This window comes from Nerophis ophidion, linkage group LG02 (assembly GCF_033978795.1).
Source record: "Nerophis ophidion isolate RoL-2023_Sa linkage group LG02, RoL_Noph_v1.0, whole genome shotgun sequence".
Taxonomy (NCBI): Eukaryota; Metazoa; Chordata; class Actinopteri; order Syngnathiformes; family Syngnathidae; genus Nerophis; species Nerophis ophidion.
In genome coordinates, this window is record NC_084612.1 from 86,056,812 (window position 1) to 86,128,900 (window position 72,089).

A 72,089-nucleotide genomic window follows, 5' to 3' on the forward strand; every position below is an offset into this window, starting at 1 on the left:
TCTACAAAAAAAGGAAAGAAATGTACGACGGAATGATGGACAGAAAAACTTTTATATATATATATATGTATATATATATATATATATATATATATATATATATATATATATATATATATATATATATATATATATATATAAAGGTAAATTGAGCAAATTGGCTATTTTTGGCAATTTATTTAAGTGTGTATCAAACTGGTAGCCCTTCGGATTAATCAGTACCCAAGAAGTAGCTCTTGGTTTCAAGAGGTTTGGGACCCCAGCTTTATATATTGTGTGTTTACAATGTTTAATATATGAATAAAAAAGCCTATAATGTTAATGTGTTTGGGCAGCCACACATTTGTCCAAGTGGACTTGCCGTAGCTATGACGTAATCGCAGCACCTGACCACGAAGATGAACTTTAGCCATACGGCGTCGTTATTGTGTTTGTAGTTGCGCCTACGTCACGTCGATAGTCTGTCATTCTAGATGTGTGTTTCTTTGCATAACACAAAGCAATAGTCGTCGATATTTCATCTTTTTTGTCAGGATAAGTCGTCTCTCTTTCACGCTAGCTTAGCTCGCTAGCTAGCTTAGCTTAGCTCGCCAGCTGCTAACAAAAGAGACAAAGCGGAAGTGATCGACAGGTCGCTAAGTGTGAGTTGAAAGTGTGAAAATGTGCAAAGTAGAAATGCTGAGAGTGTTGGTGAAGCAGCGACTAACTGCTGCTGTGGAAGAAATATTTGTAGTGTTAGAAAGAACCATAGCAGAATACGAGGAGGAACTTTCTAGAAGAAAAGAGGAGAACGAGCGACAACGTCAACTACTGGACGCTCTTTTCAGCAAACATCAAGTTGTGGCTCACAGAAAAGGTTTGTTTACTTCTTCATCACTGCTGTTGGACACAAATATGGGGTTTACGTTGGGTCTGTGTCCTTCTGTACTACTTTGATCGGCCAGCAGGGGGCGCTGGGGGTCAACTATCAGGCTGAATGTGACGTCATTCTGCTGACTACCGGAAACAAAGGCAGGAAAGCTTGTTGGAAGCCACATGTTATAAGTAGACGCAGTATTGGCTGCTGTGACGCAAGAAATTGGGCCGCCATCTTGAAGTGGTGATGAGGAGCCAGCGAGCAGCCTAAACTGACAGTTGACAGGTAGAAAACAAAGATGCTAAACTGACAGTTGACAGGTAGAAAACAAAGATGCTAAACTGACAGTTGACAGGTAGAAAACAAAGATGCTAAACTGACAGTTGACAGGTAGAAAACAAAGATGCTAAACTGACAGTTGACAGGTAGAAAACAAAGATGCCAAACTGACAGTTGACAGGTAGAAAACAAAGATGCTAAACTGACAGTTGACAGGTAGAAAACAAAGATGCTAAACTGACAGTTGACAGGTAGAAAACAAAGATGCTAAACTGAGAGTTGACAGGTAGAAAACAAAGATGCTAAACTGACAGTTGACAGGTAGAAAACAAAGATGTTAATTGACAGTTGACAGGTAGAAAACAAAGATGCCAAACTGACAGTTGACAAGTAGAAAACAAAAATGCTGAACTGACAGTTGACAGGTAGAAAAAAAGATGCTAAGTTGACAGGTAGAAAACAAAATGCTAAACTGACAGTTGGTAGGTAGAAAACAAAGATGCTAAACTGACAGTTGACAGGTAGAAAACAAAGATGCTAAACTGACAGCTGACAGGTAGAAAACAAAGATGTTAATTGACAGTTGACAGGTAGAAAACAAAGATGTTAAAGTGACAGTTGACAGGTAGAAAACAAAGATGCTAAATTGACAGTTGACAGGTAGAAAACAAAGATGCTAAACTGATGGTTGACAGGTAGAAAACAAAGATGCTAAACTGACAGTTGGCTGGTAGAAAACAAATATGCTAAACTGACAGTTGACAGGTAGAAAACAAAGATGCTAAACTGACAGTTGACAGGTAGAAAACAAAGATGCTAAATTGACAGTTGACAGGTAGAAAACAAAGATGCCAAACTGACAGTTGACAAGTAGAAAACAAAAATGCTGAACTGACAGTTGACAGGTAGAAAAAAAGATGCTAAACTGACAGTTGACAGGTAGAAAACAAAGATGCTAAACTGACAGTTGACAGGTAGAAAACAAAGATGCCAAACTGACAGTTGACAGGTAGAAAACAAAGATGCTAAACTGACAGTTGACAGGTAGAAAACAAAGATGCTAAACTGACAGTTGACAGGTAGAAAACAAAATGCTAAACTGACAGTTGGTAGGTAGAAAACAAAGATGCTAAACTGACAGTTGACAGGTAGAAAACAAAGATGCTAAACTGACAGCTGACAGGTAGAAAACAAAGATGTTAATTGACAGTTGACAGGTAGAAAACAAAGATGTTAAAGTGACAGTTGACAGGTAGAAAACAAAGATGCTAAATTGACAGTTGACAGGTAGAAAACAAAGATGCTAAACTGATGGTTGACAGGTAGAAAACAAAGATGCTAAACTGACAGTTGGCTGGTAGAAAAAAAATATGCTAAACTGACAGTTGACAGGTAGAAAACAAAGATGCCAAACTGACAGTTGACAGGTAGAATATAAAGATGCTAAACTGACAGTTGACAGGTAGAAAACAAAGATGCTAAACTGATAGGTGACAGGTAGAAAACAAATATGCAAAAATGGACAGTTGACAGGTAGAAAACAAAGATGCTAAACTGACAGTTGACAAGTAGAAAACAAAGATGCTAAACTGACAGTTGACAGGTAGAAAACAAAGATGCTGAACTGACAGTTGACAGGTAGAAAACAAAGATGCTTAACTGACAGTTGACAGGTAGAAAACAAAGATGCTGAACTGACAGTTGACAGCTAGAAAACAAAGATGCCAAACTGACAGTTGACAGGTAGAAAACAAAGATGCTAAACTGACGGTTGGCAGGTAGAAAACAAAGATGCTAAACTGACAGTTGGCAGGTAGAAAACAAAGATGCTAAACTGACAGTTGACACGTAGAAAACAAAGATGCTAAACTGACAGTTGACAGGTAGAAAACAAAGATGCTAAACTGACAGTTGACACGTAGAAAACAAAGATAGTGTTCAGCCTTTTCCTACTCAAAAGAGCAGACTGTTAAAAACAGGAATCGGGGGATTACTTTTCACAAGTCAGATTTAACATTAACGTACTATTGGTTGTATTTTGTGAAAAGAATATTAGCACAGAGTTGAGAAGGAGCAAAGATCTTCAATAGTAGTTAAATGGTAGCCGCTAGCAAACAAGAGTATGACCATAATAGAATTGCTTGTCATTGAAATGAATTACATTTCAAAATGTCATACTTGAATAACAGTAATAGTTCTCTGCAAACCTATGTTGGCATCATGCCTCCAGTGTGTATGTTGTATATAGTTCTCTGCAAACCTATGAAATGTTCTATTTTGTCTTCATTATTTTGTCAGAATGCAGCAGAATGCTTCATTTGTATGTGAAAATCACAAATGATAAATAAATAAAATGATAAATGGGTTGTACTTGTATAGCGCTTTAAATCTTCTGGGGGAGGATGACCCCCTACAGGGCTTTGCTTTACAAACTTTCAGCCCCACCTAAAACAAAATTCACCAGCCGCCCCTGATTATGATGCTTTCTCATTTTAGTCAAAGTATTAGACAATACTTTCTTAACAGTATAATTGTAAGCAGGAATAAGTCTTCAAGTAACAATATTCAAATACTAACATTGTTGGCTAAGACAGAATTTGCTTTTATTGTGAATCCAGTGAAACAGATTGGTGGTTTTAGCTGATATAAAGACTTTCTGGTGTTTTATGTTGAAGTATTTGGCAGACGCTTTCATCCAAAGTGACATACATGAAAAATACATATAAAACAATCAGTGTAAACATGATCATTTAAGAGAAGAATGTAATATAAAATATCAATACAAAGTGTCAAGACAGAATGCTGCAGCAACAGAGATACAGTCTATAAGATATATAGATATCTAATGTATTCATACATAGTTTATGTAGCATGTATATATAACCTCATCATATTGTTTCTTCAACTTAAAAATAGCTGACCTTTTTTACCCTCTTCTCTGGGATTATTTTACCAGTTTTGTTCTGCTCACTTATAGCATATAAGAATATTTTATTACTGTTAAGCAAACTATGAATAATAAAACAAGTGTCCTTTGTCATAGCTACACTTATGAGAGAAAAAGGGGGTGAAAATGAGTGGTATTTAGTGAGGTAAGATGAATTGATTACCATGAATGGATGAAGGTGGACCCCGACTTAAACAAGTTGAAAAACTTATTCGGGTGTTACCATTTAGTGGTCAATTGTACAGAATATGTACTGAACTGTGCAATCTACTGATAAAAGTATCATTCAATCAATCAATCAATCAAGGAAATGTGCTGACAGTTCATTGCTCCTGCCAAATGAATTGCACTGAGTGGAGCGCATCACCACTCCAAGATGGCGGCCCCGCGTCTCGTCAGCACCAGTAGACAGTAGTGCTGCATGCTACCTTACAACATGTCTATGCTTGGATCTATTGCATGGATTTGATCACTTGGTATTTTAATGGATGTCATGTCCATGATGTCTAGAGCAGTGGTTCTTAACCTGGGTTCGAAGGAACCCCAGGGGTTCGGTGAGTCGGCCTCAGGGGTCCGGCGGGGGTCAAAACACACCGAACTCATCGTGTCAATAAAAACTTCTCCCTATTAGGGTATTACAGATACGGCAACAGCTGTGTAATTTGTTGTGAGTTCATGCACTGTGTTGGTTTTGTTTTTTGAACACGGTTCATTTTGTGCACCAGTAATTAAACATGGTAACACTTTAGTATGGGGAACATAGTCACCATTAATTAGTTACTTTTTAACATGCAAATTAGTAACATATTGGCTCTTAACTAGTCATCATTATGTACTTATTAATGCCTTATTCGACATGGCCTTATTATAACCCTCTACCCCTCTAACACAGGGGTGTCAAACTCAAATACAGAGTGGGCCAAAATTTTAAACGGAACAAAGCCACGGGCCAAGGTTGAACAAATGAACCTTTTAATAGGGACCCAAACAAGTTTTGCATTAAATATTGAACAAGCAAGGCTTATATAACTTTAGTGACATGCAAAATCCAGTTTCAAATAATAATAATAATTTGCAATCTTCTGAGGTAAATATAAATTTTTTTTCCACAGGCTAATAATACATTTGAAAATAAAATAACAATAATGAATGAACCAAACATTCAAGCCTTGAAGTAGCAAGAGAAAATGCATGAATAAAACGTTAATTATTGGTCAGTTTGCTGGAAGAGTTGGTGCTGCAAGGGGTTCTGGGTTTTTGTTCTGTTGTGTTACGGTGCGGATGTTCACCCGAAATGTGTTTGTCATTCTTGTTTGGTGTGGGTTCACATTGTGGCGCATATTTGTAACAGTGCTAAAGTTGTTTATACGGCCACCCTCAGTGTGACCTGTATGGCTGTTGACCAAGTATGCCTTGCATTCACTTGTGTGTGTGTGTAAAAGCCACAAATATCATGTGACACGCTGTTAGTATGGAGGAAAAGCGGACGTGATGACAGGTTGTAGAGAACGCTAAAGGCAGTGCCTTAAATGCACGCCCTCAATATAGTTGTCCAGGAAGAAATCGGTAGAAATTCGGGAGAATGCTTGCCCCGGGAGATTTTCGGGAGGGGCACTGAACTTCGGGAGTCTACCGGGAAAATTAGGAGGGTTGGCAAGTATGAGTATTAGCGGTGAATGTGATGTTACAGCAGCACCGACGCTGTAACACCGGCAGGCCAGCTTTAATTCTAATTTGATATTGCCTCAAGGGCCAAATTAAATTACACGGCGAGCCAGAGTTTGACACCCATGCTCTAACCCAAACCCTAACCAAATACCTCTAAATTAAGTCTTTGTTACCTAGAATATGTTCTCCATTCTAAAGTGTTACCAAAAACTCATAACTTTGTCTTGAATTTGAAAAAAAAAACATTTTATTTTTCACTAAGAAGTGTTCAATGAATGCACATATAAAACTAACGGGGTTTGGTACCTCCAACAAGGTTAAGAACCACTGGTCTAAAACCACAGTGAGACAAACACTTCAGTCGTGTTTTCTTTTCAGCAACAGTCTTAAATGCTCATTATATTATATATTATATATTTAAACTATTATTTCCAACCAGCATGTCCATATATAGAGCTCCGGACCTCACGTGACTACCAGTAGTTTAGTTCACATGACTATAAAAGGATAGTCCCACCAATGTTTAACAAATCAACACAAAACTTCATTTTTTAAACATAACCAACTCTTATAATGTTTATTTAAAAGGGGTCCTATTTTACAAAAGCAACCTTTTTGGGCTGTTGGTACCTGTTTTTGTGTACTTGATCCCCATAAGCCCCGGAAATGTTTCATCAAACCATGGAGGCACGGCGAGATATTTACAAAACAATCTTCCCAACTTACTCCATTTACTCAATTTTTTTACTTTATTTTTCTTACAAATTTTGCCTTAGTTATTTCAACGGGACTCTCCATATATGGTAAAGATTTACCCAAAGGGCTTTGCGCGAGTCTGCCATTGTTAATCAGTTGTAGTCCGACGTTGTAGTATATAAGTTCCTTCTTTTTCCTCAATCCCTTTGTTGTGAGGCAGACTGGCTCGTACATGTACATGTATCCTGCGCTGTTGCCTTTTCGGATACAAAGCAAACTTTATTGCCTGTTTGTACCCGTTTTTATGTACAAACCCTGTTTCCATATGAGTTGGGAGGTTGTGTTAGATGTAAATATAAACAGAATACAATGATTTGCAAATCCTTTTCAAGCCATATTCAGTTGAATATGCTACAAAGACAACATATTTGATGTTCAAACTCATAAACTTTATTTTTTTTTGCAAATAATAATTCACTTTGAAATTAATGGCTGCAACACGTGCCAAAGTAGTTGGGAAAGGGCATGTTCACCTCTGTGTTACATCACCTTTTTCTTTTAACAACACTCAATAAAGGTTTGGGAACTGAGGAAACTATTTGTTGAAGCTTTGAAAGTGGAATTCTTTCCCATTCTTGTTTTATGTAGAGCTTCAGTCCTTCAACAGTCCGGGGTCTCCGCTGTCCTATTTTACGCTTCATAATGCGCCACACATTTTCCATAGGAGACAGGTCTGGACTGCAGGCGGGCCAGGAAAGTACCCACACTCTTTTTTTTTGTACCAAACGACGCTGTTGTAACACGTGCTGAATGTGGCTTGGTATTGTCTTGCTAAAATAAGCAGGGGCGTCCATTAAAAGACAGCACTTAGATGGCAGCATATGTTGTTCCAAAAGCTGTATGTACCTTTCAGCATTAATGGTGCCTTCACAGATGTGTAAGTTACCCATGCCTTGGGCACTAATGCACCCCCATACCATCACACATGCTGGCTTTTACACTTTGCGTGGATAACAGTCTGGATGGTTCGCTTCCCCTTTGGTCCAGACGACATATATGGTAAAGGTTTACCCGAAGGGCTTTGCGCAAATCTGCCATTGTTAATCAGTTGTAGTATATACCATCACACATGCTGCCTTTTTTACTTTGCGCCCAGAACAGTCCGGATAGTTCTTTTCCTCTTTGGTCCGGAGGACACCACGTCCACAGTTTCCAAAAACAATTTGAAATGTGGACTCCTCACCTCAGACCACAGAAAACTTTTCCACTTTGCATCAGTCCATCTTAAATGAGCTCAGGCCCAGCGAAGCGTTTCTGGGTGTTGTTGATAAATGGCTTTGGCTTTGCATAGCAGAGTTTTAACTTGCACTTACAGATGTAGCGACCAACTGTAGTTACTGACAGTGTTTTCTGAAGTGTTCCTGAGCCCATGTGGTGATATCTTTTACACACTGATGTGGCTTTTTCATGCAGGGATCGAAAGTCACGGGCTTGCCGCTTACGTGCAGTGATTTCTCCAGATTCTCTGCACCGTTTGATGATATTACGGAGCGTAGATGGTGAAATCCCTAAATTTTTTGCAATAGCTCCTTGACAAATGTTGTTTTTAAACAATTTGCTCAAGCATTTGTTGACAAAGTGGTGACCCTCGCCCCGTCCTTGTTTGTGAATGAGTGAGCATTTCACGGAAGTTTCTTTTATACCCAATCATGGCACCCACCTGTTCACTATTAGCCTGTTCACCTGTGGGTTGTTCCAAATAAGTGTTTGATGAGCATTCCTCAACTTTCTCAGTCTTTTTTGCCACTTGTGCCAGCTTTTTTGAGACATGTTGCAGGCATCAAATTCCAAATGAGCTAATATTTGCAAAAATAACAAAGTTTGTCAGTGTGAAGATGAAATATCTTGTCTTTGCAGTCTATTCAATTGAATAGAAGTGGAAAAGAATACGTTGTATTCTCTTTTTATTTAGCATTTACACAAGGTGACAACTTCACTGCTTTTGGGTTTTGCACTTTTCATCTTTTGGGATCTTTGTGGATGTGGTAAAAAGTTTTCTACTTCCTCTCTCCTTGTTTGTTCTGGCTTGCGTTGCACAGCCTCGATCTACCACAGTTTGAACACCTGAGAAAGCACAAGTTAGCTCTTTATTTTGCAGTTTTTGACTGTCAATGTGGTGTTTTCATGTGTCCAGATAAGTGACCTAGTCTCCCCAAGCTCAGTTGTGTGAAATGTGAGACAATTGACTTCATCCCTTATATCAGGGGTGTCCAAACTTTTTCCACTGAGGGCCGCAGACTGAAAAATCAAAGTATGCGGGGGCCATGTTGTTATTTTTCCCTTTTGTTAGAAGCAATACAATAGTTGCTGTTTTTTACCTTTATGGCTGTCCTCAAGTTTGGTCCCCGGTCTGCAGAAGGGTCTCAGTCATAAACATTTTAGAAATAAGTAATAAATTATTATTTTTTTCATTTACTGCTTGAATCTCGAGATCAACTTCAGGTCTATCTGTCGTTATAAAGTTTTTTTTAATATTGTTTTTATGTTCATGCCTTTTATGTCAAAACCCTTAGTTATATGGCAAACACACAAACTATGCAACGTTTTTCCCCAAAACATTTTCAAGTGGAATATTTGATGTGAAGTAATTGGAACACTAGATAGGTCAATAAATAATAATAATAAGAAAAAAAAAGAAGAAGTGTTGAAAAAAAGCCAAATTTATATTTACATTTTTTTTAACATTTAACGCGGAAGTCTGTAGATCTCTTGATAATAATATTCTATTTTTTTTTCATATTTCTTTGGTTGTTTGATGCCCTTTTTAAATCAATCAATCAATGTTTATTTATATAGTCCCAAATCACAAATGTCTCAAAGGACTGCACAAATCATTACGACTACAACATCCTCGGAAGAACCCACAAAAGGGCAAGGAAAACTCACACCCAGTGGGCAGGGAGAATTCACATCCAGTGGGACGCCAGTGACAATGCTGACTATGAGAAACCTTGGAGAGGACCTCAGATGTGGGCAACCCCCCCCTCTAGGGGACCGAAAGCAATGGATGTGGAGCGGGTCTAACATGATACTGTGAAAGTTCAATCCATAGTGGCTCCAACACAGCCGCGAGAGTTCAGTTCAAAGCGGATCCAAGACAGCAGCCAGAGTCCCGTCCACAGGAAACCATCTCAAGCGGAGGCGGATCAGCAGCGTAGAGATGTCCCCAACCGATGCACAGGCGAGCGGTCCATCCTGGGTCCCGACTCTGGACAGCTATTACTTCATCCATGGTCATCGGACCGGACCCCCTCCACAAGGGAGGGGGGGATCTAGGAGAAAAAAGAAAAGAAGCGGCAGATCACCTGGTCTAAAAAGGAGGTCTATTTAAAGGCTAAAGTATACAGATGAGTTTTAAGGTGAGACTTTAGAAGCATTTAAGTCTCACCTTAAAACTCATCTGTATACTCTAGCCTTTAAATGGACTCCCTTTTTAGACCAGTTGATCTGCCGTTTCTTTTCTTTTTCTTCTATGTCCCACTCTCCCTTGTGGAGGGGGTCCGATCCGATCCGGTGGCCATGTACTGCTTGCCTGTGTATCGGCTGGGGACATCTCTGCGCTGCTGATCCGCCTCCGCTTGGGATGGTTTCCTGCTGGCTCCGCTATGGATGGGACTCTCGCTGCTGTGTTGGATCCGCTTTGGACTGGACTTTCGCGACTGTGTTGGATCCATTATAGATTGAACTTTCACAGTATCATGTTAGACCCGCTCGACATCCATTGCTTTCCTCCTCTCCAAGGTTCTCATAGTCATCATTGTCACCGACGTCCCACTGGGTGTGAGTTTTCCTTGCCCTTATGTGGGCCTACCGAGGATGTCGTAGTGGTTTGTGCAGCCCTTTGAGACACTAGTGATTTAGGGCTATATAAGTAAACATTGATTGATTGATTGATTGACTTAAATGCTTCTACTGAGGTAGCATCTCGAACTTTGTTCGCACAAAATATGCAATATTATCCCCCCAAAATATTTGAAAGTGAAATTGTTCCAGTGAAGTAATTGGAGCCTTGAGCAGGTCAATAACAGTCCGCATGGCAGCTTTGTGTTATTAGTGTCAACATTGCAACTCATTCTTGTTATATGTCACTGTTTACTCTTTTATTACACTTTTTTATGTTTAAATGGGAACATTATCAGCAGACCTATGTAAGCGTCAATATATACCTTGATGGTGCAGAAAAAAGACCATCTATTTTTTTAACCGATTTCCGAACTCTAAATGGGTGAATTTTGGCGAATTAAACGCCTTTCTGTTTATCGCGCTGGAGGCGATGACGTCAGAATGTGACGTCGCCAAGGTAACACACCCACCATTTTCATTTTCAACACATTACAAACACCGGGTCTCAGCTCTGTTATTTTCCGTTTTTTGGACTATTTTTTGGAACCTTGGAGACATCATGCCTGGTGGGTGTGTTGTCGGAGGGTGTAACAACACTAACAGGGAGGGATTCAAGTTGCACCACTGGCCCCAAGATGCCAAAGTGTCTGCCGCCAGACCCCCATTGAATGTGCCAGAGTGTCTCCACATTTGACCGGCGATGCTAAGACAGACATGGCACAGAGATGTATGGATAACCTGCAGATGCATTTACAACTGTAAAGTCAACAAAATCACAAAGGTGAGTTTTGTTGATGTTGACTGCCAGCTAATCCATGCTAACATGCCACGCTAATCGATGCTAACATGCTATTTACCGGCGGTGCTAAAGCAGACATGGCACAGAGATGTATGGATAACCTGCAGATGCATTTGCAACTATATTACGTTTCCTTCCACCCACATTTAATGCGAAACAAACACTTACCAATCGACGGATTTAAGTTGCTCCAGTGTCACAAGATGCGAAAGTCCTGATCGTTTGGTCCGCACATTTTACCGGCGATGCTAACGCAGCTATTCGGCCATGCTATGGCTATGAATAGCGTCAATAGCTATTCGCTCAGTAGCTTCAGTTTCTTCTTCAATACTTTCATACTCCAACCATCTGTTTCAATACATGCGTAATCTGTTGAATCGCTTAAGTCGCTGAAATCCGAGTTTGAATCCGAGCTAATGTCGCTATATCTTGCTGTGGTATTCCCATTGTTTGTTTACATTGGCAGCACTGTGTGACGTCACAGGGAAATGGACAGTACAGTCACATCGCAAATAGCACAAATCAAGCACTTTCAAGCTGTTTTTAGGGATATTCCAGGACCGGTAAAATTTTGAAAAAAACTTCAAAAAATACAACAAGCCACTGGGAACTGATTTTTATTGTTTTTAACCCTTTTGAAATTGTGATAATGTTCCCCTTTAAAATTTGTATCATAGTATTTTTTAGAATGGGCCGGGGGCCATTCACAAATGGCTCTCGGGCCGCACATTGGACACACCTGCCTTATATGCTAATGTAACAGTTTTGATGGCTGGGGCACATTCTGTCTTCATCTTCCTCTTCCGACACTTATTTTTGTCTTCTTGTGTCTGCAGGCAATTCCAGGGCAAAGCGGAAGAAACCTCTGCAGCCCCTCATTAAAGAAGAAATGCTGGGGGAGCATCTTGAAGGACTGGAGACGTTCCCGGCCATCGGTGTCATTGTGAAGAGTGAATATGATGAGGTCAGAGGTGAAAGTGAAGAGGAGCCTCCGAGCAGCAGCTTGACTCGACACGTGGCGACAGAAGCTGATGAAGACCACCTCATTGCTCCACTATCAGATAGTGAGGACATACAGTCAGCAGACACTGATGACGAGGACTCTAAAGCTGATCAAACACATCACGCTAAGAACACACGCTTCCAATGCTCTCGCTGTGACAAAACCTTTGCTAACAAGGGGAACCTGAAAAGACACATGAGAAATCACACGGATGAGAAACCTTTCACGTGCTCAGTTTGCAAGAAACGATTTTCTTGCCGCGATCAAATGATGTCGCACGTGAGGAAACACTTCTCCTGCTCAATCTGCAAGAAAAGCTTTGGTCATCGTTCAACACTGTACAAACACAGGCGAACGCATGCCAAGGAGAAACCTTTCCCTTGCTCGTTCTGCGGCCATAGATTTTCTCACAGTGCACATTTGATAAGGCACACACGAATACACACAGGGGAGAAACCTTTCACCTGCTCTGTGTGCGGTCAAAAATTCACTCAAAATGCAAATTTAATCCGACACTCAAGAAGACACACAGGAGAGAAACCCTTTTCTTGCTCATTGTGCGGTCGGAGATTTTCTCAAAACGCGAATTTGGTCAATCACTCCAGAATTCATACTGGAGAGAAGCCTTTTACCTGCTCAGTCTGTTCCATGAGTTTTCGATATCGGACCGTATTGGTTCGTCACATGAGGATGCACACCGAGTTAAAGAGGAGGCTGAAAGGTGACTCCGACGAGGACGACCAGGTGAATTGAAAAGTAAATACGATATGCTGTGATGTGTTAGTCTGTTTGTAAATATACTTTGTTTTACTAAAATCATAATTTCCTTCAGGAGATTAATAAAGTATCGCTTCAATTCGTGATTTATACTCATTATGTGAAAAATACATTGTTAACACTGACACTCGTAATAATCGAAACACATACAAATATCAAAAGATGAAGAGCTTTATTCTGGAGAAATGACACTTGAAGCAGCTGAGGATTTATGTGTGCGTACAACACATGTATTACAAAGTGTTATGCTTAATGTACAATGAGCGAACATTTGAGAGGTACATTATTTTAATATTCGGATACACCTAATATACAAACCCTGTTTCCATATGAGTTGGGAAATTGTGTTAGATGTAAATATAAACAGAATACAATGATTTGCAAATCCTTTTCAAGCCATATTCAGTTGAATATGCTACAAAGACAACATATTTGATGTTCAAACTCATAAACTTTATTTATTTTATTTTTTTTAAATAATAATCAACTTAGAATTTCATGGCTGCAACACGTGCCAAAGTAGTTGGGAAAGGGCATGTTCACCACTGTGTTACATCACCTTTTCTTTTAACAACACTCAATAAACGTTTGGGAACTGAGGAAACTAATTGTTGAAGCTTTGAAAGTAGAATTCTTTCCCATTCTTGTTTTATGTAGAGCTTCAGTTCTTCAACAGTCCGGGGTCTCCGCTGTCCTATTTTACGCTTCATAATGCACCACACATTTTCCATGGGAGACAGGTCTGGACTGCAGGCGGGCCAGGAAAGTACCCGCACTCTTTTTTTACCAAGCCACGCTGTTGTAACGCGTGCTGAATGTGACTTGGCATTGTCTTGCTGAAATAAGCAGGGGCGTCCATGAAAAAGACGGCGCTTGGATGGCAGCATATGTTGTTCCAAAACCTGTATGTACCTTTCAGCATTAATGGTGCCTTCACAGATGTGTAAGTTAGCCATGCCTTGGGCACTAATGCACCCCCATACCATCACACATGCTGGCTTTCAACTTTGCATCGATAACAGTCTTGATGGTTGGCTTCCCTTTGGTCCGGATGACACCATGTCCAATATGTTGGCCTACCGAGGAAGTCGCAGTGGTTTGTGCAACCCAATTTGAAATGTGGACTTTTCAGACTACATAACACTTTTCCACTTTGCATCAGTCCATCTTAGATGATCTCAGGCCCACAGAAGCCGGCGGCGTTTCTGGATGTTGTTGATAAATGGCTTTCGCTTTGCATAGTAAGAGCTTTAACTTGCACTTACAGATGTAGCGACCAACTGTATTTAGTGACAGTGGTTTTCTGAAGTGTTCCTGAGCCCATGTGGTGATATCCTTTAGAGACTGATGTTGGTTTTTGATACAGTGCCGTCTGAGGGATGGAAGGTCATGGTCATTCAATGTTGGTTTCCGGCCATGCCGCTTACGTGGAGTGATTTCTCCAGATTCTCTGAACCTTTTGATGATATTATGGAGCGTAGATGTTGAAATCCCTAAATTTCTTGCAATGTCACTTTGAGAAAGGTTGTTCTTAAACTGTTTGACTATTTGCTCACACAGTTGTGGACAAAGGGGTGTACCTCGCCCCATCGTTTCTTGTGAAAGACTGAGCATTTCATGGAAGCTGCTTTTATACCCAATCATGGCACCCACCTGTTCCCAATTAGCCTGCACACCTGTGGGATGTTCCAAATAAATGTTTGATGAGCAGTCCCCAACTTTATCAGTTTTTATTGCCAATTTTCCCAACTTCTTTGTCACGTGTTGCTGGCATCAAATTCTGAAGTTAATGATTATTTGCAAAAAAAAAATAACATTTTGAGTTTGAACATGAAATATGTTGTCTTTGTAGCATATTCAACTGAATATGGCTTGAAAAGGATTTGCAAATCATTGTATTCTGTTTATATTTACATCTAACACCATTTCCCAACTCATATGGAAACAGGGTTTGTACTTTAAAACTGTGATGTCCAACTTTGTTCCACCCAGGGCCACACTGAAAAATGATAGCCTGCCGGAGAAATCTTGACATTTTCAAAACCATCGATCCATCCATTTTATACCGCTTATTCCCTTTTAGGGTAGCGGGGAGCGCTGGTGCCTATCTCAGCTACAATCGGCCCAACACAATCTATACATTTGTATTTTATTTTTTTAAACTTTTAGGTTTCTCTTCAAATTTGGTCCAAGAGTCTCAGTCATAAAATTGTTGGAAATAAATCAAATGTTTTGTATTATTATTCAACACGTTTTTATACGCTCTAGATACATTTCAGGTCTAAATGTCGATATGAAGTTAGTCAAATGTTTCATGCTCTTTTTGTCAGAGAAAACCCAATTTTTGTAACTCAAACACATGATATACAATATTTAATGTGATGTAACTGGAGCCTTAAATAGATCTATATTTCATAACACAGTTAGTATAAATTAGTGAATTGTGAATTATATTTATATAGCACTATTTCTCAAGTGACTCAAAGCGCTTTACATAGTGAAACCCGATATCTAAGTTACATTCAAACCAGTGTGGGTGGCACTGGGAGCAGGTGGGTAAAGTGTCTTGCCCAAGGGCACAACGGCAGCGACTAGGTTGGCAGAAGCGGGAATTGAACCTGCAACCCTCAAGTTGCTGGCACGGCCACTCTACCAACCGAGCTAAACCGCCCCAGCTGTATTTTTTTAACTATCCTTGATCAAAACAACAATTAATTGATGTTTTGATCAAGGATAGTTAAAAAAAAAAAATCAAAGTACAATTCTTAGGGATCCAAAAAGCCCGTAAAAGTGTTAAAAATAAGTATTACTTTTTTTAAAAAACTTAAGTCTCTAGAATCAACTTTGGCCATACGTTTTTGTCATTATTATTATTTATCATTGTTCGTTTGAAGGACTTTTTGTACAAATAAACAACTTTTTTTGTATGTCAAATACTCAAACCATGCAACATTTTCCCCGAAAAATCTTTTTATTTTGATGTGACGTAATTGAACTTTTAGAAGGTCAATGACTCAGCACAATGTTGCATGGATTCATTATTATGTGAGCAATGACAGCTTCAAAGAAAAAATTGTGTGGCAGCTTTCAATCAATCAATCAATGTTTACTTAAATCACTAGTGTCTCAAAGGGCTGCACAAACCACAACACAAACCACCTCGACATCCTCGGTAGGCCCACATAAGGGCATGGAAAACTACAACTTCTTCTTGAATTTCACCCGTTTGCGCTGTTATTCCTCCTTTTAAATGTTTTTTTTTTTTTTTTTTTTTTATTAAATAGCATTTTTTGAAATTGTCGCGGGTTGTTTAAAAGTCACCGCAGGCCACAATTTGTAAAGCAGCTTTAAAACAAACAGCAGTGCAAGGTCGCACCACGCGAAGTTCGAATGTATTTTGTCCCTTCTGCTTTGCCGTCAACACTCCCAAGATGGCGGATAGTGTGCGCATGCGCAAAGTTGGTTTGCCGCACCCGTCATTTTTGTATCCAACAGTCGACCAAGTCTCTGCTCGTCTATCTCCTTCTTGTCTCACATTAGCAATACTGGCGACGTTACGTTTAAAAGTGCAGCTTCTCCTCTTTCTATTATTCTAATATTGGTAGTTTTGCGTCGATATAAACTAGTCGCAGTTGACTTTGGAGCTAATGGGGCTAGCTTAGCTTGTTAGCCGCGAACAAAGAGAGGCGGGAGTTGGCCAAACATCATCAAAGTGGACATTTTAAGTAATTTCAAGTGTGGAAGAAGAAGTATATGTTGTGTTGAAGAAGAAGAGTAGCGCAGTGGGAGGATGAAGGTCTGCAAGAAAAGAGGAGAAGAAGCAACAAGGAGGAGCATCAAGTTGAAGTCAGGTTAGTGATTGATTGACAGCCAACTGCTGACCTTTAACCCGCAGACTCGGGGCGACCTGCTAAAAGTTGTCTGAACGCGTGGATGTAAGACATGTGTGCTTGGACATTTAAAGGCGAACATTATCACAATTTCAAAAGGGATAAAAACAATAAAAGTCAGTTCCCAGTGGCTTGTTGTATTTTTTGAATTTTTTTCAAAATTTTTACCGGTCTCGGAATATCCCAAAATAAAGCTTTAAAGTGCCTTATTTTCGCTCTCTGCGAAGACACTGGCCATTTCCCTGTGACGTCACACAGTGCTGCCAATGTAAACAAACAATGGGAATACCACAGCAAGATATAGTGACATTAGCTCGGATTCAAACTCGGATTTCAGCGACTTAAGCGATTCAACAGATCACGCATGTATTGAAACAGATGGTTGGAGTATGAAAGTATTGAAGAAGAAACTGAAGCTATTGAGCGAATAGCTATTGACGCTATTCATAGCCATAGAATGGCCGAATAGCTGCGTTAGCATCGCCGGTAAAATGTGCGGACCAAACGATCAGGACTTTCGCATCTTGTGACACTGGAGCAACTTAAATCCGTCGATTGGTAAGTGTTTGTTTCGCATTAAACGTGGGTGGAAGGAAACGTAATATAGTTGCAAATGCATCTGCAGGTTATCCATACATCTCTGTGCCATGTCTGCCTTAGCATCGCCGCTCAAATGTGGAGACACTCTGGCACATTCAATGGGGGTCTGGCGGCAGACACTTTGGCATCTTGGGGCCAGTGGTGCAACTTGAATCCCTCCCTGTTAGTGTTGTTACACCCTCCGACAACACACCCACCAGGCATGATGTCTCCAAGGTTCCAAAAAATAGTCCAAAAAACGGAAAATAACAGAGCTGAGACCCGGTGTTTGTAATGTGTTGAAAATGAAAATGGTGGGTGTGTTACCTCGGCGACGTCACATTCTGACGTCATCGCCTCCAGCGCGATAAACAGAAAGGCGTTTAATTCGCCAAAATTCACCCATTTAGAGTTCGGAAATCGGTTAAAAAAATAGATGGTCTTTTTTCTGCACCATCAAGGTATATATTGACGCTTACATAGGTCTGCTGATAATGTTCCCCTTTAAACAATGAGCCCCCAAAGTTAAATATGACATAGTTGTGAGTGGCCCTGCGATGAGGCGGTGACTTGTCCAGGGTGTACCCTGCCTTCCGCCCGATTGTAGCTGCGATAGGCGCCAGCGCCCCCCGCAACCCCAAAAGGGAATAAGCGTTAGAAAATGGATGGATGGATAGTTGTGAGTGCGTGCAAGTGAACATAATGTAGTTGCAAACATAGGCTGACCATATTCTGAAATCCCCAAAAGAGGACACACACATGCATCTGAGGATGTATCTTACAACCATTTAAATAAAACCTTTTTTCTCCTCTGTTGACAGCAGTGTTGGCGCTAGGAATTCTCAAAATGGGGTCCATGGACCCCATCAAGTCATAAAAATGGGGCCCCACAGTAAATTTTTGGGGTCGCACCTTTTCGTAAGAGTTTAGAAAAGAAATGATAAACGTATGCATTGTCCTGTTATATCTCACATTCTATGGGCGGCATAGCTCGGTTGGTAGAGTGGCTGTGCCAGCAACTTGAGGGCTGCAGGTTCGATTCCCGCTTCCGCCATCCTAGTCACTGCCGTTGTGTCCTTGGGCAAGACACTTTACCCACCTGCTCCCAGTGCCACCCACACTGCTTTAAATGTAACTTAGATATTGGGTTTCACTATGTAAAGCGCTTTGAGTCACTAGAGAAAAGCGCTATATAAATATAATTCACTTCACTATGTTGTGTTTTGGGAAAAGGTTGTCATACATGTTACTTAATTCAGTTAAAAAAATGATATAAAAAAAGACAACTTTGTATGCATATGTAAATGTATTCCGTTCCAAACATTCATTCAGTTTGTTCTTTCCATCATGGATCTAAACTTTACCGCTGCTGGTAGTTTGTTCTATGTTTTTATTTAATAAGTTGTAGGTGTGGGGAGAGTGGCCGTGCCAGCAACCTGAGGGTTCCTGGTTCAATCCCCACCTTCTACCAACCTTGTCACGCCTGTTGTGTCCTTGAGCAAGACACTTCAATCAATCAATCAATGTTTATTTATATAGCCCCAAATCACAAATGTCTCAAAGGACTGCACAAATCATTACGACTACAACATCCTCGGAAGAACCCACAAAAGGGCAAGGAAAACTCACACCCAGTGGGCAGGGAGAATTCACATCCAGTGGGAAGCCAGTGACAATGCTGACTATGAGAAACCTTGGAGAGGACCTCAGATGTAGGCCCCGCCCACCTCCAAAGACATGCACCTGGGGATAGGCCACTCCCACTTCCAAAGACATGCACCTGGGGATAGGCCCCTCCCACCTCCAAAAACATGCACCTGGGGATAGGCTCCTCCCACTTCCAAAGACATTCACCTGGGGGTAGGCCCCTCAAGCCTCCAAAAACATGCACCTGGGGGTAGGCCCCTCCCACTTCCAAAGACATGCACCTGGGGATAGGCCCCTCCCACTTCCCAAGACATGTACCTGGGGATAGGTTGATTGGCAACACTAAATGGTCCCTAGTGTGTGAATGTTGTCTATCTGTGTTGGACCTGTGATGATGTCCAGGGTGTACCCCGCTTTCCGCCTGAATGCGGCTGAGATAAGATCCAGCACCCCCCGCGACCCCAAAAGGGACAAGCGGTAGGAAATGGATGGAAGATTCAAAGTAAAATATTATTAGTACCTCAGTTATGTGGGAGAGTCATTACATTCACTTCATACTAGTGTTGTCCCCCATATCAATATTTTGGTACCGGTACCATTATGTATTTCAATACTTTTCGATAATTTTCTAAAAAAAAAAAAGGGACTACAAAAAATGGCGTTATTGTGTTTATTGTAACAACATTTTTTAGGGTGCATGAAACATATGTTTATTATTATTTTAGACCTTAAATAAAATGTTGAACATACTAGACAACTTGTCTTTTGGTAATAAGTATGTCAGCATGTCTGTGATACGCCAACATTTGAAGCGGAGAACGATGTCGGACGTCTGGAGGGAGGATGCTTAGTCCGCCTTGCTAAGAGTGTTAGCTTCTACCTTGTTAGACAGCTAACAAGTGTGACACAAAGTTGTGTGAAAAATAACTTTATCATTTTAGCCAAAATCCGCAGCTAAACTTTGTCTCCATCAATTCAAATACTTTTTAAAGCAGTGTAGGGTTGTCACGATACCAATATTTTGGTGCCGGTCCCAAAATGTATTTCGATACTTTTCGATTATTTTCTTAATAAAGGGGACCACAATAAATGTTGTTATTGTCTTTATTGTAACAAAAAATTTTAGCGTACATGAAACATATGTTTATTATTGTCATTTAGTCCTTAAATAAAATGTTGAACATACTAGACAACTTGTCTTTTAGTAGTAAGTAAACAAATAAAGACCTTGTTTTTACGTCAGCACGTCTGTGATACGTCAATATTTAAAGCGGAGAACGATGTCAGACGTCTGGAGGGAAGATGCGTGGTCCGCCTCGCCAAGAGTGTTAGCTTCTACCTTGCTAGCCAGCTAACAAGTGTGAGACAAAGTTGTGTGAAAAATAACTTAAACTATCATTTTAGTCAGAATCAGCCAGCTAAACTTTGTCTCCATCAATTCAAATACTTTTTAAAGCAGTGTAGCGTTCTCCCGATACCAATATTTTGGTACCGGTCCCAAAATGTATTTCGGTACTTTTCGATACTTTTCTAAATAAAGGGGACCACAAAAAATGTCCTTATTGTCTTTATTTGAACAAAAAATGTTAGGGTACGTGAAACATATGTTTATTATTGTCCTTTAGTCCTTAAATAAAATGTTGAACATACTAGACAACTTGTCTTTTAGTAGTAGGTAAACAAACAAAGACTCCTAATTAGTCTGTTGTAGTAAATGGGTTGTACTTGTTTAGCGCTTGTCTACCTTTTTAAGGGACTCAAAGCGCTTTGACACTATTTCCACATTTACCCATTCACACACATATCGTGTCCTTTATCTACCTATTATTTGGTCTACATTATGAAGGACAAACTGTAAAAAGTAATTATTAATCCACTTGTTCATTTACTGTTGATATCTGCTTATTTTCTGTTTTAACATGTTCTATCTACACCTCTGTTCAAATGTAATAATCACTTATTCTTCTCTTCTTTGATACTTGACATTAGTTTTGGATGATACCACACATTTAGGTGTGGATTTGATACCAAGTAGTTCCAGGATCATACATTGGTCATATTCAAAGTCCTCATGTGTCCAGGGACATATTTACTGACTTTATAAACATGACATGATTTTTTTTTAAACGAAAGAAGAAGTTGTGATGCCCAAAAAATATCGATGTAATCATAGTAGTATCGACAAGATATGCTCCTGTTCTTGGTATCATTACAGTGGATGTCAGGTGTAGATCCATCCATGGCGTTTGTTTACATTGTGACGGCGGTGAGCTATTGTATCCTCCTACGCTGTGTAGTGAAGCACGTTTAGCTATCCCTCGTCCTCCAGTGATAATGGTACTTGTAAGAAGCATACTTTATTTGTCGCCATGGAGACGAGGATTAGTGATTTAGAAGTAGCTAAAACACTACGGATGGATGTTAGCTGCATGTCTTAAAGGGGAACATTATTACAATTTCAGAAGGGTTAAACCCAGTAAAAATCAGTTCCCAGTGGCTTATTTTATTTTTCGAAGTTTTTTTCAAAATTTTACCCGTCCCCGAATATCCCTAAAAAAAGCTTGATTTTCGCTATTTGCTTAAGCCACTGTCCATTTCCCTGTGACGTCACATAGCGATTCCAATACAAACAATGGCGAATAGCACAGCAAGATATAGCGACATTAGCTCAGATTCTGACTTGGATTTCAGCGGCTTAAGCGATTCAACGGATTACGCATGTTTCGAAACAGATGGTCGGAGTATGGAGGCAGATAGCGAAAACGAAATTGAGGAAGAAACTGAAGCTATTGAGCGAATAGCTATTGACGCTATTCGGCCATGCATGTCTGTCTTAGCATCGCCGGTAAAATATGCAGAACAAACGATTGGTAAGTGTTTGTTTGGCATTAAATGTGGGTGGAAGGAAACGCTGGATGTAAATATAGTTTCAAAAGTGCATACAGCTAGCCTAAATCAATCAATCAATCAATCAATCAATGTTTATTTATATAGCCCTAAATCACAAATGTCTCAAAGGACTGCACAAACCATTACGACTACAACATCCTCGGAAGAACCCACAAAAGGGCAAGGAAAACTCACACCCAGTGGGCAGGGAGAATTCCCACCCAGTGGGACGCCAAATAGCATGTTAGCATCGATTAGCTGGCAGTCATGCCGCGACCAAATATGTCTGATTAGCACATAAGTCAATAACATAAACAAAACTCCCCTTTGTGATTTTGTTGACTTTATCGTTGGGAATGCATCTGCTTTGAGTGTCGCAGGATATCCAGACATTCTTGTCATCTCTGTGCCATCTCTGTCGTAGCATCGCCGGTAAAAACCAAACGAGGGACTTTCGCATCTCTTGACACTGGAGCAACTTAAATCCGTCGATTGGTAAGTGTTTGTTTGGCATTAAATGTGGGTGGAGGGAAAGGCTGGATGTAAATATAGCTACAAATGAGGCGTAATGCTGCAATATGTACACACAGCCAGCCTAAATAGCATGTTAGCATCGATTAGCATGCCGTGCTAATCGATGCACATTCTACGTAAATCAACTTGAATCCGTCCCTGATGGTGTTGTTACACCTCCGACAACACACCCACGAGGCATGATGTCTCCAAGGTATCGGAAAACAGTCGAGAAAACGGAAAATAACAGAGCTGATTTGACTCGATGCGTGTGATGTGGTAGGGAATAATGGCGTTGAGTACCGATGTGACGTCACGTTCTGACGTCGTCGCTCAGAGAGCCATAAACAGAAAGGCGTTTAACTCGCCAAAATTCACCCATTTAGAGTTTGGAAATTGGTTAAAAAAATAGATGGTCTTTTTTCTGCACCATCAAGGTATATATTGACGCTTACATAGGTCTGCTGATAATGTTCCCCTTTAAAGCTGCTCTTCCTGAGGGGGTTTCAGTCTTATAACTTCACCTTTATCCTGACTTTTTACACCATTCTACATTTGTCTGCTTGTGAGTACTCTGTGTGTGCGCGCTGCCGAACATGCTCGTCTGCTTGTAAGACAGCAAAGACACGACGTGACGGGGACGGGGTGGTGGGGGACCAGTACGTTTTAGAGGTGGTATAGTACGGAATATGATTCATTAATACCGCGCTACTATACTAATACCGGTATACCGTACTTTTATTATTAGATTGCACAGTACAGTACATATTCCGTACAATTGACCACTAAATGGTAACACCCCAATAAGTTTTTCAACTTGTTTATGTCCACGTACATCAATACACATATTTTTGGGAGTTGGACCAAGATCAAATTATTTAGGGATTAAATACGCTTTGACATGTCTAAAGTGCTGGAATATAATATTCAAATGATGTGTGATTATGTGTGTGGGACACATCCATCCATCCATTTTCTTCCGCTTGTCCCTTACACATGTTGGAATGTTATCTTTGGTAAAGAAACACCTTTTAGGCGCTAAGTACTGGAAAGGTAAACAATATGTAATCTCTCACAAGCATGTTTTGTTGTGTTCATTATTAGTAGGGACCGATTGTCCCTTTGAGACAGAGGACACTATTGAATTTATAGTGTTTTATTCTTTCTTTATTTATTATTATTTCGCAGCTTTGAGCTGTAATTTGACCCCCTTAACGTGCTTCAAAACTCACCAAATTTGACACCCACATCAGGACTGGCGAACATTGCGATTTAATCAAAAAACCTAACCCCAAAACCAAAAATTGCGCTCTAGCGCCCCCTAGGAAGAAAACAGACAAAACTGCCTGTAACTTCCAGTAGGAATGTCGTAGCGACATGAAACAAAAACCTCTATGTAGGTCTCACTTAGACCTAGATTTCATACACTGAAATCCTTCAGCAAAAATCAACAGGAAGTTTGCAATTCCCCTTTCAAAACAAAAGTTTTGTAAAAACACTCACCTTTGCTTCTTTGAGCTGTAATTTGACCCCCTTAACATGCTTCAAAACTCACCAAATTTGACACACACATCAGGACTGGCGAACATTGCGATATAATCAAAAAAACCTTACCCCAAAACTCTAAATTGCGCTATAGCGCCACCTAGGAATAAAACACAGACAAAACTGCTCCTAGGAAGAAAACAGACAAAACTGCTTGTAACTTCCAGTAGGAATGTCATAGAGACAGGAAACACAAACCTCTATGTAGGTCTCACTTAGACCTACATTTCATATATTGACAACTCTCAGCAAAAATCCGCAGAAAGTTTGCAATTCCCCCATCAAAAGAAAAGTTTTGTAAAAACCGACCGTTTTTTTACAAAACTTTTGTTACGGCTACGGTTTTGATTTTATTAGCCTTCAAAGAACCGCTGCGCTGACAACCATTTCAAAGATGGATGCCGTGAGCAGACACAGTGAGGGAGACGGGTTTTTCTTCGTTTTTTTCTGTACCGTCTGCTGCTGGTGCGCACGCACCAACATTCGTGAGGGAGGGGCTGTGATCGTCTATACCCAGATGGCTGCCAGGTGCTGTAGCTAAGCCGGTATGTTTTAAAGTTGTCGTTTGCCTGCGTATCGTAGAAACAAGCGTCCAACATTTTACAACTAATTGTAAGCTTATGCCGACCATCAGGGCCGAGTTGCGAGGAGAGAGTGTGTTGATGTTAAGATATTACGCCGAGTTGGTAAGTCTATCTGTTTGTTAATAGTAGCTACTAGCCGTACCCATGTATTTTCATTCTAACTTGTATCCGTCAGTAGACACGTTATGGAAGAAAAAAACTACGACATGTATATTACTTAGCAGTTCTAACTTATATCTGTCAGTAGACACGTTATGGAAGGTAAAAACTACAACATTTATAACAAAAAGTACTGTATAGTTGTAACTTATATCTCTCAGTAGACACGTTATGGAAGGTAAAAACTACAACATAACACAAGGTAGTGTATAGTTCTAACTTATATCTGTCAGTAGACACGTTAAGGAAGGTAAAACTACAACCTTTATGATAAAAAGTACTGTATAGTTCTAACTTATATCTGTCAGTAGACACCTTATGGAAGGTAAAAACTACAACATTTATAATTAAAAAGTACTGTATTGTTCTAACTGATATCTCTCAGTAGACAGGTTATGGAAGGTAAAAACTACAATATAATACAAAGTAGTGTGTTGTTGTAACTTATATCTGGGAAGCCCAGACTTCCCTGTCCTCAGCCACTTCCACATATACTCGGTCCCGTCCATCGCTGCTTGCAGCTTTAAAGGCCGACTGAAATGAGATGTTCTTATTTAAAGGGGGATAGCAGCTCCATTCTATGTGTCATACTTCATCATTTCGCGATATTGCCACATTTTTGCTGAAAGTATTTAGTAGAGAACATCCACGATAAAGTTTGCAACTTTTGGTCGCTATTAAAAAAAGCCTTGCCCGCACGGGAAGTAGCAGACGATGTGAGCGTTACATCACGGGTTGTAGAGCTCCTCACATCTGAACATTGTTTACAATCATGGCCACCAGCAGCAAGAGCGATTCGGACCGAGAAAGCGGGGCGGCATGGCGTAGTGGGTAGAGCGGCCGGCCAGAAACCTGCGGGTTGCAGGTTCGCTTCCCACCTATTGACATCCAAAAAATCGCTCCCGGTGTGTCCTTGGGCAGGACACTTCACCCTTTTCCCCCGGTACCGCTCACACTGGTGAATGAATGATAGGTGGTGGTTGGAGGGGGCGTAGGCGCAAACTGCCAGCCACGCTTCTGTCAGTGTAGTTGTGGCTACAGATAGCTTACCACCACCAGGTGTGAATGAATGATGAGTTCCCACTTTTCTGTGAGCGCTTTGAGTGTCTAGAAAATCGCGATATAAATCTAAGTTATTATCAATGCGACGATTTCCCCATTAATTTGAGCGAGGATGAAAGATTCGTGGATGAGGAAAGTGAGAGTGAAGGACTAGAACAAAAAAAAGAGAGGGCAGTGGGAGCGATTCAGATGTTATTAGACACATTTACTAGGATAATTCTGGAAAATCCCTTATCTGCTTATTGTGTTACTAGTGTTGTAGTGAGATTATACTGTCGTACCTGAAAGTCGGAGGGGTGTGGCCACGGGTGTGGTGACCGCCAGTGTCTCTGAGGGAAGCCACGGAGGAGGCAGGAGCGTCACAGCTGCCTCTTTTTACACGAGGAACGACGAAAGCTCCGCTCATGTCTACGGTAAGAGCCGACTTATTACCACAATTTTCTCATGCCGGTTGACATGTGGTCGGGAACCATGTTCGCTTGACCGCTCTGTTCCATAGTAAAACTTCACTTTCAGGAATGTAAACAAGGAAACACCGGCTGTGTTTGTGTTGCTGAAGGCAGCTGCAATACACCGCTTCCCACCTACATCTTTCTTCTTTGATGTCTCCATTATTAATTGAACAAATTGCAAATGTTTCAGCAACACAGATGTCCAGAATACTGTGTAATTATGCGATTAAAGCAGACTACTTATAGCTTGGATCGGGCTGGAAAAAAATGTCCGCTACAACCCGAGACGTCACGCGCACGCGTCGTCATTCCGCGACGTTTTCAACAGGACACTTCGCGGGAAATTTTAAATTGCAATTTAGTAAACTGAAGCGGCCATATTGGCATGTGTTGCAATGTTAATATTTCATCATTGATATATAAACTATCAGACTGCGTGGTCGGTAGTAGTGGCTTTTAGTAGACCTTTAATTTTTAAATGTGTTTTTATTAATCAGTCCCAACAAAATAATACAATTCCAAAACCAAACTTGGCCCAGCAACGTTCAGACTAGCAATTGTGAGGACACACAAACATGACACAAAACTATCCAAAAGTAGTCAAACAAAAATGGATAATATCAATGACAGTATCAATATTAATAATAATAATTCCAACATGAATGTTGTCTGTCTATCTGTGTTGGCCCTGCGATGAGGTGGCGACTTGTCCAGGGTGTATACCGCCTTCCGCCCGATTGTAGCTGAGATAGACACTAGCGCCCCCCGCGACCCCAAAGGGAATAAGCGGTAAAAAGTGGATGGATGGATGGTTCAGTGATTTCCGAGTGTGTATAATACATTTTGGAGCACATAGAACAACAACATTGTAATAATAATGATAATCAGGACTACTTTGGTCCGAGTAACCGTGAAATGTTCATAATGGTACAGTACATCCATATTTTGTCTTCTCGCAGATGTCCGTGAGGAACATCTTCCTCCCCAGCAGCAGGAGTGGAGCTCCGAGATAGAGCAGGAGGAGGCACAGCCCTGCCACTTCAAAGAGGAAGAGGAGGACCACAGCATCAGCCATCTTGAAGGATTGGAGGAGTTCCCGATGATCCGTGTGGTCGTGAAGAGTGAAGAAGATGAGGTGAAAGGTGAGAGTGAGGAGAGGAGAGAGGAGGAGCCTCCGAGCAGCAGCTCATCAAGTCAACACAGGACAAGAGAAGGTGATGGTGGAGGATCACAAGCAGACTTAGCTCCACTCTCAGAGAGCGAGGACACCACGTCTCCTGACACTGATGATGAGGACGTAAAAGCTGGTACCACATGTCACTCTGACAACACGCGCTTTCAATGCCCTCAATGTGACAAAATATTTGGCAACAAGAAAAATCTGACAAGACACACGAGATCTCACACTGGGAAGAAACCCTTCAGCTGCTCGGTGTGCGGTAAAAGCTTTTCTTTCAAGGGCGGTTTGACCGCGCACACACGAACACACACGGGGGAGAAACCCTTCCTTTGCTCAGTGTGTGGTAAAAGTTTCTCTTTAAGAGGTAACCTGTTGATGCACGCGAGGACACACACCGGAGAGAGACCGTTTTCCTGCTCAATCTGCAATTCTACTTTCGGAGTCCACGCGGTGTTGACCAAACACATGCGAACGCACACAGGAGAGAAACCTTTTGCCTGCTCATTTTGCGGCAAAAGATTTGCCGAAAGTTCCCATTTGATAACCCACGTGAGGTCGCACACCGGCGAAAAGCCTTTTTCCTGCTCCGTCTGCCAAACCAGCTTCAGCGATCGCTCGGGGTTGGTGAAACACACGAGGACGCACACCGGGGAGAAACCTTTCACCTGCTCGGTTTGCGGTAAAAAATTCTCCATCAAGGGACACATGAAAACGCACGAGAGAACGCACACGGGGGAAAAACCATATTCCTGCTCGTTCTGCAACAAAAGTTTTGCAGACCGTTCGGCGTTTGTCCGCCACACCAGAACACACACGGGCGAGAAAGTCTTCAGTTGCAGTGTGTGTGACCAAAGGTTCTCGTACAAGTATCAAGTCACCAATCACAAGTGCGCAGGCGACGACAACAGCAGTCCTTGAAGCTGCTGGACTTATTTGTGCTGTAAACATCACTTAGTATTTCACTGAAATATTATTGGAATGGAAACCGTGCAAAAATATGTATTTTATCTTTGTTAAATGTACGTACCTTGCTGTGTAGGGCACGCCACCGAATGTAATGTTGCAACTACGTAGTAGCGTCGCTGGTCTTAAGTACTACACCATATTGCCAAAAGTATTTGGCCACTCACATATGAAATTCAAGTGCCCTCCCATAGGGTTCAATATGATGCAAGTCCACCTTTTGCAGTTATTACAGCTTCAACTCTAAGGGGAGGGCTGTCCACAAGATTGCAGAGTGTGTTTATAGGAATTTTCCACCATTCTTCCAAAAGCGCATTGGTGAGGTCACACAGAAGACCTGGCTCTCTGCCTCCGTTCTAATTCATCCCAACAGTGTTCTATCAGGTTCAGGTCAGGACTCTGTGCAGGCCAGTCAAGTTCATCCACACCAGACTCTGTCATCCATGTCTTTATGGGACTTGCTTTGTGCACTGGTTGCACAGTCATGTTGGAAGAGGAAGGGGCCCGCTCCAAACTGTTCCCACAAGGTTGGGAGCCTGGAATTGTCCAAAATGTTTTGGTATCCTGGAGCATTCCAAGTTCCTTTCACTAGAACTAAGGGGCCAAGCCCAACTCCTGAAACACAACCCCACACCATAATTCCTCCTCCACCAAATGTTACACTTGGCACAATGTAGTTCAAAATGTAGCGTTCTCCTGGCAACCTCCAAACCCAGACTGGTCCCTCAGATTGCCAGATGGAAAAGTGTGATTCATCAGTCCAGAGAAGGCATCTCCACTGCTCTAGAGTCCAGTGGTGATGTCCTTTACACCACCGGATGGATCGTACTTTCTCCGTCACTTATTGTTTGTCTTTGGTACACTAATGTGTATATTTTAGGCCATTGTTTTTTTCTTTTATTTTATTTTTCAAAAATATATATATATATTTTTATATTGCTATTTTTATCTTTGGTATGAAAATTAAAATGTAACATAAGTTATTTTTTTGGGGTTCTTTGTATTAAGACATTTTATTATTTGATCATGTTGTACTGCATTTTAATCTTTTGTTTTGTGATTGTGTGATGTTTTTTGCCTGGACCTCTGGAAGAATAGTCTCTACTGCGGTGTAGACTTATGGGGATCTTTAATAAAATAAACTAAACTGCATCCCACGCTTTGCATTGGACTTGGTGATGTATGACTTAGATGCAGCTGCACGGCCATGGAAACCATTCCATGAAGCTCTCTGCGTACTGTACGTGGGCTAATTGGAAGGTCCCATGAAGTTTGGAGCTGTGTAGCAAGTGACTGTGCAGAAAGTCTTTGCACTATGCTGACCTCTCTGTCAGTTTACCTGGCCTACCACTTGGTGGCTGAGTTGCTGTTGTTCCCAAACTCTTCACTTGTCCTATAATAAAGCCAACAGTTGACTTTGGAATATTTAGGAACGAGGAAATTTCACGACTAGATTTGTTGCACAAGTGGCATCCTATGACAGTTCCATGCTGGAAATAACTGAAAGCGGCCCATTCTTTCACAAATGTTTGTAGAAACAGTCTCCATGCCTGAGTGCTTGTTTGATACACCGGACCAAGTGATGAGGACACCCAACTCTCATCATTTGGATGGGTGGCCTAATAATTTTGTCAATATCGTGTATGTGAACTTTTAAGACAAACCTCCTCTGTCGTCAATGAGATGAGCTTTCACTCTGCTATTTTGGTGCCGAAACATAAGAAGTAAGGACTTTAAAAAATGTTTTCAAGCAAAGTGAACGGCTCGCAACTAATAAGTACTTTGATCTGTTTGTGTCCCTGGAGGGAGTACTCGTGCTGACTCTTTTATTTTGGAGTGTTGTTGCCATCATGGATTGTGGTCCTGTGCTAACACAACCAGCATTACTCCTCAAGCTTTGCTGTCTCAAGCACTTCCTGTTTAGCTCGGGAGCAAAGACAAGCGTCTTCCATGGGCGCCTTTCCTTCCCTTCAGACCAAACGAGGACCGGGACCGCAAGGAACCTTTCAACTGATGTGTGCGTGTAACTGATGTGTGTGTGTAACTGATGTGTGTGTGTAACTGACGTGTGCGTGTAACTGATGTGTGTGTGTAACTGACGTGTGCGTGTAACTGCTGTGTCCGTGTAACTGATGTGCGTGTGTAACTGATGTGTGCGTGTAACTGTTGTGTGCGTGTAACTGACGTGTGGTAACTGATGTCTGTGTGTAACTGACGTATGCGTGTAACTGACGTGTGTTTGTAACTGCTGTGTCCGTGTAACTGATGTGTGCGTGTAACTGATGTGTGTGTGTGTGTAACTGATGTGTGCATGCAACTTATGTGTGCGTGTAACTGATGTGTGTGTGTGTGTGTGTGTGTAACTGATGTGTGCGTGTAACTGCTGTGTCCGTGTAACTGATGTGTGCGTGTAACTGATGTCTGTGTGTAACTGACATGTGGTAACTGATGTCTGTGTAACTGACGTATGCGTGTAACTGATGTGTCCGTGTAACTGATGTGTGCGTGTAACTGATGTGTGCGTGTAACTGATGTGTGTGTGTAACTGATGTGTGCATGCAACTGATGTGTGTGTGTAACTGATGTGTGCGTGTAACTGATGTGTGCGTGTGTAACTGATGTGTGCGTGTAACTGCTGTGTGCGTGTAACTGCTGTGTCCGTGTAACTGATGTGTGCGTGTAACTGATGTGTGCATGCAACTGATGTGTGCGTGTAACTGATGTCTGTGTGTAACTGATGTCTGTGTGTAACTGACGTGTGGTAACTGATGTCTGTGTGTAACTGACGTATGCGTGTAACTGATATGTGCATGCAACTGATGTGTGCGTGTAACTGATGTCTGTGTGTAACTGACGTGTGGTAACTGATGTCTGTGTGTAACTGACGTATGCGTGTAACTGATGTGTGCATGCAACTGATGTGTGCGTGTAACTGATGTCTGTGTGTAACTGATGTCTGTGTGTAATTGACGTGTGGTAACTGATGTCTGTGTGTAACTGACGTATGCGTGTAACTGACGGGTGTTTGAAACCAGGAAGAGTGTATATTTTAACTCTGAATGATTTGTTGCAGTTCAGACTCCTGCCAGCACCTTCTCATGCGTCTGTGCACACCTGAGGACACGCCCACGGGCGCACACATCCATGGACGAGCCGCGCGCGTCTCCGCCCTGCAGCAGCCGCCAGCTGCAATCATCACAGCTGCCGCTTATGAAGGAGCTGCCTTTACAAGCCTGAACAACCTGGCATGTAGTCTTCTGTTGGAGTACATGCCCTCCGGCGTCTTTAAAGTGAGTTGTGTGTCTCACCTTTTTTCCATGGATCTCCCTCTGGACTCAGACTGCCTCCCTCCATCCTTGACTCCCCCCACTTGGACACGGATCTTGTCTCTTCAGTCCTGCCCTACGGACTTCCGTGATGTTTCGTTCTCCACAACATTTGGTAACAAACACCTCAGCTAATCACACACATAGCCTCACACTTTTGGATCTCGTCCACACTCCATTTCCTTAGTTTATTTTATATTGTTTGATTATTATATATATATATAATATACACACACATATAAAATTAATCTTTGGACATTACTGCCACCTGGTGTCAGTCTGCCATTATCTCCCCTCTTTTCATGATTGACCCCTTGTGCTGCAGGTAATTCAGGAAGTAATTATAACCTCAAAATGACAATATTATCAATAATATTTCTATCTACATGAAATACATGAGTGTTGAGCATAGATCTATGACCATAGAGTTGGTGACTCACACAGTGTTTAACAAAGTCTTCCAGTTGTAAGTCATGGTTGCAACTTTTATCCGTCAGCAGCAATGCATTATGGGTTCTTTGTAGTCCTTTGTTGTGACTTTCAAATGGTGCCATGATTCAAAGTAGCCTTGTCTCTAAACACTGGCCACCCATGGACTCACATATTTAGAGAGTCTAGACCAGGGGTCAGCAACCTTTTTGAAAGCAAGAGCTACTTCTTGGGTACTGATTAATGCCAAGGGCTACCAGTTTGATACACACTTAAATACATTGCCAGAAATAGCCAATTTGCTCAATTTACCTTTAACTCTATGTTATTATTAATAATTAATGATATTTATCTTTGTGGAAACACTGATCATCTTAATGATTTCTCACAATAAAAATATATAGAAACAGATAAATATGTTTATAAATATATTTCGACTCTTTAAAATTCAACATTCAACCGAAAAAAGAAGAGAAAAACTAGATTATTCGGATCTTTTTGAAAAAAATTAAAGAATTTATGGAACATCATTAGTAATTTTTGATAATTGGGGCGGTTTAGCTCGGTTGGTAGAGTGGCTGTGCCAGCAACTTGAGGGTTGCAGGTTCGATTCCCGCTTGTGCCATCCTAGTCACTGCCGTTGTGTCCTTGGGCAAGACACTTTACCCACCTGCTCCCAGTGCCACCCACACTGGTTTAAATGTAACTTAGATATTGGGTTTCACTATGTAAAGTGCTTTGAGTCACTAGAGAAAAAGCGCTATATAAATATAATTCGCTAATTCACTTCATAATTAAGATTACTTTTAGAATTTTGATGACATGTTTTAAATAGGTTAAAATCCAATCTGCACTTTGTTAGAATATATAACAAATTGGACCAAGCTATATTTCTAACAAAGACAAATCATTATTTTGAATTTTGATCATAAGTTTGAAGAAATATTTCCCAAATATTCTTCGTCGAAAAAACAGAAGCTAAAATGAAGAATTAAATTAAATTGTATTTATTATTCTTTACAATAAAAAAACTAAATTTACTTGAACATTGATTTAAATTGTCAGGAAAGAAGAGGAAGGAATTTAAAAGGTAAAAAGGTATATGTGTTTAAAAATCCTAAAATCATTTTTAAGCTTGTATTTTTTTCTCTAAAATTGTCTTTCTGAAAGTTACAAGAAGCAAAGTAAAAAAAAAATTATGAATTTATTTAAACAAGTGAAGACCAAGTCTTTAAAATATTTTCTTGGATTTTCAAATTCTATTTGAGTTTTGTCTCTCTTAGAATTAAAAATGTCCAGCAAAGCGAGACCAGCTTGCTAGTAAATAAATACAATTTTAAAAATAGAGGCAGCTCACTGGTAAGTGCTGCTATTTGAGCTATTTTTAGAACAGGCCAGCGGGCGACTCATCTGGTCCTTAGGGGTGACCGCGTTGGTGACCCCTGGTCTAGATCTAACCCTTGCAAGTCCCTGAGCGTCCACCCATGTCATGTCCCAACACTCATTTTCTAGTATGACTTTTTAAAAGGTTGCTTACATTGCTGCAGACAATCTATGTTCGCCTACACAACAACAGTGAATACAACTGTTTTAAGAGAAACCATACAAGATCACCAGGGCAAACCAGGAAGTGTTAGCCTGTCTACTAACCTTCAGTAAGTCAGTCACGGATGATACCGAGGATTCACCACAAAATGAAGAGCCGTGTTTCAGGCTCACATCAACTTCAGGCAGATCCAAAGCGATCCAAACTCTCCATCAAATATGAGCATAGATGTCTTGTTGGAAGTGGTGCTCGTATACATTTACAGATCTTACTTTCCAAGACAGGGATGGATCATAGGATAGGATAGGACTTTATTGTCGTTGCACAAGTACAACGAAATTATGTTTTCAGCACAAACCCGTTCAAGATGAGGCAAACAAACAGTGTACAGGGTTACAAACAAACAGTGTACAGAGTTACAAACAAACAGTGTACAGGGTTACAAACAAACAGTGTACAGGGTTACAAACAAACAGTGTACAGGGTTACAAACGAACAGTGTACAGGGTTACAAACAAACAGCATACAGGGTTACAAACAAACAGCGTACAGGGTTACAAACAAACAGTGTACAGGGTTACAAACAAACAGTGTACAGGGTTACAAACAAACAGTGTACAGGGTTACAAACAAACAGTGTACAGGGTTACAAACAAACAGTGTACAGGGTTACAAACAAACAGTGTACAGGGTTACAAACAAACAGTGTACAGGGTTACAAACAAACAGTGTACAGGGTTACAAACAAACAGTGTACAGGGTTACAAACAAACAGTGTACAGAGTTACAAACAAACAGTGTACAGGGTTACAAACAAACAGCGTACAGGGTTACAAACAAACAGTGTACAGGGTTACAAACAAACAGCGTACAGGGTTACAAACAAACAGTGTACAGGGTTACAAACAGTGTACAGGGTTACAAACAAACAGCGTACAGGGTTACGAACAAACAGCGTACAGGGTTACAAACAAACAGTGTACAGAGTTACAAACAAACAGTGTACAGGGTTACAAACAAACAGTGTACAGGGTTACAAACAAACAGTGTACAGGGTTACAAACAAACAGTGTACAGGGTTACAAACAAACAGTGTACAGGGTTACAAACAAACAGTGTACAGAGTTACAAACAAACAGCGTACAGGGTTACAAACAAACAGCGTACAGGGTTACAAACAAACAGCGTACAGGGTTACAAACAAACAGTGTACAGGGTTACAAACAAACAGCGTACAGGGTTACAAACAAACAGTGTACAGGGTTACAAACAAACAGTGTACAGGGTTACAAACAAACAGTGTACAGGGTCACAAACAAACAGTGAACAGAGTTAGAAACAAACAGTGTACAGGGTTACAAACAAACAGTGTACAGGGTTACAAACAAACAGCATACAGGGTTACAAACAAACAGCGTACAGGGTTACAAACAAACAGCGTACAGGGTTACAAACAAACAGTGTACAGGGTTACAAACAAACAGTGTACAGAGTTACAAACAAACAGTGTACAGAGTTACAAACAAACAGTGTACAGGGTTACAAACAAACAGCGTACAGGGTTACAAACAAACAGCGTACAGGGTTACAAACAAACAGCGTACAGGGTTACAAACAAACAGCGTACAGGGTTACAAACAAACAGCGTACAGGGTTACAAACAAACAGTGTACAGGGTTACAAACAAACAGTGTACAGGGTTACAAACAAACAGTGTACAGGGTTACAAACAAACAGTGTACAGGGTTACAAACAAACAGTGTACAGAGTTACAAACAAACAGTGTACAGGGTTACAAACAAACAGCGTACAGGGTTACAAACAAACAGCGTACAGGGTTACAAACAAACAGCGTACAGGGTTACAAACAAACAGTGTACAGGGTTACAAACAGTGTACAGGGTTACAAACAAACAGCGTACAGGGTTACGAACAAACAGCGTACAGGGTTACAAACAAACAGTGTACAGAGTTACAAACAAACAGTGTACAGGGTTACAAACAAACAGTGTACAGGGTTACAAACAAACAGTGTACAGGGTTACAAACAAACAGTGTACAGGGTTACAAACAAACAGTGTACAGGGTTACAAACAAACAGTGTACAGGGTTACAAACAAACAGTGTACAGGGTTACAAACAAACTGTGCACAGGGTTACAAACAAACAGTGTACAGAGTTACAAACAAACAGTGTACAGGGTTACAAACAAACAGTGTACAGGGTTACAAACAAACAGTGAACAGGGTTACAAACAAACAGTGTACAGGGTTACAAACAAACAGTGTACAGAGTTACAAACAAACAGTGTACAGGGTTACAAACAAACAGCGTACAGGGTTACAAACAAACAGTGTACAGGGTTACAAACAAACAGCGTACAGGGTTACAAACAAACAGTGTACAGGGTTACAAACAGTGTACAGGGTTACAAACAAACAGCGTACAGGGTTACGAACAAACAGCGTACAGGGTTACAAACAAACAGTGTACAGAGTTACAAACAAACAGTGTACAGGGTTACAAACAAACAGTGTACAGGGTTACAAACAAACAGTGTACAGGGTTACAAACAAACAGTGTACAGGGTTACAAACAAACAGTGTACAGAGTTACAAACAAACAGTGTACAGGGTTACAAACAAACAGCGTACAGGGTTACAAACAAACAGCGTACAGGGTTACAAACAAACAGCGTACAGGGTTACAAACAAACAGTGTACAGGGTTACAAACAAACAGCGTACAGGGTTACAAACAAACAGCGTACAGGGTTACAAACAAACAGCGTACAGGGTTACAAACAAACAGCGTACAGGGTTACAAACAAACAGTGTACAGGGTTACAAACAAACAGCGTACAGGGTTACAAACAAACAGCGTACAGGGTTACAAACAAACAGTGTACAGGGTTACAAACAAACAGTGTACAGGGTTACAAACAAACAGTGTACAGGGTTACAAACAAACAGTGTACAGGGTTACAAACAAACAGCGTACAGGGTTACGAACAAACAGCGTACAGGGTTACGAACAAACAGTGTACAGGGTTACAAACAAACAGTGTACAGGGTTACAAACAAACAGTGTACAGGGTTACAAACAAACAGTGTACAGGGTTACAAACAAACAGTGTACAGGGTTACAAACAAACAGTGTACAGGGTTACAAACAAACAGTGTACAGAGTTACAAACAAACAGTGTACAGGGTTACAAACAAACAGTGTACAGGGTTACAAACAAACAGTGTACAGGGTTACAAACAAACAGTGTACAGGGTTACAAACAAACAGTGTACAGGGTTACAAACAAACAGCGTACAGGGTTACGAACAAACAGCGTACAGGGTTACAAACAAACAGTGTACAGGGTTACAAACAAACAGTGTACAGGGTTACAAACAAACAGTGTACAGGGTTACAAACAAACAGTGTACAGGGTTACAAACAAACAGTGTACAGGGTTACAAGCAAACAGTGTACAGGGTTACAAACAAACAGTGTACAGGGTTACAAACAAACAGTGTACAGGGTTACAAACAAACAGTGTACAGGGTTACAAACAAACAGTGTACAGGGTTACAAACAAACAGTGTACAGAGTTACAAACAAACAGTGTACAGGGTTACAAACAAACAGCGTACAGGGTTACAAACAAACAGTGTACAGGGTTACAAACAAACAGCGTACAGGGTTACAAACAAACAGTGTACAGGGTTACAAACAGTGTACAGGGTTACAAACAAACAGCGTACAGGGTTACGAACAAACAGCGTACAGGGTTACAAACAAACAGTGTACAGAGTTACAAACAAACAGTGTACAGGGTTACAAACAAACAGTGTACAGGGTTACAAACAAACAGTGTACAGGGTTACAAACAAACAGTGTACAGGGTTACAAACAAACAGTGTACAGAGTTACAAACAAACAGCGTACAGGGTTACAAACAAACAGCGTACAGGGTTACAAACAAACAGCGTACAGGGTTACAAACAAACAGTGTACAGGGTTACAAACAAACAGCGTACAGGGTTACAAACAAACAGTGTACAGGGTTACAAACAAACAGTGTACAGGGTTACAAACAAACAGTGTACAGGGTCACAAACAAACAGTGAACAGAGTTAGAAACAAACAGTGTACAGGGTTACAAACAAACAGTGTACAGGGTTACAAACAAACAGCATACAGGGTTACAAACAAACAGCGTACAGGGTTACAAACAAACAGCGTACAGGGTTACAAACAAACAGTGTACAGGGTTACAAACAAACAGTGTACAGAGTTACAAACAAACAGTGTACAGAGTTACAAACAAACAGTGTACAGGGTTACAAACAAACAGCGTACAGGGTTACAAACAAACAGCGTACAGGGTTACAAACAAACAGCGTACAGGGTTACAAACAAACAGCGTACAGGGTTACAAACAAACAGTGTACAGGGTTACAAACAAACAGTGTACAGGGTTACAAACAAACAGTGTACAGGGTTACAAACAAACAGTGTACAGGGTTACAAACAAACAGTGTACAGGGTTACAAACAAACAGTGTACAGAGTTACAAACAAACAGTGTACAGGGTTACAAACAAACAGCGTACAGGGTTACAAACAAACAGCGTACAGGGTTACAAACAAACAGCGTACAGGGTTACAAACAAACAGTGTACAGGGTTACAAACAGTGTACAGGGTTACAAACAAACAGCGTACAGGGTTACGAACAAACAGCGTACAGGGTTACAAACAAACAGCGTACAGAGTTACAAACAAACAGTGTACAGGGTTACAAACAAACAGTGTACAGGGTTACAAACAAACAGTGTACAGGGTTACAAACAAACAGTGTACAGGGTTACAAACAAACAGTGTACAGGGTTACAAACAAACAGTGTACAGGGTTACAAACAAACAGTGTACAGGGTTACAAACAAACAGTGTACAGGGTTACAAACAAACTGTGCACAGGGTTACAAACAAACAGTGTACAGAGTTACAAACAAACAGTGTACAGGGTTACAAACAAACAGTGTACAGGGTTACAAACAAACAGTGAACAGGGTTACAAACAAACAGTGTACAGGGTTACAAACAAACAGTGTACAGAGTTACAAACAAACAGTGTACAGGGTTACAAACAAACAGCGTACAGGGTTACAAACAAACAGTGTACAGGGTTACAAACAAACAGCGTACAGGGTTACAAACAAACAGTGTACAGGGTTACAAACAGTGTACAGGGTTACAAACAAACAGCGTACAGGGTTACGAACAAACAGCGTACAGGGTTACAAACAAACAGTGTACAGAGTTACAAACAAACAGTGTACAGGGTTACAAACAAACAGTGTACAGGGTTACAAACAAACAGTGTACAGGGTTACAAACAAACAGTGTACAGGGTTACAAACAAACAGTGTACAGAGTTACAAACAAACAGTGTACAGGGTTACAAACAAACAGCGTACAGGGTTACAAACAAACAGCGTACAGGGTTACAAACAAACAGTGTACAGGGTTACAAACAAACAGCGTACAGGGTTACAAACAAACAGTGTACAGGGTTACAAACAAACAGTGTACAGGGTTACAAACAAACAGTGTACAGGGTTACAAACAAACAGTGAACAGAGTTACAAACAAACAGTGTACAGGGTTACAAACAAACAGTGTACAGGGTTACAAACAAACAGCATACAGGGTTACAAACAAACAGCGTACAGGGTTACAAACAAACAGCGTACAGGGTTACAAACAAACAGTGTACAGGGTTACAAACAAACAGTGTACAGAGTTACAAACAAACAGTGTACAGGGTTACAAACAAACAGCGTACAGGGTTACAAACAAACAGCGTACAGGGTTACAAACAAACAGCGTACAGTGTTACAAACAAACAGCGTACAGGGTTACAAACAAACAGTGTACAGGGTTACAAACAAACAGTGTACAGGGTTACAAACAAACAGCGTACAGGGTTACAAACAAACAGTGTACAGGGTTACAAACAAACAGTGTACAGGGTTACAAACAAACAGTGTACAGGGTTACAAAAAAACAGTGTACAGGGTTACAAACAAACAGTGTACAGAGTTACAAACAAACAGTGTACAGGGTTACAAACAAACAGTGTACAGGGTTACAAACAAACAGTGTACAGGGTTACAAACAAACAGTGTACAGGGTTACAAACAAACAGCGTACAGGGTTACAAACAAACAGCGTACAGGGTTACAAACAAACAGTGTACAGGGTTACAAACAAACAGCGTACAGGGTTACAAACAAACAGCGTACAGGGTTACAAACAAACAGTGTACAGGGTTACAAACAAACAGCGTACAGGGTTACAAACAAACAGCGTACAGGGTTACAAACAAACAGTGTACAGGGTTACAAACAAACAGTGTACAGGGTTACAAACAAACAGTGTACAGTTACAAACAAACAGTGTACAGGGTTACAAACAAACAGTGTACAGGGTTACAAACAAACAGCGTACAGGGTTACAAACAAACAGTGAACAGGGTTACAGAACAGGAACGCTGATGGGTCACCAAAGGTGCCACCTGAAAGATGAGAAAAAGGTAAAACGCTGGGGAAGATGAGTAAAAAAAAAATACAATTGAGACTGGGCTCCTAAAGGGGCCTAGTCTGGAGTGGGAAAAAATCTCCATTCCATGCACACATAAACATGTTACATTTAATCATGAAAAACTCGCAATAGAGGGGCGGAGAGTTGGGGCCCTGGAGGTCGACTGCTGCCAGACGACCATCACCCTGAGGGGAAACAAGCGGTGGTGAAGGAGCTTGTTTGTGTGTGTGTGTGTGTGTGTGTGTGTGTGTGTGTGTGTGTGTGTGTGTGTGTGTGTATATGTGTGTGTGTGTGTGTGTGTGTGTGTGTGTGTGTGTGTGTGTGTGTGTGTGTGTGTGTGTGTGTGTGTGTGGTGATGATGATGAAATGTTTATAGACTGGTGCCCACCTGCAAAAGTTCAACTGCAGGTGTCGTTGAGGAGGGAGGGAGGTCAAAAGCGTACATCATTGAAGTGTCCTCGGGGGTGTTTTCAGAACAGCCTGCTCCTGTTGTTGCAGCGTCAAGGCCATTCGAGGGAGTCAAATCGTAGATTAGGATGTTTGTTTTCCGCGAGCAGACAATACAATGACTTGTCTGTTCTATTCGACCATGCTGGCTGATCTCAAATTCAATTAAATGTTCCTTTTCAGCAAGCTTCTCCATGATGTGATCCATCTTGTGATTCAGTTCAGAAATCGCCACAGTCTGTGTTCCCACAGCCCGGCCCAAACCTTCCATTGCGACGAACAGCCTTTGGGCTCCTTGAGTGGCTGCCGGCGTCTTACGAATTTGAGGATACACCAGATCAATGTCCAGATCAATCAGCAGGTGCCCCGCCATCACGGTTCCAAATAGGTAGATGTCTTCCACGTCCTGGATGGAAAGGACTGAGAGGCACGTGACTCTGCATTCATCCCAGGAATCTCTCACTTACCCCGCAGCAAAGTTTCCATCGGCAGCCAAATTTTGTCAATTGCATTCAGAGTCCAGCTGATTGTTTCCATGCCTGATGTTTAGTTTTGAGGACAGTGCAAAGGAAGAGGCGTCAAAAAAGTTCAGACAAGACAAAAACAAAGAGAGCAAACTAAGAGAAGAAGGAAGCGGGAACAAATGTGAGCGGACGTGTGTTGTCAACATCTAAAGGTGTCGCACGCCAACTTTCCACAGGAGTCGCCCACACGTGTCCTCAATGTTTAATGTTGAACATCTCCTTTTTAATGTTGAACATCTCCTTTTTAATGTTGAACATCTCCTTTTTAATGTTGAACATCTCCTTTTTAATGTTTAACATCTCCTTTTTAATGTTGAACATCTCCTTTTTAATGTTGAACATCTCCTTTTTAATGTTGAACATCTCCTTTTTAATGTTGAACATCTCCTTTTTAATGTTGAACATCTCCTTTTTAATGTTGAACATCTCCTTTTTAATGTTGAACATCTCCTTTTTAATGTTGAACATCTCCTTTTTAATGTTGAACATCTCCTTTTTAATGTTGAACATCTCCTTTTTAATGTTGAACATCTCCTTTTTAATGTTGAACATCTCCTTTTTAATGTTGAACATCTCCTTTTTAATGTTGAACATCTCCTTTTTAATGTTTAATATCTCCTTTTTAATGTTGAACATCTCCTTTTTAATGTTGAACATCTCCTTTTTAATGTTGAACATCTCCTTTTTAATGTTGAACATCTCCTTTTTAATGTTGAACATCTCCTTTTTAATGTTGAACATCTCCTTTTTAATGTTGAACATCTCCTTTTTAATGTTGAACATCTCCTTTTTAATGTTTAACATCTCCTTTCCCTCAACAAATCCTCTTCAAAGTTTCCTTTTTCCTCCTTCTTGTCTTCCAGAAGACGGAGGTTTGTACTTGTGTATCGACTCTGCTCCTCAGACTTTGGGTTCTGTTGATGATGTTGTTCTGACCACAATGTTGTTCTGACCACAATGTTGTTCTGACCACAATGTTGTTCTGACCACAATGTTGTTCTGACCACAATGTTGTTGTTCTGACCACAATGTTGTTCTGACCACAATGTTGTTCTGACCACAATGTTGTTCTGACCACAATGTTGTTCTGATCACAGTGTTGTTCTGACCACAATGTTGTTGTTCTGACTACAATGTTGTTCTGACCACAATGTTGTTTTTCTGACCACAATGTTGTTCTGACCACAATGTTGTTCTGACCACAATGTTGTTCTGATCACAGTGTTGTTCTGATCACAATGTTGTTCTGACACAATGTTGTTCTGACCACAATGTTGTTCTGACCACAATGTTGTTGTTCTGACCACAATGTTGTTCTGACCACAATGTTGTTGTTCTGACCACAATGTTGTTGTTCTGACCACAATGTTGTTCTGATCACAATGTTGTTCTGACCACAATGTTGTTCTGACCACAATGTTGTACTGACCACAATGTTGTTCTGACCACAATGTTGTTTTGACCACAATGTTGTTCTGACCACAATGTTGTTCTGACCACAATGTTGTACTGACCACAATGTTGTTCTGACCACAATGTTGTTCTGACCACAATGTTGTTCTGATCACAGTGTTGTTCTGATCACAATGTTGTTCTGACACAATGTTGTTCTGACCACAATGTTGTTCTGACCACAATGTTGTTGTTCTGACCACAATGTTGTTCTGACCACAATGTTGTTCTGACCACAATGTTGTTGTTCTGACCACAATGTTGTTGTTCTGACCACAATGTTGTTCTGATCACAATGTTGTTCTGACCACAATGTTGTTCTGACCACAATGTTGTTTTGACCACAATGTTGTTCTGACCACAATGTTGTTCTGACCACAATGTTGTACTGACCACAATGTTGTTCTGACCACAGTGTTGTTCTGACCACAATGTTGTTCTGACCACAATGTTGTTCTGACCACAATGTTGTTGTTCTGACCACAATGTTGTTCTGACCACAATGTTGTTCTGACCACAATGTTGTACTGACCACAATGTTGTTCTGACCACAGTGTTGTTCTGACCACAATGTTCTGACCACAATGTTGTTCTGACCACAATGTTGTACTGACCACAATGTTGTTCTGACCACAATGTTGTTCTGATCACAATGTTGTTCTGATCACAATGTTGTTCCGACCACAATGTTGTTCTGACCAAAATGTTGTTCTGACCACACTGTTGTTCTGACCACACTGTTGTTCTGACCACAATGTTGTTGTTCTGACCACTATGTTGTTCTGACCACAATGTTTTACTGACCACAATGTTGTTCTGACCACAATGTTGCTCTGACCACAATGTTGTTTTGACCACAATGTTGTTCTGACCACAATGTTGTTCTGACCACAATGTTGTACTGACCACAATGTTGTTCTGACCACAATGTTGTTCTGACCACAATGTTGTTCTGATCACAATGTTGTTCTGATCACAATGTTGTTCCGACCACAATGTTGTTCTGACCAAAATGTTGTTCTGACCACACTGTTGTTCTGACCACACTGTTGTTCTGACCACAATGTTGTTGTTCTGACCACTATGTTGTTCTGACCACAATGTTGTACTGACCACAATGTTGTTCTGACCACAATGTTGCTCTGACCACAATGTTGTTTTGACCACAATGTTGTTCTGACCACAATGTTGTTCTGACCACAATGTTGTACTGACCACAATGTTGTTCTGACCACAATGTTGTTCTGACCACAATGTTGTACTGACCACAATGTTGTTCTGACCACAATTCAAGGCTTCTCACTCAACAACATGACTGACATGTGACCAGAAAAAACCAGGACTGAACTGGTAAGAGAAATAAACCATTTCTGCCGGAACACAAAAAGAGGTTTAAGTGCGTTTGTGTGTGAAGAGTTAGAAAAAACACAAACATGATCTGACTCCTGATTTCCAGTAGGGATGTGACCTTCGTGAACGAACCCAGTCGTTTCATCGATGACAACCGATTCCTACTTTTTTATGCACCCTAACCCGAACCATAGTGGTCACATGGAGTGTGTTCAGCACAGTGGTCACACACACACACACACACACACACACACACACACAGATGTTTATTTCCCAATGTTCTTTTTTTTTAATGTATAATATTTATTACTTCATTTGACAGGAAACTCCTAATACATGTACTGAGAAACAGAGACTTTTCCCCATCCCCTCCAAAAAAAAAAAAGCCTACATTTAAGTCCCAGTGGGGGGGGTGACATGTCCTGCCTTCCTCTCCATCACAAGCAGACAGAAAATCAAAAAAATAGACCAAAAAAAGTACAAAAACATGCAGAGAAGTGTCACTGTATAACAACAACAAATAAATAATTAAGGTAGGTCGAAAGGTTCATTGTCCACATTTGTCCTATAGTGTCTTTAATTTAGTTATGTAACTCAACATATAGTGTCTTTAATTTAGTTATGTAACTCAACATATAGTGTCTTTAATTTAGTTATGTAACTCAACATATAGTGTCTTTAATTTAGTTATGTAACTCATCATATAGTGTCTTTAATTTAGTTATGTAACTCAACATATAGTGTCTTTAATTTAGTTATGTAACTCATCATATAGTGTCTTTAATTTAGTTATGTAACTCAACATATAGTGTCTTTAATTTAGTTATGTAACTCAACATATAGTGTCTTTAATTTAGTTATGTAACTCAACATATAGTGTCTTTAATTTAGTTATGTAACTCAACATATAGTGTCTTTAATTTAGTTATGTAACTCAACATATAGTGTCTTTAATTTAGTTATGTAACTCAACATATAGTGTCTTTAATTTAGTTATGTAACTCAACATATAGTGTCTTTAATTTAGTTATGTAACTCAACATATAGTGTCTTTAATTTAGTTATGTAACTCATCATATAGTGTCTTTAATTTAGTTATGTAACTCAACATATAGTGTCTTTAATTTAGTTATGTAACTCATCATATAGTGTCTTTAATTTAGTTATGTAACGCAACATATAGTGTCTTTAATTTAGTTATATAACTCAACATATAGTGTCTTTAATTTAGTTATGTAACTCAACATATAGTGTATTTAATTTAGTTATGTAACTCAACATATAGTGTCTTTAATTTAGTTATGTAACTCATCATATAGTGTCTTTAATTTAGTTATGTAACTCAACATATAGTGTCTTTAATTTAGTTATGTAACTCATCATATAGTGTCTTTAATTTAGTTATGTAACTCAACATATAGTGTCTTTAATTTAGTTATGTAACTCAACATATAGTGTCTTTAATTTAGTTATGTAACTCAACATATAGTGTCTTTAATTTAGTTATGTAACTCAACATATAGTGTCTTTAATTTAGTTATGTAACTCATCATATAGTGTCTTTAATTTATTTATGTAACTCAACATATAGTGTCTTTAATTTAGTTATGTAACTCATCATATAGTGTCTTTAATTTAGTTATGTAACTCAACATATAGTGTCTTTAATTTAGTTATGTAACTCAACATATAGTGTCTTTAATTTAGTTATGTAAATCAACATATAGTGTCTTTAATTTAGTTATGTAACTCATCATATAGTGTCTTTAATCTAGTTATGTAACTCATCATATAGTGTCTTTAATTTAGTTATGTAACTCAACATATAGTGTCTTTAATTTAGTTATGTAATTCATCATATAGTGTCTTTAATTTATTTATGTAACCCAACATATAGTGTCTTTAATTTAGTTATGTAAATCAACATATAGTGTCTTTAATTTAGTTATGTAACTCAACATATAGTGTCTTTAATTTAGTTATGTAACTCAACATATAGTGTCTTTAATTTAGCTAAGTAAATCAACATATAGTGTCTTTAATTTAGTTATGTAAATCAACATATAGTGTCTTTAATTTAGCTATGTAAATCAACATATAGTGTCTTTAATTTAGTTATGTAACTCAACATATAGTGTCTTTAATTTAGTTATGTAACTCATATAGTGTCTTTAATTTAGTTATGTACCTCAACATATAGTGTCTTTAATTTAGTTATGTAACTCAACATATAGTGTCTTTAATTTAGTTATGTAACTCAACATATAGTGTCTTTAATTTAGTTATGTAACTCAACATATAGTGTCTTTAATTTAGTTATGTAACTCATATAGTGTCTTTAATTTAGTTATGTAACTCAACATATAGTGTCTTTAATTTAGTTATGTAACTCAACATATAGTGTCTTTAATTTAGTTATGTAACTCAACATATAGTGTCTTTAATTTAGTTATGTAACTCATCATATAGTGTCTTTAATTTAGTTATGTAACTCAACATATAGTGTCTTTAATTTAGTTATGTAACTCAACATATGGTGTCTTTAATTTAGTTATGTAACTCAACATATAGTGTCTTTAATTTAGTTATGTAACTCAACATATAGTGTCTTTAATTTAGTTATGTAACTCAACATATAGTGTCTTTAATTTAGTTATGTAACTCAACATATAGTGTCTTTAATTTAGTTATGTAACTCAACATATAGTGTCTTTAATTTAGTTATGTAACTCAACATACAGTGTCTTTAATTTAGCTATGTAACTCAACATATAGTGTCTTTAATTTAGTTATGTAACTCATCATATAGTGTCTTTAATTTAGTTATGTAACTCAACATATAGTGTCTTTAATTTAGCTATGTAACTCAACATATAGTGTCTTTAATTTAGTTATGTAACTCAACATATAGTGTCTTTAATTTAGTTATGTGACTCAACATATAGTGTCTTTAATTTAGTTATGTAACTCAACATATAGTGTCTTTAATTTAGTTATGTAACTCAACATATAGTGTCTTTAATTTAGTTATGTAACTCAACATATAGTGTCTTTAATTTAGTTATGTAACTCATCATATAGTGTCTTTAATTTAGTTATGTAACTCAACATATAGTGTCTTTAATTTAGTTATGTAACTCAACATATAGTGTCTTTAATTTAGTTATGTAACTCAACATATAGTGTCTTTAATTTAGTTATGTAACTCAACATATAGTGTCTTTAATTTAGTTATGTAACTCAACATATAGTGTCTTTAATTTAGTTATGTAACTCAACATATAGTGTCTTTAATTTAGTTATGTAACTCATCATATAGTGTCTTTAATTTAGTTATGTAACTCATCATATAGTGTCTTTAATTTAGTTATGTAACTCAACATATGGTGTCTTTAATTTAGTTATGTAACTCAACATATAGTGTCTTTAATTTAGTTATTTGACTCAACATATAGTGTCTTTAATTTAGTTATGTAACTCAACATATAGTGTCTTTAATTTAGTTATGTAACTCAACATATAGTGTCTTTAATTTAGTTATGTGACTCAACATATAGTGTCTTTAATTTAGTTATGTAACTCAACATATAGTGTCTTTAATTTAGCTATGTAACTCAACATATAGTGTCTTTAATTTAGTTATGTAACTCAACATATAGTGTCTTTAATTTAGTTATGTAACTCAAAATATAGTGTCTTTAATTTAGTTATGTAACTCATCATATAGTGTCTTTAATTTAGTTATGTAACTCAACATATAGTGTCTTTAATTTAGTTATGTAACTCATCATATAGTGTCTTTAATTTAGTTATGTGACTCAACATATAGTGTCTTTAATTTAGTTATGTAACTCAACATAGTGTCTTTAATTTAGTTATGTAACTCAACATATAGTGTCTTTAATTTAGTTATGTAACTCAGCATATAGTGTCTTTAATTTAGTTATGTAACCCATCATATAGTGTCTTTAATTTAGTTATGTAAATCAACATATAGTGTCTTTAATTTAGTTATGTGACTCAACATATAGTGTCTTTAATTTAGCTATGTAACTCATCATATAGTGTCTTTAATTTAGTTATGTAACTCAACATATAGTGTCTTTAATTTAGTTATGTAACTCAACATATAGTGTCTTTAATTTAGTTATGTAAATCATCATATAGTGTCTTTAATTTAGTTATGTAAATCAACATATAGTGTCTTTAATTTAGTTATGTAACTCATCATATAGTGTATTTAATTTAGTTATGTAACTCAACATATAGTGTCTTTAATTTAGCTATGTAACTCATCATATAGTGTCTTTAATTTAGTTATGTAACTCAACATATAGTGTCTTTAATTTAGTTATGTAACTCAACATATAGTGTCTTTAATTTAGTTATGTAAATCATCATATAGTGTCTTTAATTTAGTTATGTAAATCAACATATAGTGTCTTTAATTTAGTTATGTAACTCATCATATAGTGTCTTTAATTTAGTTATGTAACTCATCATATAGTGTCTTTAATTTAGTTATGTAACTCAACATATGGTGTCTTTAATTTAGTTATGTAACTCAACATATAGTGTCTTTAATTTAGTTATTTGACTCAACATATAGTGTCTTTAATTTAGTTATGTAACTCAACATATAGTGTCTTTAATTTAGTTATGTAACTCAACATATAGTGTCTTTAATTTAGTTATGTGACTCAACATATAGTGTCTTTAATTTAGTTATGTAACTCAACATATAGTGTCTTTAATTTAGCTATGTAACTCAACATATAGTGTCTTTAATTTAGTTATGTAACTCAACATATAGTGTCTTTAATTTAGTTATGTAACTCAAAATATAGTGTCTTTAATTTAGTTATGTAACTCATCATATAGTGTCTTTAATTTAGTTATGTAACTCAACATATAGTGTCTTTAATTTAGTTATGTAACTCATCATATAGTGTCTTTAATTTAGTTATGTGACTCAACATATAGTGTCTTTAATTTAGTTATGTAACTCAACATATAGTGTCTTTAATTTAGCTATGTAACTCAACATATAGTGTCTTTAATTTAGTTATGTAACTCAACATATAGTGTCTTTAATTTAGTTATGTAACTCAAAATATAGTGTCTTTAATTTAGTTATGTAACTCATCATATAGTGTCTTTAATTTAGTTATGTAACTCAACATATAGTGTCTTTAATTTAGTTATGTAACTCATCATATAGTGTCTTTAATTTAGTTATGTGACTCAACATATAGTGTCTTTAATTTAGTTATGTAACTCAACATAGTGTCTTTAATTTAGTTATGTAACTCAACATATAGTGTCTTTAATTTAGTTATGTAACTCAGCATATAGTGTCTTTAATTTAGTTATGTAACCCATCATATAGTGTCTTTAATTTAGTTATGTAAATCAACATATAGTGTCTTTAATTTAGTTATGTGACTCAACATATAGTGTCTTTAATTTAGCTATGTAACTCATCATATAGTGTCTTTAATTTAGTTATGTAACTCAACATATAGTGTCTTTAATTTAGTTATGTAACTCAACATATAGTGTCTTTAATTTAGTTATGTAAATCATCATATAGTGTCTTTAATTTAGTTATGTAAATCAACATATAGTGTCTTTAATTTAGTTATGTAACTCATCATATAGTGTCTTTAATTTAGTTATGTAACTCAACATATAGTGTCTTTAATTTAGCTATGTAACTCATCATATAGTGTCTTTAATTTAGTTATGTAACTCAACATATAGTGTCTTTAATTTAGTTATGTAACTCAACATATAGTGTCTTTAATTTAGTTATGTAAATCATCATATAGTGTCTTTAATTTAGTTATGTAAATCAACATATAGTGTCTTTAATTTAGTTATGTAACTCATCATATAGTGTCTTTAATTTAGTTATGTAACTCATCATATAGTGTCTTTAATTTAGTTATGTAACTCAACATATGGTGTCTTTAATTTAGTTATGTAACTCAACATATAGTGTCTTTAATTTAGTTATTTGACTCAACATATAGTGTCTTTAATTTAGTTATGTAACTCAACATATAGTGTCTTTAATTTAGTTATGTAACTCAACATATAGTGTCTTTAATTTAGTTATGTGACTCAACATATAGTGTCTTTAATTTAGTTATGTAACTCAACATATAGTGTCTTTAATTTAGCTATGTAACTCAACATATAGTGTCTTTAATTTAGTTATGTAACTCAACATATAGTGTCTTTAATTTAGTTATGTAACTCAAAATATAGTGTCTTTAATTTAGTTATGTAACTCATCATATAGTGTCTTTAATTTAGTTATGTAACTCAACATATAGTGTCTTTAATTTAGTTATGTAACTCATCATATAGTGTCTTTAATTTAGTTATGTGACTCAACATATAGTGTCTTTAATTTAGTTATGTAACTCAACATAGTGTCTTTAATTTAGTTATGTAACTCAACATATAGTGTCTTTAATTTAGTTATGTAACTCAGCATATAGTGTCTTTAATTTAGTTATGTAACCCATCATATAGTGTCTTTAATTTAGTTATGTAAATCAACATATAGTGTCTTTAATTTAGTTATGTGACTCAACATATAGTGTCTTTAATTTAGCTATGTAACTCATCATATAGTGTCTTTAATTTAGTTATGTAACTCAACATATAGTGTCTTTAATTTAGTTATGTAACTCAACATATAGTGTCTTTAATTTAGTTATGTAAATCATCATATAGTCCCAAGTCAAGTCAAATTGTTCTGGTGTAGTCCTCAGATTATATTTAATTGTCTCTAGATGTAAGAAAAACATAAATTCCTTCAGTCAGAGGCGGACAAACTGTTTATTTCCACTCCCACAAAATCCTTCCACAAGTGAGTAATGATGTGAAGGCGATACTGTCCCTAAAAGTCTGCTTCCTTTTTTTTGATAGTTTGGTGCAAATCCAAAAATAGCCAATTCTGCACAGGGTGTCAACTTAAAATGTAAAAATGTTCTCCTGAAGGCATCCCAGAACACTTATATTCATACTCAGATGACATTCCACACACTCTGTGGTCCACATGTCTTCTTTCAGCAGGCAACTTCTGACACTGTCTTTCGTACAAAAAAAAAATAAGTTATTTCTTATGAAATCATGTCGCATTTCTATTGCACTTTACAAGTGTGCACACCTTCGTGTTGGAACAACATATGTGTGCGGTCGTAATGTAACAAAATGGGGAAAAGTTGAAATATTCAACTGCATTTTTTATGGTGGAAGCATATTGACAAGATGTCACACATCCTATGTGCTGATGATGTTAGAAAGTCACAGTCTTGATGCTGCAGCTTCATTTACTTCTGCCCGGCACACCTGCTGGTGGTCCTCACCTGCTACTTCTCAGAAGATCCTTCATCACACACTGCAACTTAAGTGCTACTTCTGAGAAGAAACCTAATCACACTGCAACTTAAGTGCTACTTCTGAGAAGAAACCTAATCACACTGCAACTTCAGTGCTACTTCTGAGAAGATCCTTCATCACACACTGCAACTTCAGTGCTACTTCTGAGAAGAAACCTAATCACACTGCAACTTAAGTGCTACTTCTGAGATGATCCTTCATCACACACTGCAACTTAAGTGCTACTTCTGAGAAGATCCCTAATCACACTGCAACTTAAGTGCTACTTCTGAGAAGATCCTTCATCACACACTACAACTTCAGTGCTACTTCTGAGAAGATCCCTAATCAGACACTGCAACTTAAGTGCTACTTCTGAGAAGATCCTTCATCACACACTGCAACTTCAGTGCTACTTCTGAGAAGATCCTTCATCACACACTGCAACTTAAGTGCTACTTCTGAGAAGATCCCTAATCACACTGCAACTTAAGTGCTACTTCTGAGAAGATCCTTCATCACACACTGCAACTTCAGTGCTACTTCTGAGAAGATCCCTAATCAGACACTGCAACTTAAGTGCTACTTCTGAGAAGATCCTTCATCACACACTGCAACTTCAGTGCTACTTCTGAGAAGAAACCTAATCACACTGCAACTTCAGTGCTACTTCTGAGAAGATCCTTCATCACACACTGCAACTTCAGTGCTACTTCTGAGAAGAAACCTAATCACACTGCAACTTAAGTGCTACTTCTGAGATGATCCTTCATCACACACTGCAACTTAAGTGCTACTTCTGAGAAGATCCCTAATCACACTGCAACTTAAGTGCTACTTCTGAGAAGATCCTTCATCACACACTACAACTTCAGTGCTACTTCTGAGAAGATCCCTAATCAGACACTGCAACTTAAGTGCTACTTCTGAGAAGATCCTTCATCACACACTGCAACTTCAGTGCTACTTCTGAGAAGATCCTTCATCACACACTGCAACTTAAGTGCTACTTCTGAGAAGATCCCTAATCACACTGCAACTTAAGTGCTACTTCTGAGAAGATCCTTCATCACACACTGCAACTTCAGTGCTACTTCTGAGAAGATCCCTAATCAGACACTGCAACTTAAGTGCTACTTCTGAGAAGATCCTTCATCACACACTGCAACTTCAGTGCTACTTCTGAGAAGATCCCTAATCAGACACTGCAACTTCAGTGCTACTTCTGAGAAGATCCTTCATCACACACTGCAACTTCAGTGCTACTTCTGAGAAGATCCCTAATCAGACACTGCAACTTCAGTGCTACTTCTGAGAAGATCCCTAATCAGACACTGCAACTTCAGTGCTACTTCTGAGAAGATCCCTAATCAGACACTGCAAGTCGACACCTTCTCCCCCGTGTGCGTTCTGGTGTGTTTAAGCAAAGCTGAGCTGACATAAAAGCCTCTGCCGCAGATTGAGCAAGAATAGGGTTTTTCTCCGGTGTGCATTACTTTGTGTCTTTTCATATAATCGTGGCGGGTGAACCTTTTGTCGCAGACCGAGCAAGCGAACGGTTTCTCTCCGGTGTGACTCCTCATGTGTCGTATTAGAAAGGCCTTGGCGATGAAGGTTTTGTCACATTGGGAGCATCGGAAGCGTGCGTCGTCGGCGCCGCCAGAGTGTGTCCTGGTGTGTGTCGTCATGTTGGACTTGGTAGAAAAGCGTTTGCCGCAAATGGCGCAGCAGAAAGGTTTCTCACCGGCGTGGATGATCCTGGTGTGCACGGTCAGATTTCCCTTCTTGCTAAATGTTTTGCCGCACTGAGAGCACTTCCAGCATCTGCTGTCCGTGTGACGTCTCACGTGTCTCGTCAGGTTTCTCTTCTTGCCGAACGTTTTGTCGCAGTGCGAGCATTTCAAGTGCGTGTTGTCAGCGTGACGTGTCTGAGCAGCTTCGTCGTCGGTGTCAGCAGACGTGCTGTGCTCACTATCTGACAGTGGAGCCAAGTCTGCGTGTGATCCTCCACCATCACCTTCTCTTGTCTTGTGCTGAGTGGAGCTGCTGCTTGGTCTCTCCGCCTTTCTCTGCTCCTCTTGGTCGTCTTCATCTTCACTCTTCACGGGCACAACAATCACCGGGAACGCCTTCAGTCTTTCAAGATGTTCCTGCTCTTCTTCTTTAATGTTGGGGAGCTGTGGCTCCCCTTCTTCCATGCTGGAGCTCCACTCTTTTTGCTCAGGAGAAATAGGTCTTTGTCTGACATCTGCAGGACACAAAAACACAAACACATTATTTTTATGAGACTGTTTTGAACCGTGTTATTGTGTGTGAAGGCCCAATTCGGGACGGACATTAAGAATTAGCCGGTGGTGTGTCGTCATGCCAGCAAGGCCTTCTCTGCTGGTCTGACATAACCAGAAATCATCATCATAATTAAAGATAAGTCATTTATTTTCCCTAAATATGTAAAAGTATTCACATTCTCTTCATGTCATATTATGTTCCTTTCAGTGCTGTTTTTAGGTTAGACTTTTTATCCAATCCGAATTCAGCTAGCTTTTGTTGCCATGTTGTACCAAATCTGCCCTCACAATCAACAATGTGTGTGTACTGTAAGGAAGTAAAGGGACACATACAGTTAATAGATCATTGCAATAGTTGTTGTCAGTAAGGCCTTCTAGCTGGCCTCACCTTCAACGTGACATTTACGCCTCCTGTGATTGGATACTGACTTGGGACTCCCAAGTCAGTATCCAATCACAAGTTGCGAAAAATCAGGAAGGGGCGCCGGTATTTTGAAAGGTGAAGTTGGACTAAGTATTATATCACTGAAGACCTAGGTGAGAAATGCACGGCATTTTTCACATTTAGGACTGTTTTACCCCTTTTCTTCCCGGCATCCCTGAGCGTCATTCCTGGGTGTATTTTTGGACATTTTGGCTAGGTATTTTTGATCATTTTCAGCATTTTGGCTGGATGGTTTTGATCATTTTTGGCGTTTTTCCACATTTATGGCCGTTTTCCCCCTTTTCTTTTCCCCACCTTCCTTTGCTTCCTTTCCTGGGTGTATTTTTTACATTTTGGCCATTTTGGGTAGGTTTCATTTTTTATTAATCAATTTGGCCAGGTATTTTTTTTAATCGTTTTGGCCATTTTGGCTAGGTATTTTTGATAATTTTCTGCATTTTTTCACATTAATGGCCGTGTTCCCCCTTTTCTCCCCTGTTTCCCTGTGCATCATTCCTGGGTGTATTTTTGCCATTTTTAGCTAAGTATTTTTTTCTATCATTTTGGCCATTTTGGCTAGGTATTTTTTTAATCATTTTGGGCATTTTGCAGCATTTTGGTTAGGTATTTTGATCATTTTTGGCATTTTTTCACATTTATGGCCGTTTTCCCATTTACTTCCCCGCTTCCCTGTGCGTCATTCCAGGGTTATTTTTGAGCATTTTGGCTATCTATTTCTCATCATTTTGGGCATTTTGGCTAGTAATTTTGATCATTTTGGGCATTTTGGCTAGGTATTTCTTTTAATAATTTTAAGCATTTGGCTAGGTATTTTTGATAATTTCAGGCATTTTTCCCCCTTTTCTTCCCCGCTTCCCTGTGAGTCATTCCTGTGAGTATTTTTGACACTTTGGGCATTTTGGCTAGGTATTTTTCTATCATCTTCAGCATTTTGGCAAGGTATTTTTAAAAATCATTTTCAGCATTTTGGGTAGGTATTTTTTAAAAATAATTTTGGGCATTTGGCTAGGTATTTTTTAAATCATTTCCACCATTTTGGCTAGGTATTTTTGATCATTTTTGGCATTTTGCAGCATTTATGGCCGTTTTCCCCCTTCACTTCCCCGCTTACTTGTGTGTCATTCCTGGGTTTATTTTTGACATGTTGGCTACATATTTCTTATCATTTTGGGCATATTTGCTAGGTATTTTTTTAATCCGTTTGGATATTTTGGCTATGTATTTTTTTTTATCATTTTCAGAATTTTGGCTAGGTATTTTTGATCATTTTCGGCATTTTTTCACATTTATGGCTGTTTTCCCCCTTTACTTCCCCGCTCCCCTGTGCGTCATTCCAGGGTTACTTTCAACATTTTGGCTAGGTATTTCCTATCATTTTGGGCATTTTGGCTAGGTATTTTTTGATCATTTTGGGCAATTTGGCTAGGTATTTTTGATAATTTTCTGCATTTTGGCTAGGTATTTTTTATCATTTAGGGAATTTTGGCTAGGTATTTTTTTTAATCATTTCAAGCATTTAGGCTAGGCATTTTTTCACATTTATGGCCGTCGTCCCCCCCCCCCCCCCACCCCCTCTTTCTTTCTTGCTTCCCTGAGAGTATTTTGACAATTTTGGTTAGTTATTTTTTTTATAATTTTCAGCATTTTGGCTAGGTATTTTTTTCATTTTTGGCATTTTCCCACATTTATGGCCGTTTTCCCCCTTTTCTTCCCTGTTTCCCTGTGCATCATTCCTGGGTCTGTTTTTTGACATTTTGGCCATTTTGGCTCCTCTTGAGACTTATGAAACTCAAACCCGGGTAGGCATTGTTTGATCATTTTCTGCATGTTTCCCATTTTGGGCTGTTTTTCCCCTAATTCAATTAGCCCTGACCAAAATGTTGTAGAATGCAACATGTGTTGATCCAACTTAATTGTCCCGGTCAAATAAACCCAATCAATACATATTTTCTCTCCTAAATATTGTTGTATCGTAGACGTCTGAAGCGTTCTTGTTTGCGTGCAAAGAAGGCGTTTAAGGAACAGTTGACATGATCCAATTTAAAGTCAGTAGACATGTTAGAGTGAGAAGTAAACAAACCTGTTTGTTGATGTTTGTTGAAAAGAGCGTCCAGTAGTTGACGTTGTCGCTCGTTCTCCTCTTTTCTTCTAGAAAGTTCCTCCTCGTATTCTGCTATGGTTCTTTCTAACACTACAAATATTTCTTCCACAGCAGCAGTTAGTCGCTGCTTCACCAACACTCTCAGTATTTCTACTTTGCACATTTTCACACAATCACAACACTTTAGCGACGTTTCTTTCACTTTCGCTTTGTCTCTTTGTTAGCAGCTAGCGAGCTAAGCTAGCCCGAGAAGCTTCTTAGTTTATCCTGACATGAAGAATTAAGGCAACAAAAAAAAAACGTTCAATGATGTTGAAACAACTGTGAAAAGTAGCTTTTGTCGTCAAAACAAGAATATTATGGAGATCCCAAATGCGCAATATCGGCTAACACAGTTAAAAAGTAAACAGGGACTGGTGTCGCCTGATTACTGACGTCACTTCCTTATAGTTGCGTTCATTACAATGGGATTTCAGATATAGGGAGGGTTTGCGTCAGCAAATAGTCGTTAAATGTGCACGAAATCATTGTTTGAAATGGATTATGCATTTAAACAAACTAAATTTTAAAGTTTTTTACGTTTCAAAACGAAACACAAACAGTCACTCAATAAAAAAAACCTTCTTACGAATTGAGTGTTCTGATGCATTGGAGTGTACGTGAAGTCATCCCGGAAGAGAAGGGCGCCATAGAGTGACATCACTGAATAAGTTTACTTTAAACATGGTTTTTGTATTAAGACATTTTATTGGTTTATTAATTGATGTATGGTCATATTTTTGTCAAGCAATTAAAATAGTGATTAAAATGATTCCTAAAGAGTGGAGATTGACATTGCGCATGCGTACACCGACCGCCATCTCGCCTCGGCATCCCGTGATGAAAGCCTTCATCTTGTTGGAAATGTGACCTTATTTCCTGCAGATGACAATGACGTCACCTTTTATTCGCGTCAGGATGAACTGCTCCCCGCGCACATTGAAGCCTGCGTGGGTTCGCTTCCTCCTTTTAGCTGCGGACAAAGACGCGGAAGTTAGCATCACATGCTAAGATGCTAATCAGAGAGCAAGAACACAACAGCAGCTGGAACTTTCTGGAAGAAAGAAGGAGGACGAGCTACTGGACGCTGTTGTCAACACACGTCACACACAACAGGTTTGTTTACTCCTTACCTAACTTTATTTATGACCATCGACTTGTGCAGCCCTTTGAGACACTCGTGATTTAGGGATATATAAGTAAACATTGATTGATTGATTGATTGATTATTCCTGGGTTTCAATGGATGAAAACACATTTCCGTCTTTGGAGAAACGTGTGTTCAAAATGATCAAAGCACTTTTAATTTTTTTATAAAACTTTTAATAATAATAATAATAAAAATGTAACCTACTTGTATGGACTTGCCTCTTAGTGAAGTTAAGTTCCTGTTACATGTTATATCAGTGGTTCTTAACCTTGTTGGAGGTACCTAAACCCACCACTTTCATGTGCGTTCACCGAACTCTTCTTTAGTGAAAAATAAAATGTTTTGTTTTCTCAAATTGAAGACAAAGTGATATGATTTTTCTACAGGTGCACAAAATGAAGCGTGCATGAACATCACCTTGTTTGAAGAACAAAACCAACAGCGTGCATGAACTCACAACAAATGACACACCCGCAAATCAGCTTGACCTCTGCTTTTGCCGCCTCCATCACACGCCGATAGGGAGAAGTTTTTATGTACACCAGGCCCGGGCAATTATTTTGACTCGGGGGCCCAATTTAGAGAAAAAAATGTCTCTGGGGGCCGGTATATCTATTTTTAGGAACACTAATACAAAACCTTGCAATAATGTCAGATCGTATGCTAAAAACCTTATAACAGACTGACCGCTTTAAAAAACAGAATGCAATTTTACCTTTTTTTTACTGAATGAGACCCCCGGAATGTACATGAAAATAAAGAACGCAGGATTTACAATATTAACTATGAGCGATAAAACACTGAATATTGACAAGATATGAATGTCACCCCGCCTCTCCAACCACATATTTACAATCAAGCCAAGCACAACACAAATGCAACAAACAGCGAAATATGAATGCAAATGGTAAAAAAACAAAAACACCTCAAAACTGATATCTATGAATATATTGTAAAAATCTCCTTCCGTGTCTGTCCCTGACAGCCGCATTTTAGGCTGTGGAAACACTCCCCACCCACACTGCTTGGTGCCTGGTCTGAGCTGCTGTTAGTTACATGACCAAAGTAATTACTTACATGACCATAGAAACTAATTAGATTATCAAAGTAACTATTATATCATGCAAAAGCGCGGATTTCAACCATTAAAATACTTTGTATAGTTCAGGACTTCCGATCATTATAAAAGATGAGTGCACATCATAATGGCAGCTTCACTTTCCATTTTAAAGGGGAACATTATCACAATTTAAAAATGGTTATAAACAATAAAAATCAGTTCCCAGTGGCTTGTTGTATTTTTTGAATTTTTTTTTCAAAATGTTAGCGGTCTCGGAATATCCCTAAAAAAAGTTTTAAAGTGCTTGATTTTTGCTATTTGCGATGCGACTATCCATTTCCCTGTGACGTCATACAGTGCTGCTAATGTAAACAAACAATTGTGAATAGCACAGCAAGATCAATCAATCAATGTTTTCTTATATAGCCCTAAATCACTAGTGTCTCAAAGGGCTGCACAAACCACTACGACATCCTCGGTAGGCCCACATAAGGGCAAGGAAAACTCACACCCAGTGGGACGTCGGTGACAATGATGACTATGAGAACCTTGGAGAGGAGGAAAGCAATGGATGTCGCGCGGGTCTAACATGATACTGTGAAAGTTCAATCCATAATGGATCCAACACAGTCGCAAGAGTCCAGTCCAAAGCGGATCCAACACAGCAGCCAGATATAGCGACATTAGCTCGGATTCAGACTCGGATTTCAGCGGCTTAAGCGATTCAACAGATTACGCATGTATTGAAACAGATGGTTGGAGTATGAAAATATTGAAGAAGAAACTGAAGCTATTGAGCGAATAGCTATTGACGCTATTCATAGCCATAGCATGGCCGAATAGCTGCGTTAGCATCGCCGGTAAAATGTGCGGACCAAACGATCAGGACTTTCGCATCTTTTGACACTGGAGCAACTTAAATCCGTCGATTGGTAAGTGTTTGTTTATCATTAAATGTGGGTGGAAGGAAACGTAATATAGTTGCAAATGCATCTGCAGGTTATCCATACATCTCTGTGCCATGTCTGCTTTAGCACCGCCGGTAAATAGCATGTTAGCATCGATTAGCGTAGCATGTTAGCATCGATTAGCTGGCAGTCAACATCAACAAAACTCACCTTTGTGATTTCGTTGACTATGGTTGCAAATGCATCTGCAGGTTATCCATACATCTCTGTGCCATGTCTGTCTTAGCATCGCCGGTAAAATGTGGAGACACTCTGGCACATTCAATGGGGGTCTGGCGGCAGATTTCTTGCCAGTGGTGCAACTTGAATCCCTCCCTGTTAGTGTTGTTACACCCTCCGACAACACACCCACGAGGCATGATGTCTCCAAGGTTACAAAAAATAGTCAAAAAAACGGAAAATAACAGAGCTGAGACCTGGTGTTTGTAATGTGTTGAAAATGAAAATGGTGGGTGTGTTACCTCAGCGACGTCACATTCTGACGTCTTCGCCTCCAGCGCGATAAACAGAAAGGCATTTAATTCGCCAAAATTCACCCATTTAGAGTTCGGAAATCGGTTTAAAAAATAGATGGTCTTTTTTCTGCACCATCAAGGTATATATTGACACTTACATAGGTCTGCTGATAATGTTCCCCTTTAAAGATCTAAAAAAATGTTTTGGGAATGTCCGACAGGCCAGATTGAAAATCTTAACGGGCCACATGTGGCCCCGGGCCTTAATTGGCCCAGGTCTGATGTACACGATGAGTCGGGTGTGGCTTGACCTCCACCAAACCCCTGAGGCCGGCTCACCAAACCCCTAGGATTCGATCAAACCCAGGTTAAGAACCACTGTGTTATACAGTATATGCCTAGAGCTTTTATTTTGAAGGCGCTAAGAGCGGAAGTGGTCACACCTTTGTTTCCAAACTCCGCTCCACCACAGAGTGTCACCACTTACGCTCTGAACGCCTTCAAAATAAGAGCTCCAGGCATATAAACAGCTTGTAAGAGGAACTTAAAGAGGAACATTATCAGCAGACCTATGTAAGCGTCAATATATACCTTGATGTTGCAGAAAAAAAGACCATTTATTTTTTTAACCGATTTCCGAACTCTAAATGGGTGAATTTTGGCCAATTAAACGCCTTTCTGTTTATCGCGCTGGAGGCGATGACGTCAGAATGTGACGTCACCGAGGTAACACACCCACCATTTTCATTTTCACATTACAAACACCGGGTCTCAGCTCTGTTATTTTCCGTTTTTTCGACTATTTTTTGTAACCTTGGAGACATCATGCCTGGTGGGTGTGTTGTCGGAGGGTGCAACAACACTAACAGGGAGGGATTCAAGTTGCACCACTGGCCCCAAGATGCCAAAGTGTCTGCCACCAGACCCCCATTGAATGTGCCAGAGTGTCTCCACATTTTACATGGCACAGAGATGTATGGATAACCTGCAGATGCGTTTGCAACCATAGTCAACAAAATCACAAAGGGGAGTTTTGTTGCTGTTGTTGACTTATGTGCTAATCACACATATTTGGTCACGGCATGACTGCCAGCTAATCGATGCTAACATGCTATGCTAATCGATGCTAAAATGCTATTTACGCTAGCTGTATGTACATTTGAAACTAGATACCCACATTTAATGCCAAACAAACACTTACCAATCGACGGATTTAAGTTGCTCCAGTGTCACAAGATGCGAAAGTCCTGATCGTTTGGTCCGCACATTTTACCGGCGATGCTAATAAGGCAGCCATGCTATAGGCCACTTCATTAGGTACACCCATGCTATGGCCGAATAGGGTCAATAGCTATTCGCTCAATATCTTCAATTTCTTCTTCAATTTCGTTTTCGCTATCTGCCTCCATACTCCGACCATCTGTTTCAATACATGCGTAATTTGTTGAATCGCTTAAGCCGCTGAAATCCGAGTCTGAATCCGAGCTAATGTCGCTATATCTTGCTGTGGTAACCGCCATGTTGTTTGTATTGGCAGCACTGTATGACGTCACAGGGAAATGGCCAGTGTCTTCGAAGATAGCGAAAATAAGGCACTTTAAAGCTTTATTTAGGGATTTTCCGGGACCGGTAAAATTTTGAAAAAAAAATCAAAAAATACAACAAGCCACTGGGAACTGATTTTTATTGTTTTTAACCCTTTTGAAATTGTGATAATGTTCCCCTTTAACATCACGAAGAGGCAAGTCCATAAAAATAGGTTACAATAATTAATTACATTTTTAACGCACTTTACAATTGTTAAAATCTCTACTTACTACAAATTATATAAAAAAATACAAATAAAATTGAAAGTTAGAATATCCATCCATCCATCCATTTTCTACCGCTTATTCCCTTTCGGGGTCGCGGGGGGCGCTGGCGCCTATCTCAGCTACAATCGGGCGGAAGGCAGGGTACACCCTGGACAAGTCGCCACCTCATAATAGAAAATTAAAAAAGAAATAAAAACATGAAAGCAATGGATAAAACAAACAGGTAAGCATCCATCCATTTGTTTTCTACCGCTTGTCCCTGCTGGAGCCTACCTTAACTGCACCCTGGACAAGTCGCCACCTCATGGCAGATAAAATATAAAATGAAAATATAAATAAAAAGTTGAAAAACACTAGATAAAACAGAAACATAGATACAGTGTAGTAAATAGTCTTGTCTTCATTCCAGAATGTCAGTAGTGGATTCACTTCCACAATCCTCTGTACTTTTCAAAACAACAATTACAATTTAATCAATCAATGTCAATCAATGTTTATTTATATAGCCCCAAATCACAAATGTCTCAAAGGACTGCACAAATCATTACGACTACAACATCCTCGGAAGAACCCACAAAAGGGCAAGGAAAACTCACACCCAGTGGGCAGGGAGAATTCACATTCAGTGGGACGCCAGTGACAATGCTGACTATGAGAAACCTTGGAGAGGACCTCAGATGTGGGCAACCCCCCCCCTCTAGGGGACCGAAAGTAATGGATGTCGAGCGGGTCTAACATGATACTGTGAAAGTTCAATCCATAGTGGCTCCAAGACAGCAGTGAGAGTCCCGTCCACAGGAAACCATCTCAAGCGGATCAGCAGCGTAGAGATGTCCCCAACCGATACAGGCGAGCGGTCCATCCTGGGTCCCGACGAGCGGTCCATCCTGGGTCTCGACTCTGGACAGTCAGTACTTCATCCATGGTCATCGGACCGGACCCCCTCCACAAGGGAGGGGGGGACATAGGAGAAAGAAAAGAAGCGGCAGATCAACTGGTCTAAAAGGGAGGTCTATTTAAAGGCTAGAGTATACAGATGAGTTTTAAGATGAGACTTAAATGCTTCTACTGAGGTGGCATCTCGAACTGTTACCGGGAGGGCATTCCAGAGTACTGGAGCCCGAACGGAAAACGCTCTATAGCCCGCAGACTTTTTTTGAGCTCTAGGAATCACTAATAAGCCGGAGTCTTTTGAACGCAGATTTCTTGCCGGGACATACGGTACAATACAATTGGCAAGATAGGCTGGAGCTAGACCGTGTAGTATTTTATACGTAAGTAGTAAAACCTTAAAGTCACATCTTAAGTGCACAGGAAGCCAGTGCAGGTGAGCCAGTATAGGTATATATGTATGTATATATGTATATAAAGGTATATACAGTATAGGTATATATGTATGTATATATGTATATAAAGGTATATACAGTATAGGTATATATGTATGTATATATGTATATAAAGGTATATACAGTATAGGTATATATGTATGTATATATGTATATAAAGGTATATACAGTATAGGTATATATGTATGTATATATGTATATAAAGGTATATACAGTATAGGTATATATGTATGTATATATGTATATAAAGGTATATACAGTATAGGTATATATGTATGTATATATGTATATAAAGGTATATACAGTATAGGTATATATGTATGTATATATGTATATAAAGGTACATACAGTACAGGCGTAATATGATCAAATTTTCTTGTTCTTGTCAAAAGTCTAGCAGCCGCATTTTGTACCAACTGTAATCTTTTAATGCTAGACATGGGGAGACCCGAAAATAATACGTTACAGTAATCGAGACGAGACGTAACAAACGCATGGATAATGATCTCGGCGTCTTTAGTGGACAAAATGGAGCGAATTTTAGCGATATTACGGAGATGAAAGAAGGCTGTTTTAGTAACGCTTTTAATGTGTGACTCAAAGGAGAGAGTTGGGTCGAAGATAATACCCAGATTTTTTACAGAGTCACCTTGTTTTATTATTTGGTTGTCAAATGTTAAAGTTGTATTATTAAATAGAGGTCGGTGTCTAGCAGGACCGATAATCAGCATTTCCGTTTTTTTGGCATTAAGTTGCAAAAAGTTAGCGGACATCCATTGTTTAATTTCATTAAGACACGCTTCCAACTGACTACAGTCCGGCGTGTTGGTCAGCTTTAGGGGCATGTAGAGTTGGGTGTCATCAGCATAACAGTGAAAGCTAACACCGTATTTGCGTATGACGTCATCTAGCGGCAGCATGTAGATGCTGAAGAGTACAGGGCCAAGGACCGAACCCTGGGGAACTCCACACGTTACCTTAACATAGTCCGAGGTCACACTGGTATAGGAGACGCACTGCATCCTATCAGTAAGATAAGAGTTAAACCATGACAGGGCTGAGTCTGACATACCAATTCGTATTTTGATACGCTCTAATAAAATATTATGATCGACGGTATCGAAAGCAGCGCTAAGATCGAGGAGCAGCAACATAGAAAAAAACAAACCTCTTTATTTTTAAGTTGACTTACTTTATTCGAGTGTTTCAAAGTGTCAATAATTGAAAATTGCTTTTATATTGAAGTGATCATCATACAAACCCCAAAAGCAGTGAAGTTGTCACGTTGTGTAAATGCTAAATAAAAACAGAATACAACAAATCCTTTTCAAATTACATTCAAATTAATAGACTGCAAAGACAAGATATTTAATGTTCCAACTGGTAAACCTTGTTATTTTTTGCAAATATTAGCTCATTTGGAATCTGACACCTGCAACATGTTTGAAAAAAGCTGGCACAAGTGGCAAAAAAGAGTGAGAAAGTTGAGGGATGCTCATCAAATACTTATTTGGAACATGGCACAGGTGTGCAGGCTAATTGGGAACAGGTGGGTGCCATCATTGGCTATAAAAGCAGCTTCCATGAAATGCTCACTCATTCACAAACAAGGACAGGGCGAGGGTCACCACTTTGTCAACAAATGCCTGAGCAAATTGTTTAAGAACAACATTTCTCAACAAGCTATTGCAAGGAATTTAGGGATTTCACCATCTACGCTCTGTAATATCATCAAAAGGTTCAGAGAATCTGGACAAATCACTCCACGTAAGCCATGATATTACGCACCTTGGATCCCTCAGGCGGTACTGCACCAAAAAGCCACATCAGTGTGTGTAAAGGATATCACCACATGGGCTCAGGAACACTTAAAAAAAACCACTGTCTTTTACTACAGGTGGTCGCTACTTCTGTAAGTGCAAGTTAAAACTCTACTATGCAAAGCCAAAGCCATTTATCAACAACACCCAGAAACGCTTCACCGGGCCCGAGCTCATCTCAGATGGACTGATGCAAAGTGGAAAAGTGTTCTGTGGTCTGACGAGTCCACATTTCAAATTGTTTTTGGAAACTGTGGACGTCGTGTCCTCGCAACCAAAGAGGAAAAGAAGCATCCGGATTGTTATAGGCGCAAAGTGTAAAAGCCAGCATGTGTGATGGTATGGGGGTGCATTAGTGCCCAAGGCATGGGTAACTTACACATCTGTGAAGGCACCATTAATGCTGAATGGTCCATACAGATTTTGGAACAACATATGTTGTTGTCATGGACGCCCCTGCTTATTTCATTCAGCAAGACAATGCCATTATTCGTCGTAAAAGAGTGCGGGTACTTGACTGGCCTGCTTATAATCCAGATATTGACAATATGTGGTGCAATAGAGAGGCTAAAATATGAGGCAGGAGACTGTTGAACAACTTAAGCTGTACATCAAGCGAGAATGGGAAAGAATTGCACTTCCAAAATGTGTCTCCTCAGTTCCCAAAACTTTACTGAGTGTTGTTAAAAGGAAAGGCCATGTAACACACTGGTAAAAATGCCTTTTTTGCAATGTGTTGCTGCCATTACATTCTAACTTCATGATTATTTGCAAAAAAAAAATCGAAAATTAAATATCTTGTCTTTGCAGTCTATTCAATTGAATATAAGTTGAAAAGGATTTACAAATCATTGTATTCTCTTTTTATTTACCATTTACACAACATGACTACGTCACTGCTTTTGGCTTCTGTACATATGTGACTGATAACCTCAAAAGACTTACAAAGTTTGCAAGTAAAAGGATATGATCCAAATTATATAAACCTCACCGAGATTCTGGAGCCGTTTTGAGAGACAATAAGCTTGAGAAGACTCACGCCATCCGTGACGTACAAGGGGCGAACCACAGATCCCTTCCCCATCAACAACAATGCAAATCAAGCAGACTTTGTGAGAGTCAACAACGATTTGGGACAAATGATGATCCAGAAACTTCTATTTTTGAGCCTGAATATAAGGAGGATGACGTACAAGTTTTAAAAGCTGTGTGCTGAACAGATGCAACTTTAGTCAAACACTAAGCATCATGTAGCAGTAATGCTAAGTGCTAGACAACATAGACCAGGGGTCACCAACACGGGCACCAGGTCACCCCTAAGGACCAGATGAGTCGCCCGCTGGCCTGTTCTAAAAATAGCTCAGATAGCAGCACTTACCAGTGAGCTGCCTCTATTTTTAAAATTGTATTTATTTACTAGCAAGCTGGTCTCGCTTTGCTCGACATTTTTTAATTCTAAAAGAGACAAAACTCAAATAGAATTGGAAAATCCAAGAAAATATTTTAAAGACTTGATCTTCACTTGTTTAAATAAATTCATTTATTTTTTTACTTTGCTTCTTATAACTTTCAGAAAGACAATTTTAGAGAAAAAATACAACCTTAAAAATGATTTTAGGATTTTTAAACACATATACCTTTTTACCTTTTAAATTCCTTCCTCTTCTTTCCTGACAATTTAAATCATTGTTCAAGTAAATTTATTTTTTTTATTGTAAAGAATAATAAATAAATTTGAATTAATTTCTTAATTTTAGCTTCTGTTTTTCTGACGAACAATATTTGTGAAATATTTCTTTGAATTTATGAGTAAAATAAATAAAAATATTCTGGCAAATCTAGGAAATCTGTAGAATAAAATTTTAATCTTATTTCAAAGTCTTTTGAATTTCTTTTCAAATTTTAGTTTCTGGAAAATCTAGAAGAAATAATGATTTGTCTTTGTTAGAAATATAGCTTGGTCCAATTTGTTATATATTCTAACAAAGTGCAGATTGGATTTTAATATTTAAAACATGTCATCAGAAATACATATTTATTGTGAGAAATCATTAAGATGATCAGTGTTTCCACAAAGATAAATTTCCTTATTTATCAATAATAACATAGAGTTCAAGGTAAATTGAGCAAATTGGCTATTTCTGGCAATTTATTTAAGTGTGTATCAAACTGGTAGCCCTTCGCATTAATCAGTACCCAAGAAGTAGCTCTTGCTTTCAAAAAGGTTGCTGACCCCTGATATATACAAGCATAATAAAACAATCACCTACTGCACAATGTCTGCGCTCACTTGGATAAAGACTGATGGGATGTTTATTTATATCTTCCCTTTTACAAGAGCAATTCATTATAATCCTCACAAGGGGGTAAAAAATGTGTCTTTCTTGCCATCTTTGGGTCTAAGTTGGATGTTAAAGTTGACCAACTGGTGGGTTAATGTCCACAACCGTCTAGTATCTTGGTGAAAGGCACAAGTTCTCATCTAGAATTAACTTTCACCAACTCAGGGGCGATGCCACAGCTTGATATGTCAATATAGCAGCTTAAGCTAGTTAGCTCGCTAAAAGTAGTTCCTCTACGTTAGCCCCTCTAATAAGGAAATTGCTAATACTTGGTTAATATTCAGGTCATGACATGTAAAAGGAATATTGTTGGATGTTTTTAGCGCGACGCCCATACGCTAACCATTGTTAGCTGACTTTTGCGAGCTTTTCTTTACGAGTTAGAATGCCTGAAAAAGGAAAACTATACGTGTGCTTGTCTTACACGAGCATTGCGAATGATAGACCGCACATCTCATTCCAATGTTGGCTTGTTTCCAGTTTGACTGATTGGACGATAAGGTCGGCGTGCGGACGAGCTCGCACCGTGACGTCATCCCACACTCAATCTACGGACATTGTCTCAATTTGTGGGATTTTGTGGACATTCAGATGTTTTTTTTTTTCACAATTCAGCGTATTTTTGAACAGTTAGAATATCAGAATGATCTGCCAAGAAGTAACTATACATTGAAAAACCCCATCACTGTCCTATAACCTCCCACTCAATCAAAAGAAAGAATAGTGTGCTTGTATGTACGATCAATAATAATAATAACAATATTTCACATTCTAAAAAGAGCAGCAGTGATGTGGAGCCTTCAAGAATATAAAATAAACAATATTGTTGTTAGTATTCTTTTTAATGTGGTGTAGCGTCGTCATGTCATTTTTAATGAAAGAGGTTCATAAAATATATATTTAAACACAAACATTTGTCTTTTTATTCCTTGTTAGTCTCAACATTTCAGCCATTTCTCGTTATTAGATGCCTTTTTGCAGAGTTTTTTTGTGCGATGATTTAAACTTCTCTGAGACTTCAGCTCCAGACTTATTTTCTGTTTGTTGGATGTCGTCATTACTGCCACAAGTGGTGGAAAAGTGTACTACAACTGAGTACCAAGCTGAGAAACACATGTTTTTTGGGCGGGCCTTTTTGAGATGCTCCAGGTGACGTCATTAAATAATTTGCATAATTGTCCACATGTATGCAAAAATAATTTCCAGGCTAAAATTTATTTTTATAACGCTAATTCTTAACAGAAGTTTTTTTGTTTTTTTTTTACACAGAGCAGCTCGACAGCCTTGAGTTTTTTTGGTGTTGTGTATCTTATTTGGACAATGTTCTTTCCGTTCATAAAATGGCTACAATTTGGGAACCCCTCGTTTTGCATACTAATAGCACAAGCATGGTTGTGATGTCAATAAATGTGAAGAGTTATCGTTTGTGCTCCCTTTTGGTCTCTCCATTAAAGAGTATCGTACCAAGGATGTAATCTAGAGCCCTGCCCCCACCACCACAAATAGATTGCAGTCCTGTAGGAAACACTGACATTACCATTGCTTCCTGTCTGGTGAGACTACCTGCCTGGTCCACCATTGCCTTCACAAAGTTTCTGTTTGAAACACGAATGGTTGGAATTAAGCATTTGAACAAATTGCTGGTCTTCTTGTGTCCCGCAGACGTCAGTGAAGAACATCTTCCTCTTCAGAAGCAGGAGCGGAACTCCAGGATGGAGCAGGAGGAGCCACAGCCCCCCCATATCAAAGAGGAGGAGGAAGGTCACGGCATCAGTCGGGAGGGAGAGCACCCAGTGATCCGTGTGGTGGTGAAGAGTGAAGATGAAGAAGAAGCCGACCACTGTGGAGGATCGCAAGCAGACGTAGAAAGTGACGACACGACGTCTCACTCTGCTGACAGCGATGAAGAAGACTCGAAAGATGACAAGACCCGGCACTCTGACCACAAAAGCTTGAAATGCTCTCAGTGTGACAAAACCTTCAGCACCAAGTCCAACCTGAACGTACACACGAGGATCCACACAGGAGAGAAACCTCACGTGTGCTGTGTTTGCGGCAAACGGTTCTCCCAAAAGGCACAGTTTGAAACACACATGCGGACGCACACCGGGGAGAAACCCTTCAGCTGCTCGGTGTGTGCAAAAAAATTCACCCGAAATGAACGTCTGACGATACACACAAGAATACACACCGGGGAGAAACCCTTCTGCTGCTCGGCTTGCGGTAAAACCTTCTGCGACAAAGGTAGCTTGATAAAGCACACAAGGACGCACACCGGGGAGAAACCTTTCCCCTGCTCACTCTGCGGCACAAGTTTCAAGAACTATTCTGCGCTGTCCAAGCACAAGAGAACGCACACCGGAGAGAAGTCCTTTAGCTGCACGTTGTGCGATAAGAAGTTTGCTCATAGCGAAAGTCTGACAACGCACGCGAGGATACACACCAGGGAGAGACCATTTCCCTGTTCAATTTGTGGCAAAAGCTTCTCAGTCAAATGCAATTTGATAAAACACACACGAACGCACACCGGGGAGAGACCGTTTTCCTGTTCAGTTTGCGGTAAAACTTTCTCTGTGAAATGTAACTTGGTCACACACGCGAGGACACATTATTGTCGCACGCGGATGCCGGACCCCAAGCCGCCGATTTGTGGACCTTGAGGGAACTGAGAGTCTCTTCTACGTATTGTCCTTTAGTGCGCACTCTTCTACGTATTGTCCTTTAGTGCGCACTCCACGTCACCTCTGTGGGCTGCAGTCCCACTTTTCAAACTAAAAGCAGTGAAGTTGTCACGTTGTGTAAATGGTAAATAAAAAGAGAATACAACAACCCCTTTTCAACTTATATTCAATTGAGCAGACTGCAAATACAAGATGTCTTATTTTAGATTTTTGCAAATAATCATGAACTTAGAACATTAATGCCAGCAACTCATGTCAAAAAAGGCAGTTTTACCAGTGTGTTACATGGCCTTTCCTTTTAACAACCCTCAGTAAAGGTTTGGGAACTGAGGAGACACATTTTTGAAGTGCAATTATTTCCCATTCTTGCTTGATGTACAGTTCAAGTTGTTCAACAGTCTCCTGCCTCATATTTTAGCCTTCGCACATTTTCAATGTCATGACTACAGGCAGGCCAGTCTAGTACCCGCACTCTTTTACTACGCTGTGGTAATACTTGGCTTGGCATTGTCTTGCTGAAATAAGCAGGGGTGTCCATGATGACAACATACGTTGCTCCAAAAGCTGTATGTACCTTTCAGCATTAATGGTGCCTTCACAGATGTGTAGGTTAGCCATGCCTTGGCCACTAATGCACCCCCATACCATCACACATGCTGACTACCACACTTTCACCCTAGAACAGTCCGGATGCTTCTTTTCCTCTTTGTTTCCGAGGACACGACGTCCACAATTTCCAAAAACAATTTGAATTGTGGACTCGTCAGACCACAGAACACTTTTCCACTTTGCATCAGTCCATCTTTGATGAGCTCGGGCCCAGCGAAGCGTTTCTGGGTGTTGTTGATAAATGGCTTCGGCTTTGCATAGTAGAGTTTTAACTTGCACTTACAGATGGAGCGACCAACTGTAGTTACTGACAGTGGTGTTCTGAAGTGTTCCTGAGCCCATGTGGTGATATCCTTTACACACTGATGTGGCTTTTTGATGCAGTACCGCCTGAGGGATCAAATATGCGTAATATCGCTTACGTGCAGTGATTTCTCCAGATTCTCTGAACCTTTTGATGATATTACAGAGCGTAGATGGTGAAATCCCTAAATTTCTTGCAATAGCTGCTTGAAAAACGTTGCTCAACAATTTGCTCAGGCATTTGTTGACAAAGTGGTGACCCTCGCCCCCCGTCCTTGTTTGTGAATGAGTGAGCATTTCATGGAAGCTGCTTTTATAGCCAATCATGGCACCCACCTGTTCCCAATTAACCTGCTCCCCTATGGGATGTTCCAAATAAGTCTTTGATGAGCATCCCTCAACTTTCCCACTCTTTTTTTGCCACTTGTGCCAGCTTTTTCAAACCTGTTGCAGCCATTAAATTCCAAATGAGCTAGTATATGCAAAAAATAGCAAAGTTTCTCAGTGTGAAGATGAACTATCTTGTCTTTGCAGTCTATTCAATTGAATATAAGTTGAAAAGGATTTGTTGTATTCTCTTTTTATTTAGCATTTACACAAGCTGACAATTTCACTCCCTTTGAGCTTTTGTCCAAAGTCTCCCCCCCAGGAAGCCTTGATTTGGAGATGCTGATGACTAAATGCAGCTTGGTGGTAAACGTTGGTGAAGTCTTTTATTTTTGGAGAGCAGGAAGTGTTTGCACTGCTATTGGTTGCCACTGCTTGATGGTGACTTCAATAGGACACCCTATAATTGTTGTATTTGGTTGTAAGAATGAAAGTGACATTATTTTTCCTGAAAGTATGTGCATGTTACAACAGGAAGTATTAGCACATGTTTCCATGTTTGCTGCATCAGACGACTCGTCTGTGTGTTTACTGACATGCATGACTCTCTGCTCCCTTATTGATCATAAATATTTCAAGTCAAATAAGAATTTAAAAGAATGTAACACTTTCCATATGTTGGACCCTGCAGGTGTTTATTTGTTGTTTCAACACAAAATGTGAGTTGTGGCTCGCAACATGTTGTTCCTGTTCTCCCCAAAAAATAAGTAGCCCTTGAATAGTTTCATTTTGTAAAAACATCTTTCACAAGGCTCATCAAATCTAATACAACTAATTTGTTTATTTCAGCATTTGTGTGAATTTGTGAGCTCTCATATCTCATT

General features: G+C 39.2%; 4 protein-coding genes across 6 annotated transcripts; 3 read left to right on the top strand and 1 right to left on the bottom strand.

The window, feature by feature from the left end:
- The first annotated feature begins 356 nt into the window (after positions 1-356).
- LOC133547253 (gastrula zinc finger protein XlCGF8.2DB-like) lies at positions 357-13,014 on the top strand. Its single transcript, XM_061893019.1, has 2 exons — positions 357-856; positions 11,985-13,014. Exons 1-2 carry the CDS (start codon positions 661-663, stop codon positions 12,902-12,904), a joined length of 1,116 nt encoding a protein of 371 aa, XP_061749003.1. The 5' UTR covers positions 357-660; the 3' UTR covers positions 12,905-13,014.
- Positions 13,015-16,342: 3,328 nt separating this feature from the next.
- Positions 16,343-29,548, top strand: LOC133547216 (gastrula zinc finger protein XlCGF17.1-like). Of its 3 annotated transcripts, XM_061893003.1 has the most exons (3): positions 16,343-16,779; positions 22,358-22,428; positions 27,208-29,548. In XM_061893003.1, the coding sequence occupies exon 3, from the start codon at positions 27,348-27,350 to the stop codon at positions 28,344-28,346; it is 999 nt and encodes a 332-aa protein (XP_061748987.1). In that variant the 5' UTR covers positions 16,343-16,779; positions 22,358-22,428; positions 27,208-27,347; the 3' UTR covers positions 28,347-29,548. The 3 variants fall into 3 exon arrangements, with proteins under 3 accessions (XP_061748987.1, XP_061748986.1, XP_061748988.1); XM_061893002.1 differs by lacking the exon at positions 22,358-22,428; XM_061893004.1 differs by lacking the exons at positions 16,343-16,779; positions 22,358-22,428 and adding an exon at positions 25,758-26,209.
- A 21,347-nt stretch (positions 29,549-50,895) lies between these two features.
- Positions 50,896-56,718, bottom strand: LOC133547257 (zinc finger protein 12-like). The gene is made up of 2 exons (XM_061893033.1): positions 56,271-56,718; positions 50,896-53,705 (listed from the first exon to the last, which is right to left on the bottom strand). Exons 1-2 carry the CDS (start codon positions 56,452-56,454, stop codon positions 52,828-52,830), a joined length of 1,062 nt encoding a protein of 353 aa, XP_061749017.1. The 5' UTR covers positions 56,455-56,718; the 3' UTR covers positions 50,896-52,827.
- Positions 56,719-57,124: 406 nt separating this feature from the next.
- LOC133547295 (gastrula zinc finger protein XlCGF8.2DB-like) lies at positions 57,125-72,053 on the top strand. The gene is made up of 2 exons (XM_061893039.1): positions 57,125-57,446; positions 68,948-72,053. Exon 2 carries the CDS (start codon positions 68,998-69,000, stop codon positions 69,943-69,945), a length of 948 nt encoding a protein of 315 aa, XP_061749023.1. The 5' UTR covers positions 57,125-57,446; positions 68,948-68,997; the 3' UTR covers positions 69,946-72,053.
- Positions 72,054-72,089: the final 36 nt, after the last annotated feature.

What these genes read in the sequence shown, in the direction of transcription:
- LOC133547257 (XM_061893033.1), bottom strand. Translation starts at nt 56,454, where the DNA reads ATGTGCAAAGTAGAAATACTGAGAGTGTTGGTGAAGCAGCGACTAACT. An exon ending in CAACAAACATCAACAAACAG is followed by an intron (nt 53,706 to 56,270) that starts GTTTGTTTACTT and finishes TGTGTCCTGCAG; the next exon opens with ATGTCAGACAAAGACCTATT.
- LOC133547216 (XM_061893002.1), top strand. Translation starts at nt 16,719, where the DNA reads ATGAAGGTCTGCAAGAAAAGAGGAGAAGAAGCAACAAGGAGGAGCATC. An exon ending in GAGCATCAAGTTGAAGTCAG is followed by an intron (nt 16,780 to 27,207) that starts GTTAGTGATTGA and finishes GTCTTCTCGCAG; the next exon opens with ATGTCCGTGAGGAACATCTT.
- LOC133547253 (XM_061893019.1), top strand. Translation starts at nt 661, where the DNA reads ATGTGCAAAGTAGAAATGCTGAGAGTGTTGGTGAAGCAGCGACTAACT. An exon ending in AGTTGTGGCTCACAGAAAAG is followed by an intron (nt 857 to 11,984) that starts GTTTGTTTACTT and finishes TTGTGTCTGCAG; the next exon opens with GCAATTCCAGGGCAAAGCGG.
- LOC133547295 (XM_061893039.1), top strand. Translation starts at nt 68,998, where the DNA reads ATGGAGCAGGAGGAGCCACAGCCCCCCCATATCAAAGAGGAGGAGGAA.